This window comes from Lotus japonicus, chromosome 3, assembly GCF_012489685.1.
Source record: "Lotus japonicus ecotype B-129 chromosome 3, LjGifu_v1.2".
Taxonomy (NCBI): domain Eukaryota; kingdom Viridiplantae; phylum Streptophyta; class Magnoliopsida; order Fabales; family Fabaceae; genus Lotus; species Lotus japonicus.
In genome coordinates, this window is record NC_080043.1 from 75,460,030 (window position 1) to 75,532,118 (window position 72,089).

The 72,089-nt window shown below is 35.1% G+C and overlaps 5 protein-coding genes across 12 annotated transcripts; 3 read left to right on the top strand and 2 right to left on the bottom strand.

Moving 5' to 3' along the window:
• Positions 1-6,470: 6,470 nt before the first annotated feature.
• On the top strand, positions 6,471-11,365 carry LOC130745930 (protein MODIFIED TRANSPORT TO THE VACUOLE 1). The gene is made up of 5 exons (XM_057598367.1): positions 6,471-7,011; positions 7,565-8,317; positions 8,743-8,898; positions 9,779-10,720; positions 11,000-11,365. The coding sequence occupies exons 1-5, from the start codon at positions 6,805-6,807 to the stop codon at positions 11,039-11,041; spliced, it is 2,100 nt and encodes a 699-aa protein (XP_057454350.1). The 5' UTR covers positions 6,471-6,804; the 3' UTR covers positions 11,042-11,365.
• Positions 11,366-12,163: 798 nt separating this feature from the next.
• On the bottom strand, positions 12,164-18,076 carry LOC130745929 (uncharacterized). 2 transcript variants are annotated; one of them, XM_057598365.1, is made up of 15 exons: positions 17,966-18,073; positions 17,434-17,885; positions 16,234-16,645; positions 15,957-16,048; positions 15,552-15,710; positions 15,018-15,354; positions 14,559-14,677; positions 14,402-14,474; positions 14,087-14,307; positions 13,936-13,992; positions 13,646-13,817; positions 13,392-13,514; positions 13,134-13,304; positions 12,673-12,732; positions 12,164-12,591 (listed from the first exon to the last, which is right to left on the bottom strand). In XM_057598365.1, the coding sequence occupies exons 2-15, from the start codon at positions 17,475-17,477 to the stop codon at positions 12,475-12,477; spliced, it is 2,157 nt and encodes a 718-aa protein (XP_057454348.1). In that variant the 5' UTR covers positions 17,478-17,885; positions 17,966-18,073; the 3' UTR covers positions 12,164-12,474. The 2 variants fall into 2 exon arrangements, with proteins under 2 accessions (XP_057454348.1, XP_057454349.1); XM_057598366.1 differs by having other exon boundaries at positions 12,497-12,591; positions 12,673-12,710; positions 17,966-18,076.
• Positions 18,077-19,039: 963 nt separating this feature from the next.
• On the bottom strand, positions 19,040-23,781 carry LOC130745931 (cytochrome c oxidase assembly protein cox19, mitochondrial-like). Of its 7 annotated transcripts, XM_057598372.1 has the most exons (7): positions 22,985-23,732; positions 22,758-22,868; positions 21,594-21,664; positions 21,253-21,491; positions 21,038-21,126; positions 20,311-20,408; positions 19,040-19,417 (listed from the first exon to the last, which is right to left on the bottom strand). In XM_057598372.1, the coding sequence occupies exons 4-7, from the start codon at positions 21,260-21,262 to the stop codon at positions 19,336-19,338; spliced, it is 279 nt and encodes a 92-aa protein (XP_057454355.1). In that variant the 5' UTR covers positions 21,263-21,491; positions 21,594-21,664; positions 22,758-22,868; positions 22,985-23,732; the 3' UTR covers positions 19,040-19,335. The 7 variants fall into 7 exon arrangements, with proteins under 7 accessions (XP_057454355.1, XP_057454352.1, XP_057454356.1 ...); XM_057598369.1 differs by lacking the exons at positions 21,253-21,491; positions 21,594-21,664 and having other exon boundaries at positions 22,985-23,040; positions 23,452-23,779; XM_057598373.1 differs by lacking the exon at positions 22,985-23,732 and having other exon boundaries at positions 22,758-22,900.
• An 8,722-nt stretch (positions 23,782-32,503) lies between these two features.
• LOC130745932 (uncharacterized) lies at positions 32,504-36,490 on the top strand. The gene is made up of 9 exons (XM_057598375.1): positions 32,504-32,707; positions 33,085-33,161; positions 34,169-34,397; positions 34,502-34,656; positions 34,783-34,828; positions 34,908-34,999; positions 35,167-35,263; positions 35,621-35,677; positions 36,068-36,490. Exons 1-9 carry the CDS (start codon positions 32,576-32,578, stop codon positions 36,185-36,187), a joined length of 1,005 nt encoding a protein of 334 aa, XP_057454358.1. The 5' UTR covers positions 32,504-32,575; the 3' UTR covers positions 36,188-36,490.
• A 29,124-nt stretch (positions 36,491-65,614) lies between these two features.
• Positions 65,615-66,813, top strand: LOC130745933 (ethylene-responsive transcription factor ERF036-like). The gene has a single exon (XM_057598376.1). It carries the CDS (start codon positions 65,871-65,873, stop codon positions 66,600-66,602), a length of 732 nt encoding a protein of 243 aa, XP_057454359.1. The 5' UTR covers positions 65,615-65,870; the 3' UTR covers positions 66,603-66,813.
• The last annotated feature ends 5,276 nt before the right edge of the window (positions 66,814-72,089 follow it).

A 72,089-nucleotide genomic window follows, 5' to 3' on the forward strand; every position in this document is an offset into this window, starting at 1 on the left:
TATAGTTATTGGATAATGGTCGGCTAATTGGTGCTATATAATAAAGAAATCTTCATGGACTTTGTGCTTTTTGGCACTTCTGTTTGTTAGAAGTTTTAGAAAATAAAGGTCAGGTTAATTATGTTTGTGTCATCATTAATTTATATACACCAACAAACCCCATTATTAATTTATGTTATCTTATATTTCAAAAAAAAAATTATGTTATCTTAGAAAAAATGGTACTTTTGGATATTTAATTTAATGTTCTTCTTTTGTCCTTTGGTATTGGCCAAAAGTAAAGTGGCTAGTGAATGGTTCATGCAAATTGCCATGGTAAAACACAAATTACTGTTGCAGAATTCACTCTAATACTGAGAAACTTTCGAGAAAGTTACATTTTTTTTTGTTACATGGAGGGCTATGCCCGAAAGCTAAAAAGAACTATACTAAGATAGTGCGGGGAAAGTGATTCCCAACCGATCAAATAACAAGAGATTCAAGCAACTAGGAGGAGGGGTTTCATAGCAGTGTAACCCCAAACTGAGGGCATGAGAAGCATTTGCCAGGCAATCAGCAACTTGGTTCACCTCACGTCGGACATGAACACAAACAACATTCCAGTCCCGAGCCAGGTAGACACGGATCTGATTCACAAGGGACGCGTACGGGTGAAGGATAGCACAACCCTCATTTATCAGATTCACTGCAACTAGAGAGTCACTCTTAACCATGATCCTACGCCAACCTCTATCCCAGGCTAGAGTCACCATGGTGAAGATCGCCCAAAGCTCAGTCCAAAGGACGTTGGATGAGCCCAGGTTTAAGGCATACAAGTAACCGGCAAATAACCCATGAATGTGTGATTTAGATGGGATATACTTGACTTCTCTTAACCAATGTTTCAGGTTCGAGAGTCTTGTGAATGGAAAAAATTTCTGCTATAAGAGCTAGTTTCTTCATGATGTGAATGTTCCCAACTCAAACATAAATGTTTTTAGTGAAGAATAAAAGTAACCAGGTTATCAAAGTAATTCATTTTGTATATGTAATAAACTCTCCTAAAACCAAGAAAGGACGCACCACTAAAATGATACATACATAAGTGACCTTCATTAGGGTGTTCACTGTTCAGGATGAGGGAGGAGGAATGGAAGAGAATGTTCCATCAACAACGTAACTCTAGTCAAAACATACAAGAAAATACTGAGTGAGGCTAATCAAAGTAGTTTTTTACCTGATGCACTTTTCTGTGAATGTAATTAAGGTTTTATCATATTGCAGGAGCACATGTTTTGTCTTAATTGCAGATTATAAATTAGTTGGAATCCTTATCTGTCTACTGTTGCCAATAAAATAGAGCCATCAGATTACAGAATAAAACATGAACATATCCTGCACAAGAGGCAATAATGCTTGTTTAAGCCCCGAACATTCATATTTTTCGTGGGATAACTTTCTTAACGGAGTTTTTTTTTCTTTCCAATATACAAGACTTATATTTGAGACATTGTTTAAGGGGAATATAAATTTTTTATATAGTATAAGTTCAATATAAATAGTCGAAGCTTGCATAAAATTAAAATTGGATAGAACATTGTTTTCTTTGATGGAGAAATTTCCTGTCCTAGTTTGGATAAACTTGCTTTCAATATTTTGCCACATCTGATTCTAGAGCGACTTCAAAATCAAAATGATACAGGGATCTGGCTTTCAATTTCAGGGAGAACAAGCTGGTGTTCCTTGTTTCATAAAAGTATCACTTGCACGTTAAAGTCATGGTATTTGACAAGGAAAATACCATGATTCTTGGAATAATATAATTTCCTCTGGAATTTTTTGATAAAATATTTTTAGAATTACAGCTTGAGAAAATCCCTTTGAATGCTTTTTGGGAGTGGCATTGCCAATGCAATGATGGATCTTAGCAGGAGACATTAAAACATGGATTGAAGTGAAACAAAAAGACAGTAACGCAAAGACCCATTGTGATCAAATGTGACCGATGGCTTTCATTGTAATAGTTCAGTTCACTGCAATTTGTAGCCCAGCTTGGACCAAGTTCAATATCATAAGTTCTTATATTATCAATATCAATATATATTAGAAAAGAAGAACTTCCATAGTGACGTACCAGCACCAGATTAATTCTTAGTGACGTGTCAGCACCAGATTAATTATCATAAAAATTATTCCACGTGTCAATTTGTTAGAGGATATAACACTAAATACAATTCTTTCACCACGGTCCTTTCAAATTGGTGAAGGAGGGTATTTTGTTCTTCATCAAGACTTCATTTTGGGTTTCTGTTTCAATCTTCTTCATGAATTGATTTTGTTCTTCAACTAATTGTAAGATGTCATATGCTTCAAGGATTCCTGCTTTTCTCTTCTTAATCAAAAGCAAAAGGATTGAGGAAAAGAAAATCTTCTAGGGTACAGAATATTCACTAATTGGAAAAAAAAAACAACACGTGTCATTCTCAGATTAATTTTCATAAAAAAATAAATTTGAAAATTTTAGATTTGATTAGGATTTATGTTGTTTATTTATTGATTTTATCTTAATTTATTTTTGATTTATTTTTAGAGTAAAAAAAATACATTTTTAAATTTTAGATTTGATTAGGATTTAGGTGGTTTATTTCTTAATTTTATCTTAATTTATTTATTATTTATTTTTAGAGTATTAATTAATATATCCCAAACTTTTTTTAAAAAGAGTGAGTTTGAAAGCTATAGCTTAAATTAATTTGTTAATATATTCCCAAATAATAATAATAATAATAATAATAATAATAATAATAATAATAATGATGATGATGATAACATGTGTGTGCGGATATGGGCCGGTTGGGTACTATAGTGCCCATACCCGCACCCATACCCTCTATTTTTTGCGGGTAATTATCTATACTCAACCTCATATCCATTTAGCGGTTTTTTACCCTACCCATAGTGGGTATTTTTTGCGGGTACCCTATGATTTTGAGACCCATTGTCATCCATAGATTTAGATTTTGGCAAAGATGGATAGCTTCCTGTAATGACATTGAATTGTCTAAAGGTGGAGAGCTTCGAGTTGCTACCCACGTGAGTATGGAGACGGGTACATGTAATTTTTAAAAACGCGGGTATAGAGATGGTACTATAGTACCTACCCATTGTCATCCCTACTTAGTTGGAATAAACACATAATGTTATACTTTATGATATATCTTACACAATCCTGATTTGTGCTACTATCACATTAATTACGACAAGTACACCCAAGTTGGCTCGCGTCCGAGCGCCATTGACATAGACAAGTTGGTATAATTCCTCAAAGTCAATATCCACTTGTTCGTTTGGATGTCCAAGGACATGCTCGAAATTGATGAGAAATTTCGTTGCCACTGGTTGCCGGAGGATCTGAAGTACAAGTCGTTCGCCCATAATATGAGATAGATCACCTCCTAAAGGTTTTTGACAATTCAAGAGAATGTAAAGGAATTTCTGGATGTCAGATTTATCGTAGAAGTATGCTACACTACTTGGTTGTCCAATGCGAGCTTGGTAAATAAGTCAAATGGAAAATGGTGCATGTGCATAGGCTTCACGTTACTCAATAAGGCGTGTCCATATGACTCATTCCCCTTGTTAAATCTAGATAGCTTGGTGGATAGTTCATCGGGCTACCGCACCCTCTCGTTTATGGACACATATTCCAACTCCAACCAAATCCTCTTGTGAAAGGAAAACCAAGATAATACTATCTTCGTTACTGAAGACGACAACATCTACTGCTACAATATAATGCATTTTGGATTCAAGAACGTCGAGGCAACTTACAAGAGGATAATGACTAAAGTCTTCTAAAAGCAAATAGGCTGCAACATCAAGATGTATATGGACGATATGATCGCCAAGACATCAAACCAACAATCTAAATAGAGGGGGAGCTAGAGTGAGAATGTTTGGTTGTGGGATGAGTAGGAAAAATTTTCTAATCAACTAATTTATCTTTTTTTTTTACTATATCATTTTCTCTGTTACTCATCGATATACTTGATATATATTTTTTATTTGGCTTAATTCCATTTTGGGTCCCTGATGTTTAAGAAATGTGCGATTTGCGTCCCCCGTGTTTAAAACGTGCAGTCAAGCTCCCTAACGTTTCTAAAACGTGCGATCGAAGCCCTTCCGTCCATATCTGTTTGGTTCCGTCTGTTGACAAAACGGAGCTGCGTCCACGTGTAATAAAAAGAGCGAATTTACTCTCTGATCTTTCATCTTTGTGCAATTTGCCTCCCTAATATTTAAAACGAACGAATTTACTCCCTCATGTTTCAATAAAATTAAAAATAAAACAATTAAATTAAAAAACTAAATAATATCAGAAAATAACTAAATATAAATTATAAAAAATCCAAATCACTTCATCTTTTTCACCTGTAATCTCACTCTCTTCACCATAGCCATAACCACCAAGGTCTACCATATACAACCAACCCCAAACGACCACGTGTGTGTTTGGATTTCAGTTTGCAAAACAGAGTTTGGGTGAATGTGGGTTTGCAAAACAGAGTTTGGGTCAAAGTGAGTTGATTGTAATGTGATTTATGTTTGGATACTTTTATTCTGAAACAGAGTTTGATATCATGAATCATGTTTGGATAATATTAATGAAAAACACTTTTAAGTTGATTAATTACTAAAAAGGGTATGAGTTTTATTCTAAAACAGAGTTTCATTCATGATTTTTTAACTACATTTTATTATTTTATGCAAAAATATTTTTTAAAAGGAAATCAAAAAATGCAAATAGTTGAAATTTGTAAGGTTAACACTAATAAAAATTAAATAAGTTGTAGAATTTTTTTTTTTAGAAAAGAGAATATATTGATATAAGAGAGGTCTTGGAGACAAACCTCTTCCAAGTGAGCTAAAAGAGCAACATACAAGACAAGAAACCAAGCAGATAAATAGGTGCAAAGAAGTAGGAAAAACATAACAAACAACTGCAGGTACAGTAAAGAAAAAGGAGAAAAAACGAAACTACACTAACAGAGAAGGTTGGAATAAGGAGAAGAGAGAGGGTCAGTTATGGCACTGTGAAAGTAGTTGATTTTTTTTCAATCCAACTTTAATTAGCCCAACTGCTCAACGTGAACGTAGAAGTGATGGTTGGGTCAAGTTAGATGAAAGTGGGTTTTTGGCCAAAAGTGAGTTAGGGTGAAAGTGGGTTCAAGTTACCCAAACATAATGGCACAATGTTCAGTGCAACCCAAAAGCACATTGAGGCTCACAAACAGAAAACCAAACATAGCCCACCTCTTCCTTCTGAACTCACTATCTTATTCTTATCCTTTAGATCTGAACCTGCTATTCTCCATTACAAAACCCACATCTACAAAATCGACATCAATTTTTTCTGTTCAAATCCCTAAATTTCAACTCTCACGACTTCAGTGAGGGCATCATCCTTAAACATGTAGAACGCCACTTCCAGTATGCTCACAAGGAACGCTATCACCTCCTGCAAATCCCCTAGTTCCAGTACTCTCCTTTCTGGGTTTCATTGCTTTGATGATTTATGGGTAGTAACTGATGACTTGCTGCAGATCTGGATGTGGCTCTGAGGTTTTGCAATGGCCACGAATTTCAGCCAGAGAGGGCAACGATGATTCTGAAAGATGAATGAGTGGCTAAATCTGATGAGATGAAAATGGCTTACCCCTCTCTAAATTTTATGGGGTTTTACCTCCTCCCATCTTCCTGGATTTCTGATTTCTTACATTATTTATGTGTTTTTTGTTTGTGTTGGATATGTTTTATCGTGAAAGATGGAGATAAATGTGTGTGTTTGAAAGTGGAAGATGAACTAGGGAGAAAATTGTTATTACTATTCTTGATAAATGTGTTGTTTTGTTAATGAACATGAATTGAAGATTCAATTTTTTTTTTCTTGAATTGTTGTTGATTTGAATCTGTTTCAGGTTGTGTTACTTTGATAACGAATGATTTGTTTTCAGTCAAGATCAATGATATGTTTATTTTTCTGAAACAAATTAATAATCTTTTTTTGTTACAATCTGTTAAAGATTTATTTTTTAAAATTATGTTTTTAAACATTAGGGAGGCAAATTGCACAAAGATGAACGATCAGGGAGTAAATTCGCTCGTTTTATTACACGTGGGCGCAACTCCGTTTGGTCAACAGACGGAACCAAACGGATATGAATGGAAGGGCTTCGATCGCATGTTTTAGAAACGTCAAGGAGCTTGACCGCATGTTTTAAACACGGGAGACGCAAATCGCACATTTCTGAAACATTATGACCTAAACTGGAATTAAGCCTTTTTATTTAAATATATGTTATTCCTTTTAATGTTAAATTTTTTATGAATAATATTTATTTTTCAACTAAAAGATTTTTATAACTGTTTTTCCCCATGTAAAAAAAAAACATGTGTAAGTTTCAACTCAAATCACTGACGTGGCTCCTATTTGCTGCCACAAATCGTTCTTACACCTCATTGCTCTCTCTCTCTCTCTCTGCACGCACACACCTTCAATTCTCACCAAATCTCACAATTCCCTGTTTAGATTCCTAATCCATCACCAAATTTTGCATCTTTTTCAAATTCCCAACTCGTTTCCCCATCTGGGTATCGCAATTTCATTGCTTTTCATCACCACCCTCCACATCCCCCCAATCGATCCGCGACTTTTCTGATCGTGTTTCAATTCCCTGCTGATTCTGATAACACCATCCAAATCGATACAGCATTAATCTCAGTGGGTAGGTGTCTGCGGTGTGAATTTTGTCCGATCGATTAAAAATGGAGACGAGTCGAAGAGCGGTGGAATCGTATTGGAGGTCGCGGTTGATTGATTCAGCTACTGCGGATGAAGATAAAGTCACGCCGGTGTACAAGTTGGAAGAAATTTGTGAGCTTTTGCGCTCTTCGCATGCTAGTATTGTGAAGGAGGTGTCAGAGTTTGTCTTGAAACGTTTGGAGCATAAGAGCCCAATTGTTAAACAGAAGGTATAATTAGTGTTTGTGTGTTTGGTTCATGTTTGGTTTGTGAAATTGGATCTGGGGTGGTTCAAAGATTTGATCTTTATGTATTGGGTGTGGAGAATTATTGAAATAGCTGATAGCATAGATAGGCCATGGAAGTGGGAATCTGCTTGATCAAGAATGTGTTAGAGTTTATTGCTCATTGAGTAATGTGATTGTGAAAATGCATGATTTTGCATAGATAGGTTCATGTTTACTTTTCTTTCTTGCAATCCAAGGGTGCATAGGTTGTGTGACTAGTGAGAGTTATCCATCTCTTTTTATTTCCAACAATGGAAGGGAGTTATGCTCTAGGAACACTTCCTTCAAATTGAATTGTTGTACTTGTTCTTGAATTTGCATAATGCATTGTAGTGGTTCTAATTCTAGATAGCCCCACTTCATTTGTAATTATACGGTAGAAGTTTGGTGGTGGGGATATGAAACAAGGATCATAATGATTTTGTTGTCAGAAATTGTATTATAAATTTGTATGTCATAAGTCTAAGCTCGTTGTGCTTCGTTACTTTGTTGGCAGGCATTAAGATTGATAAAATATGTGGTTGGAAAGTCTGGTGTGGAATTCAGAAGGGAAATGCAGAGACATTCGGTGGCAGTTCGTCAATTATTTCACTACAAAGGACAATTGGATCCTTTAAAAGGGGATGCACTAAATAAGGCTGTGCGAGACACTGCTCAGGAGGCTATATCTGCCATCTTTTCAGAAGAGAATAAGGCTGTGCCAGCACCTTCTGAAGATGTAAACAGGAGGATACAAGGATTTGGCAATACAAACTATGAAATGCCATCGGAAGATAAGAAATCTTTTATCAGTGAGGTAGTTGGGATGGGAAGTGCGTCAATTAAGCAAGGACTTAGTAACTTAACTCAGGGACATTCACTAATGAAGAATGAAACTGGAAGCTACCGGAGTCCAAATCTTCAAAGGTCTTTAACAAATGAAAGAGAACATGGCGACAGATATGAACCAGTTGCATATCGTAATGAAACTCAGAGTAGTTTTGGACTTTCAAGGAATCAATCTAGTGGTCCTTGGAATCAAGATTCAAGAGTAAATAAGGTGGAAATTTCAAATGGGGAATCCAGTGCAAATCATTCAGAGAGTAAGACAAGAGAGGAAAGGTTGGTGGAGTCAATTGTAACTTCTGGAGGTGTTCGTCTACAACCCACTCGAGATGCCATTCAAGTTTTTCTAACAGAGGCTGCAAAGTTGGATGCCCTGGCTTTAAGTCATGCCCTTGAACTAAAGCTCCAATCTCCAATTTGGCAGGCATGTCTGTTATGTTATTTTTCCTACAAAGAATATAAATTCATACATGAAAGAACCATATGAACTATACAAGTGTTCGCTTGTTTATTTAAATGAGTAGGTAAACTGGCAGACAAAATTCTTTTTCAAGTATTTTGGAATCATAATATGGTGGAATTTTACATTAACTTTTTCTGGTGGAAAAAAGTTTTAATGTAAAATGGGTTTTGTATGCATTTTAGCATCTATGTTCTTTTTTCCTCGTATTATTAGACCTTGTAATCTTGCTGCATCAATGCACAGACAAGTGAAGGCCATGGGTAATGAATCGTTAGTTATAATTTTCATTAAATATTGACATTTTGCATGTACTGTATGAAACTATATAATAGCTTAAAGTTCTTTCTGCATTTCTTTTATTTTACGCTTCTTGTAAATATTTTCAGGTTCGCATGAAAGCTGTTTGTGTCCTTGAGTCCATCCTTAGAAAGAAAGATGATGATCATTTTTCACTTGTGGAATCTTACTTTACTGAAAATAAAGACGTGGTGCTGAGATGTTCTGAATCCCCCCAAGCCTCTTTGAGGGAAAAGGCTGTGAAGGTACCCTTATATAATCAACCTGGAATTAATAATTATGACATGATAATTTTACATTCTCATTCATTCATATTTTACAATTTTGTCAATTTTACCTTAGGTTTCCGTGATTAATAGACTGGTGACCTAGGAAGAGTAAATTTTGGTCATTTAGAATGGCAATATAGATCGCTAGTTTGTATTGAACTTCAGATTGTGATGAGGTTGAAAATAGTGATGGGGTCATCAATTTTGTAATATTAATATAAAATATTAGTTGTTGACAGACTATTTGCTGACCGTAAAGAAAAGGATGGGTAGTTTGGATAGCCAAAAAAAGATTTTAATTAAGTGATGATATAGATAGAAGTGTTTACATGACTTTAGTGATTATGTGGAGGGCATTAAGGTTTGAGAACTTTGGTTTATAAGGTTTAGCCCTGGAGATGGGAGAATTATGTGTTTACAGGTTATGGATGGATATGGATGGGTTTGTCAGAAACAACTTTGAGAATGGGTTGGTAGGATGCTAATTATACAAATGAAATATAAATTGCAAAACACCGTTAATATAGATGCCGCGTAATGAATTTCTTCTGCATCCCAAACCTTTGAAAGTGTGAAGTTCTTTCTTGTTCTTGATCAAGTATTCAAGAAATGAATTATCCTACTCCGGATATCTGTGTCATTTGTATATTTTTTAAGGGTTTTATATGCTTTTCATCCCCGTAAATTTGTAATGTTTGATTTTGGCCGCTATTAAAATGTGTCAATTTTATAAAGACGACAAATATATTTAGCCCATTTTAATATTTTAACGCTGCTTTGTAAAGTCCACTAATAACTATTAAGTTTGATAGCAACAATTGTCATTTAATTTAGCACTTGTCCCCTTGATGGACAGGTTCTCGGTCTTCTAGGTGGAATTCAGCCAAATAGCTTTGCTATTAATTCAGAGAAGGCTGTAAAGACAGAGAGTGCTATTGTTGCTGAGTTGCCTGACTTGATAGACACTGGCGATTCAAGTGATTATCTCCGAACTGATGACCCAACAAAGAGTACAAACAACCCAAATATAACAAATTCGACATCATCCACACCCCTAGTTGATGATTTATTTGGAGATTTTAGTGGCTCCAATGGAGCTAGTCATGAACTGAAAAATGATGATGACCCGTTTGCTGATGTATCATTTCATGCAAGTGAGAAAAAAGGACATGCAGATGATCTCTTTTCGGGGATGACAGTTGGTGGTGATAAACAGGGTGATAATGCGAATCACGTGTTGGGGAATAAAAGCGATCCTGAACTTTTTGACATTTTTGCTTCCAATTCCGAGCAAGGAAACAAAGAGTTCGTTGGAGACTTAATGGCTGGTTTGTCAATTGATGAAAATACCTCAAGTACGAAGCAGAAGGGAACATCTCCCACCTTGGAATCTGAATCTTTATTTACAGGTTTAAATAATCATATCCCTGACAATACTTCAGGTGGCATGTTGGGCTCTCAGCCACTTGGATTTAATGTAAATCCCATGTTTCCTGCCGGTAGTCTTCCTTATAATATACAACCTGGTGTTATGTTGAACCATCCGTATACCTCTCAGCCTCTTAATTATGGTGCTATGGGAACTCTCTTGGCTCAGCAACAATTCCTGGCAACAATGGCTAATTTCCAACACCTTAGTAATGTGAACATGCGAGATGATGGTGTTGCTCAAATTGCTGGACCCAATGGAAGAACACCGATACCAGACATATTTCAACCAGGTTTTTCACCTCAAACTCCCAGCTCAATGATCAACAGTTCAAAGAAAGAAGACACTAAAGCATTTGATTTTATCTCGGTAAGTATGGGTGTATATGCTTTTGTGTGTCCTTCCGTTGGTTTAATTTGTGTTGTTAATCTTCTGGTTTGAATATACAGCTTTGTGAAATACAAAATCTGTTTAGGGTTAATATTAGCAACTTGAATGAAATCAAATAATTTTGAACATGATATATCTTCAGAAACATGTCACACTTAGCTTTTGGCTTTTGGCTTGCTTCATTATATACATTACTCGGCGTAATACTTTGTCTAGCATTTGGTGGATTGACATGATCACATTGTTTCATGCTTGTAGGACCATCTTGCCTCTTCTCGTGATTCAAGGAGAGTGATTTGAAATTTCGGTTTGTGCTTTGTGGACAATATTTTCATGGTGTTGTAGTGTTTTATTGACATTATTAGATCAAATTGTAGTTTATAGTTTCCTTTCTTGTACGCTTTTCCATGTTACCAACACAATAAATGATGAACATTGCCAGTTCTCAATGTTTTGGATAGAATATAGCAAGATAGTGCTGTTTGTTTATATTTTCATGAGTATGTTGTGTACGTAGTTAATGCTTGAGATTTTGCTACTGTAATTCAAGCACTATGAAAAAATACTACTCTCTCCTCTCACATTATTTATTGATTGTGTTGAAAGAGTATGTCTTCATTCCTATTTGTATTCATTGTATGGTTTTATCGGCACACATGAAACAAAGATTTGATACCAAGATAATCACTAAAACCACAAAACAATGTGTACATGATCACTGATCAGAAGGACTGAAATCCAGTACCTGGTTTATGAGAATCAAAACCAAGAGTGGAGAGATATAGATTCATATTTGTATTTTATTTCATAATGGCATTCAAATTTCCATTTGTTTCCATATTATATTAATACTTAATATAACTTTCAATTTCATATCCATTTAGTAGAAAACAAAATGCCTTCAGTTACAAATGAGAACCTATTCATATACTTGGTGAAAAATATGAAATCGAATGGCAAGAGTTAAACTCTTCTAATATAGTTCTTGTTAGAGGTAACAGTGAGATTTTAATAAATTTATAAATGTTTTCAGAAATGCCAATGAAAGTCTTGTAGAAACATGATAGTTTCCTCTGTGGCTAGGTCAAGTATAAACCGTATGCCCTCCCCCTCCCCATCATATACTTGCTCACCAGTGCCATGGCTGCCGTGTCACTCCTCTTGCTCCTCCGCCGGCCTCATCTCTATTTATGATCATTTCGTCACCTGTTAACTTTGTTCTCCGACCAGTTACTTCCTTAGTTCATTTAAAATTTTGTTTCCACGCCTTAGCCTTCTCTCATCGCATTGGAACTTGCTTTGCAATGGATATTTCATTTTCACATCTTCATATAGAACAACATATCAAAGAGAAGCAGATAAAAGTTAAGCGGAGACGATCATATCCTAGGGAGAAGCAAGAAAAGGTTAAAATAGAGGAAATTATCAAGCATTCACGAGACGTATGCATGTTATGTTAAAATGATCATGCTGTGTCTATACACAGATGAATCATCGAAACGATGATTGGGGTTTTAGGGGCAATGAATAAAACTTCTGTGAAGTCTCAAGACCTGAGATATCTTATATCCCAATTTTTAATGAGTCCAACCATATCATTAAGTTTCTTAGTTTTAGTCCAAGGTGAATTCACATACACTACTCTGATACCAAAAAATTTCGGGTGTTGTGGAGCTTTTTCTAGCCCCACTAGGATATGAATGCTCTGGGAGCAAATTGAAACTCAATCATACTCAAGAGACGGTTCTTAATTGATCTCCGAGGTCTCCCCATGACTGATCATCCATCTCTCTTGTTAACTTTATTTGCCTTACAACATCCAAGCGCTCTGAGGAATAAGAGGAAGGGATCTACATAGAGTAGCAAGCACTATCAATAGTGTAGAAGATACATGACAAAAAACATGATGGATAAGGCAGCAAAAAAATTACCAAGAATGGCATGTACTTCTTGATAGCTGCTAGTATGGCTGCATGGACCACGGCTGTTAGCTGGTAACACAGTGAAAATCAACGTTTCATAAATACTCTTAGTTACTATATTTTGCAAATTTAGGAAATATCATGTAAGCGCTGTTTATATTTCAAATGAGGAAGGTAATTTTGTTAAGTACGTTCATTTACGAATTTGGATTTGATGCAGTTAAGTTTTCCTAAATTCACTGCATAGTCATTGTTCCATAGCCGTTTGGTTTGATATCTGATCTGACAGCTTAAATTTAAAGTGACTGATAATATATCTGAAATCTGATTTTAAGTCTGAACCGTTCGATCATACGACTATGAAGCTGTGACTGCAACTGATGAGCAAGTAGTTGATGTTACATCCACATAAAAGGAAACGGCAAGTCTAACTAGAAATCAAATAGAACTAGAAAGATAAAGGTGCTTACTGGAAGTAGCATCAAAATTGTCACTGGAATCAGCACAATTATGTCAGTCATGGTCCTTCCTAGCCTCTTTCTTTGACTCCTTGAAGCCTTGAATCCATGTGCTTGCTTCACAAGTAGCTCTACAGCAACCATGATGTCTGTGAAGAGCAACATAGTACCCATCCAGAAGTTCTAGCAACACATTGCACAGATTAAGAACCTTGAGTCAATACAGTCTGCACATTTAATAGAAACAGATAATTATAATAGAACTCTTACTGCAGTTGTGGATGCAAATTTGATGCTGTATCTCTTGATAAAATTTTCACGCGTTGGATTTGACTTATCAGTGCAGGAACCTTTCCCATGTGTTCTCTTGTTTGTAGTTGCTGATATTGGAACCTAAGATTAAAAATAAAGAGTAAGCATTGGTTACTAAAAGATGTGAGTAAGGCATCAACTTACATCCTTAGTTTAGCATGATAATGAATTTCCTAACTTCTATCGTTTAACAAATGCTTTGTGTAATATACCTTTTTTAATGTATAATTGTTTTGAGAATTACTCTTTGGACATCCCTCTACAGTTAAATCATGTGACTTCTGCTGCACTTCAAACACCAAAGGTAACTTGGGTCCATTTATACTTCCCATATATGATGTTTGGTTGTCAAATGCAGGATGATCCACAATATTTAGTGATTGACTACAAATAGAGCACAGAGAAAAAGTTCAATCATAATCATTTCCTTCTTTTTTAGAAATTGGCCTATTTGAGAGAAAATAATTAATAATGAGTAAAGAATCAACCGAAATCAGCCTACCCTGATTTTTCGTAAGCAGCCCAGTGATCTTGCAGACAAATACTTAGCAATCCCTGACTAGGAATGTTGAGAAAGGAGGAAAAATAAACAAGGTGAATAGCTACAGGCACACAATGAAACTAGTAAAACTTGTGTATAAATTAAATGTTACCAGCGAAGCAAGTATGAAAGTGAAGCTATGTCCAATGATTGTTGAGTTGAGCGATCAAAGTGCGCAAACCCAGAGAAAACATCATAGCACACAGTAAAAACTACAGAAGAAATAATCTCCTTCTCTGCGTGGCAAGCATGATATTTTGGCCCTTTCTCCTTACAGTTTATTTGAGCATATGAAGCATAAAAATCAAGCCACCCAATCTCATCAATTACTACCTGAAAGACAGTATAAATTAAAAATTAATGACATTTGATCTCAACACAAAAGGGGTATAGAAAATCACCCTAAGCAGAATTAACAGGAACTAACCTCCATGAAAAGCTGATACACTGGGATGGAGGAAAATTCTGGATAGATGAAAAGTATGCCACATTCCAAGTAACTTAAACCAAAGCATTGAATCCTCAGTATCAGTACCTTGAAATTTGAAATGGTTAAAATGTAACAAACCAGCAAAGGGATCAACCTGAGGAAGTCCTTAACCATTTCATCAAGATCCTTAATGCCCATAGCAGACAAAAAAATTCTAGTCCTTCTTCCAAGATATGCAAAGAGTCCCAATGTAGCCAAACTTTCTGAATGAATCTGCAAAGGAACACCGTAAACAAATATCTGAATGCAGAACGCTTAATAATCACTGCACCTATAAAATAACAAGAGTAACAGGATCTGGTAATTTAGCAAGGCATATAATCATGTAATGCATGGCTAGGAATATCTTCTGTCTTCTTTATGATCTCAAAAAGAAAAATACTGACAAAGTAAATTTGATCCAAAATATGTGCCTAATTGTTACTAGCATTCACTGCGAATGAGACGGCTATCTTCAGTAAATATTATATATTGAAGGTATCGACTAGTTTTATGTTATACTCAGATTAATTTCTATCAATCCATGAATTAGTGCATGAGTCTACAAGTTGACCTTGTGCAGAAAATTTTGTTTGCTTAAAGTGATGCTCTTTTTGGAGAAAGCTTTGAAAAGTTTCATATGAGCCAAACCAATCCAAAACTCTAGGTCCTCAGTTTTTTCACTGGGAAGAACCTTCCCACCAAAATGGGACAAGAAATTCAGTTCAAATCCCGCCCCAGTTGCAAGCTGGTGTAACTTGTCCAAAGTTGCAAGATTAAGTGAAAAATCCATAAGCTTGACCAAAACGTCTTCAAGAGACGATACAAGTTTGGAGCAGCAGATGCGACTCGAGCCCAATTTGACCACTGCACTACAGCACGTTATTGCTACAATAATTCCTGCAATACCGCTGAATACTTTTCTGTCAGCCTACATTCCTTCTGTGGAATATGAGGTAAATCTAACAGAATGGACATAAAATCATCAGCTTGAAGAATAACTTTGGAAGTCATCTCAATGCAAAGACATTTTTGTTGAGTTAGAAAAATGATTTTCCATACAAGATTCAAAGATGTGTTTATGAAATCAAAGTTATTTCAAGCAAACCTTCCAGCATATTCCATGGACCACTGTTTTAGAAGTGGAATAAAATATCCTGTCATTCGTGGCATTTTGGTGTCTCTAAACCACTGCACCAAATATGGATGCTTCATTTTCAGTTGACTTTCGATGCGTTCTCCCATCTGATTAATTAATGGTGTCAAACTGAAACAAGGAATTAAAAGCAACTGAGTTCTGACCAATGCTTATATTAGTTGTATTTGACAGTTTAATGTTTACTATTACTAGTACAACTTCTTTGGCAAATGTGAATAATATGAAATCATTCATGTGTCTTCACTCAACCCCGCCTAAGCTTTTAGAATAGTTGGTTCATGGCAGCAAGAAAAGCAACCTCCCGAAAACACATCATTAAAATTAAGTATGCAAGAAAAAACAGCCAAAGCTTACATATTTCTAACAGGGGAAGATTCATTCTGTCGTTCTTGTGAAAGCAATATCTCCAATTCAATTGCTGTTTTCAATAAAGCATAAACTGCAACCTGCGTAAGCATGCCATGGATTGAACTTTCTATTAGATCAAATAAATCATCCATGATGATTTCCAAGAGTAGAATATAACAAATGTACCTTTTCAATAAAATGCTATATCAGACAAATTGCTGGTAAACAATAACAAAACCATCACTATATATTTATCAGAAGAAAAACATTTTGTTGTGCATACCTGATAAGCAATACGTCTATGCCACACACGCACATCCTTCCCTATCCAAGCCATTGCAAGCCCTCGACCGCTCCTTGCTAGTCCGATTGACTCAGCTGCTTGGGAGAAACTCCTAGCAGATTCATGCAGTACCCACACAACACAATCCACCCTATTAAACTCCATTCCCTGACTACTTGATGTAACATTAGTAATCTCTTCTTCTTCATTTTGATCAGTACAGGAAAAATGAAGATTAGTTGATGCTCCCAATGATGAGCATTTCCTTAAAGATGTGTAATATCTAGACAAAGATCCAACTAACAGACGCCCAATCAAAGAGCTTCTGTTTCTTTCCTCTATTGTGTTCGAATTGGCTTGTGGAAAGGCATAGGCCTTTGTCTTTTTTCTTAGATCTAACCCCAAGGATCTGCTGTTAGAAGAAACAAGAAATGCAAATATCTTTCAGACAAAGTGGAAATGCAATGTCTTTAATGCATACAGAACAAAAGGCATCACCTACATAATGGAAAAAAGGGTACTAATTCAAACTAATGACCCAATAGTAGTAAGTCACTTTTTAATCACACATACACACACACAGACATACATTTATGCATTTTTTTTTTAAGTAATTAATGTACTGTGAATAATACAATCAATTCACATGGGTGAGCATCCATCCTTGTTCAACAAGAGGATTCAGTTTAAGAACTTTTTGATTATGTTAACTTATCCCAAGTACATCAACTACAGAAACTCGGTATCATTATTTTTCTTTCAAAATTAGTTGGTTAAAGAGCTCGTTTTGATGCAGACCAAAAAAGCACTTGTTGGAGCTTATTAGTGTTTTTCTATAGTAGATAGCTTCAATAAGTTCTCTCCAGTCCGTATTCAAACGGACTCAAATTCTGATTCAACGGAATATTTCATAACGGGGCTAAAGAGGTAGTGAAAGAATATATACAAATAATAAAAATTTAGCTATTATCTTCTGTGTAATCTACACAAATCCTTAAGTGCATATGCATGAAAACCAATTTCAGGTAGCAAAGTCTCCAAGATGGAACAAGAATTAATGTGCTCGACAATAATATGCAATAGTGTAATGTTTTTCAAAATATATTTCAAATACTACTGTTGTTTTTATAGGATATAAGGGGTCACCCTATCATTTTGAAGCATACCAACGTTAAAGTAACAGAGAGAGGGAAAGCTTACAAATTGTTGAGGAGTTGGTGTTGCAGATTCAAATGGGAAGCCATGAAAGGAGAAAATGTAACAGAAGAGGAAAGGAAAAAACACTAGCCATCTTGGAACACATAAATAATAGACTTTGAGCGGTTTCATCGAGGCATAGGCAAAGATATATACATATACTAATACTAATTAATAAATAATTCAGCTACTTAATCACAAATATAATGGTTCCTTAGGATTTAGCTCCTACTAGCCGTTTTGCTTGCTAAGCCTTTTGTAACTTTGTAATCACATAGCACATGCTCCAAACATGAGAGAGAGAGAGAGAGCTTGTATTGCATGAAGATGAATAAAATCAAAACTTGAACGCAATTTTGCTTCTTCTCACGAAGTCAACTCCAACACCAGTGGGGTTAACCACTACTCTTCATGACACTTTGAGCCTTTGCTGAGAAGTTAGATCACAGTCCTCTCTGGTCACGAAAAATCATTTTGGTTAATAGTTAGAAAATGTAATGTGCCAAAATTAGATGTGGTTATAAAATTACATTACTTGGTTATATTGAATCTGACTATCTGAGACATGTTCTGTACATAGTAGTTTTGCTTAGTGCAAGAACCCTTGGCGAATGGATTAGTCACTGCTGCTGTTGACGGTAGATACCCTGAGCTCACAAAAAAAAAAAAAGAGTTAGATTGAAGTTTTTGTCTCTATAATTTCACCATAGTTTTGGTCTTATAAATTCCCTTTATTTTTAAAATTTAAGTAATTTTGGCTGTCATCAAATTTTTCACTTAAAATTTTGAAGTTCTTCATATCAAATATTTGAGATATACAATGAGTTTGGGTCTTTGGGACATGAAAATATTTTAGAAGCTTAGAAATAAAAAATGTGATTGGATAAATCTGAGATTTTATAAGATGTGAGATTGAAGTTTGAAGAGGAAAAAAATTAAGTTTTTTAATTTCATTAAAATTTGATATTTTGATTACTAACTTGTAACGAGAAGTTTTATTTTTTCTCTGAAGAATATTTAAAATTGTTAAATCTAATTTTATTTAGGAAATTAGAAGTAGAAAAATGAGAATTTGAAAGTTTTAAATTAAAGTAAAGTACTGCATGGAGGCACTTTGTGGCTTTCACTACTTCAGCTTCATCTTTTCCTATTTGCAGGTGGTCATCGGTAGGTTGAAGATGCCAGTAAAATTTCACACAAAATCAAAGTTATCTGGAGCAAATTATTCAACCCATGATTGGAAACTCTAGGTCTTCAGATGTCATCTCTGTTTCTCTCTTCAAGAGTCAAGAGGAATTGGGTAAAGAAGCCTCGCATGGCAGAAGAGCTACTAACCCCAACTTAAAATTTCTATTTTTAAAATTTTAAAGATAGCAACAAGTACAACAGCCAATATGTCAAGTTGTAAACACGTTATATTGTTATGTCACAAATAGCTTCAAGTTAGTGACATCACCTTTTCCATCGGTAATGATGGAAAATTAACAATGAAACCTAGTATTTGAGGAAAAATTGTAGCACTAAACCCGCGGGATTAAAAATAGTGACTAACAACGCACAATTGTAATACTTGAGAAGTTAAAAGTACAATTAAGTAAAGACTATACACTTATACAAATAATGCTTAAAGATTAAATAAGTAATAACAGTTCATACATAAACCATGATTAAAATGCTTCATTGCATTAGGTATCTAGTTCCATATAATTAAAACCACAGGTATGAGGCCAACTGGCCATAACTTTTTCCCCACCTCCTAGCTATCCGAACGAAATCATTGTAAACTCAGTGTATGGTTAGATTTCTGCTTATCAAATGAACTGAATGACAAAGGAAAGAATGATATTACCAAAACTTAACCTCAATAGTAATATACATTTTTAATTGGTCTTGATTATCAATCCTCTAGGTTATTTTCCCTCCAGGAGTTTCTACATTATCTCCCTTAAAACCAAGTTCCGCCAAGTCTTGCTTTGCCATCAAGTTCCTGCAAGATGCCAATTATTTTAGTTCATCGACCACCAGTTATAACAAAACTCAAGTCAAAACAAACCTTACATACCAAAAATACTATCAACTAAAATAACATATCAATATTGTGCAAAGAAAAACAAAACTGATATCCACTTAAAAATTGCCGACTTCCCCATTTCAAATGTCATCACCAGAATATTTTGTATTACACAATGAAATTCCATCATCTGATTGCAAAATGTTGTATAAAATTAGATAAAAGAGCATTCTACCTGTTCAACTACCAAGTACCATCTGGTCAAGCTCCTATGTAAAGAGAACAACTAAAATAAATTCTTAGGGTCATAAAATCAACACCCATCCATAGAAAAACTTTGAAGACACTATATTTCTTCAAAATAACTACCCAGGGTCAATGACTAATAATGGATGCCAAAGGAACAACAGGAGCAAATTCTCCATATATATAATGACCCTATGCCATAATTGTGACTGCTGTTATCTCCTATGACTCTTTAGTAATTGCTCCAGTAATATTTCTTAGGTACAAAAGTACTTATTCTGATAATTAAGTAATAGTGCGGTTGTATGTATCTTGTGTTTATTCAGTTGCATGCTCAAAGTGAGAATTGATTTCAATGAGAAATGCTCACCCTTTGACCCACCAAAACTGCAATGCTCACTCACATAGATCATACTCAAAAGTTAAGGATGGCTAATTCAAATCCACCAAAGATATAAATTATTTTAGAAAGCTGCTTACTCATCTAGTCACACTATAATATTGGGCTCCAAAGAATAGCTTATTGAACACCAAATACTGAAACCATTATGGCAAGAGAAAAACAAGTGTGCACTAGAAACGCCTAAATAATAATGATCTATTCAACAGTGAAACTAACTCACTTTTCCATTCGACACTGCAGATATTTTTTCGATAATTCCCTGCAATTTTCAGACTTGTTTCCAGCCGTCTTTAGACAACTGAGATATTCTTTCTTCTCCTGAAATGATGCCAATTGAGGAATTAAGCTACAAGAAGATAGAAATGAAAAACTCAGGTAACAATTGAGAGTCTACTTGGATGAACTTCAAATTCACCTGTCAAGCACTAGAATCACTTTAAACTGAAGCGACAATAGATAGAGAATAAGGGATGTGATATAAGATAGACGTGATAAGAAGAGAGTGAAAGAGAGAAAAATTTGGTGTCGATTGAGTGTCTGCACTATTTGTATGTCTAATGAAGAAATTAAACAACATATTTTGTGATGTTTACTTTGGTTTCTACCTTACATTGAAACAAAAAATGTACCACTTGTTTACTTAATGACCCATTTTGGTCTATTTTTAACATGTGACAAACAGAAAAAAACTACTCATATTGAATATCATGTCTCGTTTATCAAAGGCTATTGCAGATATTCAACAAGTTGAACGGAGTCTGGAAACAACACAATTTGCAAGGTGTTTCTTTCTTTCAAGCATAAATATATATCTAATAACATATTTGAATGAACTTATTTTTCCTCAAAATCAATTCACCTCACCCAGAAGTTAGCTTATCCCCATAATTGATTTTGGTATAACAATGAATTGTAAATGGATTTCCAAACATGCCCCTTTAGCTTACCAGGTCACACAAGTGTAAGTGATCCAATGGGAATATACCCTTTTCCGGAGGCATAGGACGGAGCCCCCTATTACCACCAAACGCGCCACCTGTTCATCACACGAGGTTCAGCCAGAGGCGGAAAAATCAAGACCATAGTAGTTTTCAAATCAAGCATTCAATCTTCAAAGTGATAGTGAAAAAAATTAAAGAGGATAACAATGGCTAAACTTTACCCGCACTCATTTCTAGGTTTCGTGGTGGACTTGGAAGGGGAGAGAGAGAGAGCAGATTGAACTTCGACTAGGAACCGAATGAGATGATGCGGCGGTTCAGATTACCGGAGAAGCTTTGTCGCCGGAGAGGAGAACAATGGCGAAGTGATGGGCGAGTGTGACTGACTGGGTTACAGTGATGGCTGTTCGGAGCTTGGTGTTGCCAAGGTGTCAAGGTCTTGAATGTTTGAAGAATAAAACTATAAAATACAAATATATAAATAAAATTAAATCCTAATACTAATAAATATAAAATTAAATCTTATCTAAGAAGTGAAAGCTTAGGGATTATGAAGGTGTACGTAGCATTAACATAGGAGAGCATATGATTGATAAAGGAAGAAACTCCCAAAGACTTGATGATCCACTAGAGCTGCAAATTAAATGATTGATAAAGGTCTTGAGGTCTTGTGAAAGATGATAAGAATAAAGTAAAGTTTTTTAAATAAGTAAGAAAACGAAGCTGGGTCCAAATAAAAAATCATCATATTGGAGGGAAGTTAAAGTTAGTTGTTCTCTTTACATAGGAGCTTGACCAGATGGTACTTGGTAGTTGAACAGGTAGAATGCTCTTTTATCTAATTTTATACAACATTTTGCAATCGGATGATGGAATTTCATTGTGTAATACAAAATATTCTGGTGATGACATTTGAAATGGGGAAGTCGGCAATTTTTAAGTGGATATCAGTTTTGTTTTTCTTTGCACAATATTGATATGTTATTTTAGTTGATAGTATTTTTGGTATGTAAGGTTTGTTTTGACTTGAGTTTTGTTATAACTGGTGGTCGATGAACTAAAATAATTGGCATCTTGCAGGAACTTGATGGCAAAGCAAGACTTGGCGGAACTTGGTTTTAAGGGAGATAATGTAGAAACTCCTGGAGGGAAAATAACCTAGAGGATTGATAATCAAGACCAATTCAAGCTAGTGAGAAGACATTGCAAGATTACTAGTCTGTATAAATTTTACTAAATGAGATATTTCCTAACAGCACTATTTTACTAAGGAGTGAGGAGGATTTTCTTTTAGTTGGGTTCTCTCTTCATACATTCATTTTCTTGCAGAAAATAGAGTAGAGGCAATAAAAATTGATGTTTTACTTATTCATGGAGAGTTTATATCAGAAGTAAAAGAGATGGAAAACCAGCAGATCATTTTTAATGTTAGAATTACCTTGCTAAGGTAATTTTTCTGAATTTTCAATGCCTCAGTAAGCACTTCCTTAGAATCAATATTGAAGAATGGATGAAACCAGAAATCTTCTACCGCTTTGTAAAGTTTGTAGTTGAATATTTCAAAGGATTGTATCCCAATTTTAATATATGAAATAAGTGTAACATATATAGCTTTTCACTAATCACCACACATGAATTCGTCAAAAGCTAAACAAAGAATCATAGAACTTTTACAGAATTCAAATAAACATGCATTGCAAAAGAGAAGCCATGTGAAAGAACTCACTTTTGATCAGGTTGGAATGCGATGGAACATCTAACCAAATGCTTGCCTGAGCAGTGTTCCCTAGTAAATTACTTTTCCTCTTCATGAAGTATTATCCAAGATTCTGTTCATCTGTTCTCAAATTTTGTGTAATTTACAACTTAAAATTTGAAGTAATTTTTGGAAATGATAACAGAATAACCACAATGAATCATATTGAACAAAACAAGTATATAAGAAATAAGAACCTGAGTAAAATGGTGTATGTATTGGCCATCAGTTTCCTCCAATACAATTTTTTTGTCTAAATAATCCAAACCAGTCATGATAAGGAAGCTCAATGCTCATCATGTCATAAAATGAGAATGAGGGGAACAATGGGAAGCAAAAATGTCAAAGCAAAATCCATATAATATATAAACTGTAGAGTATTATAAAAGATTAAGCAAAATCCAATTAAGTTGCCATGAATCATGTTAACAAAAGTGTAAACTGTGTAACTTTCCAATCAAGCAGTGAGTATCAGCACCCAACACTATTTGACTCTCAGATCAAAAGCAAATTTGTGGCCAAATATACTCACGACAACAAAAGTGATAGAAATTGAGTTGATTATCAGTGACAGCAACATCTCACACGAAACTTGCATCTACTCTCGTCACAAAAAACAACAACAAAAAAGCGAAGAAGAAAAAGTTAGGGAACTCGATTTTACCTTGAGCAATTTGAGTCAATAGAGAGATCTAAAGCTCAAGCGATTGAAGAAGAGCAAGTGCGATTGAAGAGGAACTGGTGCGATTGAGACTTTCGCGGTTGAAATCAGAGGGAGATTCGCGGTTGGGAAACCCTAACGAAGCGAGTTGCGCGATTGAACAGGGAGCTTCACGATGCAGACGGAGAAGATCGCGATGCAGAGGAGAAGACCGCGGTGGAGAGGGAGAAGATCGCGTGTGAGGAGAAGAAGATCAGAATTTTCTTTTGGGTTAAATATGTTTTCCGTCCCTGGACTTTTAGCGAGTGCTGGTTTTCGTCCCTCGCCGGAGTAAAAGCTGACTTTAGCCCTTGAACATAAGGAAAATAGCTGGTTTTCGTCCCGCCGGAGTGGTGGCGCTGACCACCGCCTCCACATGTACCGGCCATCCTACGTGGCACATCCACGTCAACTAATGAGTTCTAATTGGATTTTTTTAATTCCACATTAAATTAATTAATTATTAAATTATGAAAAATATTAAATAAAAATAAAAATAACAAAATAATTAAAACATAAAACCCTTCAACATCTTAAAATAAATCTTAATTTCAACGCTTAACATCTTCCTAATCTTCATAATCACCATCAACATCTTCATCACCCATCACCATCATCATCTTCCTCACCATCAACATCTACCTCATCCAACATCATCAACATCTTCATCTTTAACAACACACCAAATCCTAACCTCAGTTTATTTTCCTTTCAGATCTGAAGGCCAACATACAAGAAGTTTGGGAGATGATGATTGTTTCTGTAAAAAGGAAGGAACTTTAGGTGGATTTGGGTTTCGAATCTGGGTAAAGGTGGCACCGATCTGATGGTATATGAGTTGCGTTTTGGGCGGTGGTGGTTGCGTTTTTGAGCGGTGGGGGCTCGGTTTCTGGTGGAGGGCGGTGGTTGTTGGTTCTGGGTGGGGGTGTTACAGCCGGGCTTATGGTTCATCTTCTTCTCCTTTTCTTCTTCTCCAATTACCCATCATCAAGATCTGATTTTTGATTTTCCATCTCTTCTTCCCCTTTTGCTGGATTCTGGGATTTTTGGGTTTCATAACTTTTGTCTGGGTTAGGGATTGGGGTTGCTATTGGGCGAGGATTGGGGTTATGGGGAATGAGGGTGGGGGTTGCAGTGCACGTTGGGGTTGGGTGGTAGTTTTTGGTTGTTCCATCATCCATGGCAGAGATAGTGTTTTCTGGGTTTTGGGGTGTTATGGGTTAAGGTTGTTTTTGGGTTTTGTGATTTTGGATTGATGGTTTTCAATTTATGGAAGGGAAAAGGATTAGGGCTGGTGACAGAGAGTGTGGGAGATGGGGGATGGTGGGAAGAAGAAGAAGAATAAAAAAGAAGAAGAAGAAGAAGAAGAAAAAAAAAAAGAAGATGATGAAGAAGATGCAGGAGGTTGAAGAGGAGATAAAAAAAATTTATGTAAAAGTTCATCATTACAAAAAACAATAAGATTAAATAATTTAAGATAAGATTAAATAATTTAAGAATTAGATTAGATAAGATTTTTTTTTTGAAACTCAGATTAGATAAGATTTAGTTATTGTTATTAAGAAAATTGAGTTCAAAAAAAAAAGAGATTAAGAAAAGAAAAAAAAAGAATAAAAAATGTGTTCATTAATTGATGTGGCAATGCCACGTAGGCTTCCCGTGACATGTGGCCACGGTGGTCAGCACCACCACTCCGGCAGGGATGAAAACCAGCTATTTTCCTTATGTTCAAGGGCTAAAGTCAGTTTTTACTCCGGCGAGGGACGAAAACCAGCACTCACTGAAAGTTCAGGGACGGAAAACATATTTAACCCTTTTGTTTTTTCGGTGAACTAGTGTTCTTTTACCCGCGCGTTGCACGGGGAATATGTCTATTGTATTTGATACGTAAGTTAATACCTTGATTATTAAAAATTAAACAATGGATGAAATAGAAGAGTCAAAAATGCTAAGCAAAGTGGACATAAAGACTTATCTTCTAAGCATGATTGAGATCAACAGTAACTCGTTTCACATTCTTCGTGAATATGAAGACAATATCACAAATCACAAATATAAGGAATTACCAACATATTAATCTTAAAAAAAATGAATGCGATAGTAGCACAAATAAGAATTGTGAAAGATAAATCATAAAGTATGACATTATTGTGTTTATTCCAAGTCATCCAAGTTTGAGTCAATAATATTGACGCTGAAAGTAATTTTCTGTCTGCATATTAGATATAATCAGTAGCTCATTTTATTCAAGCTTGATATAATCTTCTAAAATAAGCTTGATATTATCTTGACATATTATTGATTATTTTTTGAACTGGACATATTATTTATTCTCTTTATCCTTAATTGGCTAGAGAGATAATTAATGTTTTTTTCCTTAAAAAAAATAATTATTGTGTTTTTCTTTCCTATTTCATTTTTATTTTGTATATATTTCGAAATGTATATAATTTTGTGCTTTTTATATTGTTACAAAAATCATATAGAATGTTAATTTTAAGATTTTAATTTTTTTCGAATTAAAATGTGAATTACATCAAATATATACAATAAATATTTTTTTTGGGAAAATCAAAATAAAAAAATATTGATGCTGTAAATTTTTTAAAATATCAATATCTATTTGATTTAGAAAATTTAAAAAATTAAAAAAAAAACTAATAATGATGTTGTTAACTAAAAAAATCAATATTTATTTGATCATCATACACCTTTTAAAACCAATCAAATATTAAATAGATTGTAAAAAATTTATATAGTTATCTAACAAATTGACACGTAGGATTTAGGTTCCTAATTTTATGGCTGGTCTGTGTTCCGCATTTGTCAACAAAGGGTCCTTTATGAAGCTAGTTTGATACTTCTTGCGCCATATTTTTGTTCAGATTGATGCTTCGGAGTGGTAAATGTTGTTTTTCCCCTCTGCCTTTTTACAACTTTGGTGTTAACGACAGATCTGATGATTCTTCCAGCTCTGTTCGTGAGGTGTTGCAAGTGGAGTTATGGGCGAAGGCACGGTGCAACCGGTGCGGAGATGTTCTTTGCCATAGATCGTTTTGGGGCGTTATGGTTCTTGTTTTGGGCGCTATGGTTCTGGGTTGCCGGAGTGCTGCTCAAGGTCAACAGTGAAGGTGGTGAAATTTCGGGCCGGCGTGTGCTGTTTAGGGTCGTTTTCGGGTGTTGTTCCCTTTAGGTTTTTTTGCCTTTGCTTTCCGGTTGATGTCGTGTGTTGTTTCGCGTCCCCTCCAATAGCGAGCTCTGTTTTTGTTAGGTTATGTGGTTTTTTTTTTTACCACATCTAGGTCCCCGACATTTTCTCTTTCTCATTGGTCGATTAGTGCTTGATCCGGGTTTGGACCTGTTTAATGTGATTTTTAGGTGTTCTTGGGGAACATTGGAGGGGTTTATGCTCACTTTGTTGAGTTTTGTTTGTACAATCAACCATTCTATTTAATAAAACTTATGCTTTAAAATTTTTTTTGACACGTGTAATTTTTCTCCTTTGCTCATGACCTTCTCTGTTTGGTGGAAAGAATCCAACCGTACATACTCGCCACTATTGTCACATAAATCATACTCTTTAACTTTCTTGGTGCCCCCACAAGTAAAAATGCCCTCATATGGGCCAATCCCACAGCAAGCATTAATTCCTTCCTTAAAACCTTCAACGAAAATCAAAATTGAATTGGGCACATACATTGTGATTAAAATACAGTGGCAGTAGGGAAATTGAGAGTAATGATTCATGGAGATCCGCACACTAAAGACACCTAGCAGACATCCCGAGTGAAAAATGAGATTTCAGTTGAGTGTCTAAACTATTTGGTTGTCTTGGTATGGTTGGGAAATGAGTGGTTAGCAAATTGCAATACATACCATAATTTGCAGGGTTGTTTATTCTATCTTGAAGCCAATCATAGAAATTAGAATGACAGTACTTAAACCCTTTAAGTATGTGGTCAAGGCTTGTGAGAATACTGCTCAAAGCATTATTGTGTGCTAGAGCAAGTCCAGAAGCTGCTTCAAAACAACACTATTGCCAGCTTCCTGGTTCAGTGCTCTAAGAGCTGGCAAGCATCCAAAGGAGACAAACTTAGAAAACCTAAATTTCTAACCCTTTCTTATATAGAATCTGCACAAATAAAATTAACAACTTGTTACATTCTTGTATTACTAAAAAAGCTAACCTGGAATTTATTTAGTTAGTTTAATTTTGCAGGTGGTTAGACTTATTGGATTGCTTGTGTCAAGTGTCCATGTGACAGAACTTAATGGCACAACGACGACTTGAAAATACCTTGTTTATTGTTCGGTAGTGTAGATAAAGACTTTTCCTATTAGATCATTAAGTTATTATCACAATCATTCCTCAAATATTTAACAATTAATCTCGAACAATCCACCTCCTTCTCTTTTCCAAGTAAAAAACTACTTGCGTGCATCATGTAACAAAACAAAGATACATCCCAATCAAAAGAGAAATTTAAACTTAAAAGCAAATTCAAGGCAAGTTACTCCAACCCATGAATAAATTTTGTTACAATGTAGTTGCAACCAATTATCAATTATAATTGAGCATAGCCACCCTGTAGAAAAGATAAAAAATGAAAGAAACAGAATAACAAAATTAATAAGCCATAGATAAATAGGCAACGTGCTCCATCCATTCTCAAACAGCCAAGCCAAATTCTATCCCACCACTCCACCACGCACCGGCGATAAGCACGCCAATGGGTTCATCGAATCACCTCTCTTCACTTTAAGCCATGGCCAAGAGCGATATAAAAATTATTTTTTCGGGAAAATCAAAATAAAAAATATTGATGCTGTAAATTTTTTAAAAAATCAATGTCTATTTGATTTCAAAATAAAAAAAAAAATTAAAAATTAAAATAAAACTAATAATGATGTTGTTAACTAAAAAAAATCAATATTTATTTGCTCATCATACACCTTTTAAAATCAATCAAATATTAAATAGATTGTAAAAAAATTATAGAAATTGGTTACCTTTAAGATAAATCTTTTAAAATTTTAATATTTTATGAAAACGTTTCTCAGGTTTACCTTTAAAAAATCGGTTTCAAGATTTGTTATGGAAATAAATTTTAGGTAAAGAAAAAGTTTATTTTTAGAGTATTAATTTAATTTTATGTTATTTTTATTGAATTTTTGGATTTTTATTTAATTCAGAATTTTATGAGTTTTTATTGTGATTTGGTAGTTTTTATTAATAAATTTTTATTGAATTTTTAGTTTTTTATTTAATCTAGGTAAATATTAGATAATTTGGTAAAATCTTTTAAAATTTTAATATTTTATGAAAAAGTTTCTCAGATTTAAAATTACCTTTAAAAAATCGGTTTCAAGATTTGTTATGGAAATAAATTTTAGGTGAAGAAAAATTTTATTTTTAGAGTATTAATTAAATTTTATGTTATTTTTATTGAATTTTTTGATTTTTAATTAATTCAAGATTTTATGAGTTTTTATTGTGATTTAGTAGATTTTGATAGTTTTTATCTATATTTATTTAGTATATAAAATAAATCCTTACTCTAAAAATAAATAAAAAATAAATCAAGATAAAATCAAGAAATAAACAACCCAAATCCTAATCAAATCTAAAATTTGAAAATGTATTTTTTTATGAGAATTAACCTGAAAATACACGTGGAATTTAAATCACTTATCACAGATTTTATATTAAGATAAAATCATGAAATAAACAACATAAATCCTAATCAAATCTAAAATTTAAAAATGTACTAAATAAATATAGATAAAAACTATCAAAATCTAGTAAATCACAATAAAAACTCATAAAATCCGGAATTAATTAAAAATCCGAAAATTCAATAAAAATTAATTAATACTCTAAAAATAAATAATAATATAAATTAAGATAAAATCCAGAAATAAACAACATAAATCATAATCAAATCTAAAATTTAAAAAATGTACTAATTAAATATAGATAAAAACTATCAAAATCTAGCAAATCACAATAAAAACTCATAAAATCCGGAATTAATTAAAAATCCGAAAATTCAATAAAAATACCATAAAAATTAAGTAATACTCTAAAAATAAATTAAGATAAAATCAAGAAATAAAAACCTAAATCCTAATCAAATCTAAAATTTAAAAATGTATTTTTTTTATTAAGGAAAAATCAGGGCACATGTGGCAAGTGGGGCCAAGGAGAAAGAGCTTACATGTAAAATATTAGGTGAGAATTAATCTAGGAGCGACACGTCACTAACTTGGCCTGTGAGAGCGACACGTCATGCTAGAAGTTGTTCTTTTCTAATATATATTGATTGATATTGATGATATTGATATTGATATTGATATTGATTGATATTGATATTGATATTGATATTGATGAGACCGTTTGGGAATTTTTTTTATTATATAACACTTAATTAGAATTATGAATACAGTTTTTTAAGCTATTGATATTAGAAAACGGTTTTCTTTGTATAGCATAAAAATAGCGTAACAAAAACGTTCCCCTTGACTTTTGAGAACGTTTATTCGCATGTTGCAGATGGATGGTGTAATCTTTACATGACTAAACAACAGTATGAGAAAACTTTTTCTAATCTGCTCTAAGGCAACGCTTTTCCATCCGTAGCAATGACAGACGTTGCCGTAGGGCTAAAATGTTGTAGTGACTTTAACATTTCTACTCTCGTGACCATAATAATGTGCATACTTATCTTCATATTCCACTTTATTATCTTCATTAAATTTAGATTTTTAGAGTAATAAGAAATGTGATAGATGGTCACCTATGTTCTTAACATATTGGATTGAAGTAAAGGTATTTAAATTCTTTTAGCGACAGCAACTTGAAACTAAGGAGGGTGGTGTTTACTTGCATAAAATATACTTCGAGGGTGATAATACAGTGGAAATAATAACGAAATCTTCAAGCTTTTTTTTTGATTGGTTAGGATGTGGAGGAAACTAGAATCGTTAGTGAGTTTGTTCACCTAAAGTCTTGTTTCTCTTCTGATGACCATCTTCATCTACCATATCTTGCCCTGCTCGCTGCCTTCAAATTTGGTTTAACAGAAAATGAGTTTTGAAATTGAAAAAAGTCAAACTTCGATAAAATTATTTAACTATTTGTTATTCACCTAGATTTTAAAATTAAAAGAATGATGAAAACAATATAATACACACGTTATATATATCCGATTAACTTTGACAAAGTCAATACTCTGTTGCCTAAGGTTTGCAAATTAGTTGGTCAAACGCATTACCAACATCACTTATTCCTAGATTGATTTGGTGAGTTTTGTCGTTTTTATTCATAATCTAAAATAAAACGAATGACTCATTACGTGGACAGAAAATGGAACCCTTGTTTTTATATTGATTATAGTTAATTATTTTCGTGAATAATCTTAAAACAGGATTTAAAAGAATAACTAGTGTTACATGTTTATTGAACTGAAAATACCAGAGCCGCCTATGCTTTCAAGTTTAGTTTCAAGTGCTCTTCACGTCTTCGTGTCCTCTTCAACGCGTCTATCTATGACAACGACACATATTGCTAAAAAATATATATAATAGTCTTTAATTAAACTTTATGTACTTCTTCTATTTCATTTATAACAACCATTCAATTAGAATCATATCACAATAAAAGCAAGTTTATTTTTGCATAAGGATAATCTTTTAATGAGTGAACACAGCTGATGCACTTAACTCAAGCATGGCAAAAATTCGGAGTGGTTTTGATGCATGACGACTCATATAGTTACACCCACCAACTTTCTTTCCCCAAATCCTGCCCATCAACTTTGCATTTTATTTCAAGTTTTTAACACAAAAAAATAAAAATGATAAAATGAAAAATCACAATCATATCATAAGTAAGTTTAAGTTGATAATGACATATCACTTCTCATTAGAAGGGTGTGTATTTAATTTCAACTATCAGCGTGAGAGTTGTGTTAGTGGATGATACTTAAGTATCACTATTAGAGGGAAGAGTTTTAATTACTCTCTCCATTCCAGAAAGTTTGTAATTTAAGATTGTGACACAAAAAGTAAGAAATCAATTATTGATAGTATAATTTGACTAGATTGCCCTTATTTAATTTTACTAGTAATATGTGCAACTATTAAATTATACTTTGATTGAGAAGAATGTAATTAATAGAGAAGAGTTGTGGTTGGTTAATATAAAAGGTGATAGGTGAGAGAAAATGTATTAAATGAGGGTATAGGTGGAAAAAAAAAATAGGAAAAAATGCATTGACCTCCTAAAACAACAAACTATTTGGAATATTGAAATCATACCAAAAACTACAAACTTTCTAAAACGTAGGGAGCACTTGATTGTATGGGATTGCTTTGGGGTCCTGTAGGAATGTTGCATCGGACTTAAGATTAGTGAGTTGGGTGCGATTTGTCTATTAAGTTGTGGATAGTAACTTGTAATTCATTTTATTTTATTAACTTGTATTGAACTGAAGTACCTCTTTTACTTTCAATTTATTAAATTTGGCTTATAAAAAAATATATAATTCCAAAAACTGGCCCGTAACCATAATTAAAACCGAACTCACCAATCTTTTTATCTGTAGGAATAAAAAAAAAAAGTTATAATGGTTTTGCACCAAATAGTGGGGTTGGGTCAAATATTTTAACTAAAAAATCATTGAGTGGCATTCATGATGATATTGATATATAGGAGATAACCCATTTACTCATAAATCACCTTAATTCATGTTACGACTTAGGAAGCACTTATATTAAATATCATTTCCACTTATACTAACTAAATTCAAAATTTAATTATTGTATTTTTTAAGTAAGTGGCACCAGTCGCACCGGCCGCATGATTATTTACAGAAGAATCAAAATTAAACCAAAGTTTAATTAATAAATCAAATTCGACAAAAATAAATAAATGAAAACAGTTTAATTACAGTTTTGACTCATTTGAAACGCAAAGTGCCACGTTTCAGACGTGTGCAAAGCGCCAGCGTATAAAAAGGCGCACAACCCAACACAGCGACGGCAAAGAAACAGTTAAAAGCTGAAATTTGAACTCGCCGGCAGCGAAATGGTGAACTCCGGCGACGGAGTAGACGAGTCGTACCGAGCACTTCCGTCGCTCTACTTGACCTTCTTGTCGATCTGGTTCCTCTCCGCTTGCTCCTGGACCGCCTACACCTACAAAACCCGCCATTTTCAGGTTCCTTCTTAATCTTCTTCCTCACTCTCCGCTTTGTCAATCGTTGAGCGTTGTTTTCGATTTTTGGATGATAAGAAATGAACGAGTGACTTGTGTAATCGTGTTGCTGAAATGAAATGTAACTGTGTTGTTGAGAACTGTTTTTGCAAGCTTTGGACTTAACTATTTCGTTATTCGAGTTTGATTTGTTGATTTTATTCAATATGCAATAACGTGAGAAAATGAAATTTCATTGCCTTTTACATGTAATTTGCAACTGTTTCAGTAAAACTATGGAGAATTAGTTTTAGATCAAATATGTAAAGTTAATTGAAAGCTTTTTTTTGAAGTTTTTTTGTTTAATTGATTTATTTTGTGGTATTGTTTTGCTAGAGCAGTGGAATAATTTGCAGTGGGCACTTACGGTGGTTCCGTTGATTAAAGCATTGCAGCTCATGCTATCCTTCCTCTTCTGGTAGGTATTGGACTTCTTTTTTGGCTTGTTGAATGCTGTAATGGATTTCTAGAGTTGAAGGTGAAGATATGTATTTGGATTTTTATATTTATATAACTTTAAGATGGGATTATCTTTCGGTCAGTTCAACAACGAAGAGTAGGTAACTCGTGTCTCAATTCATAGTTCAGGAGACAAAATTAAGTGTATAATTGGAGGCAAAGAAGGAGATCCCAAATTAAGTACATTCCAGCCAATTGAGAATCATAGCTTTTCTTTTTTCAAACATTTTATACCTCTCAACTTAACAAAAAAAGAAAAGAGTACCCTCCACGTAGCTAAAGTCTTTCTACTTAGATGTTCATCCCTCCGTACTTTTCACTCATATCTTGGTTCTTACTTCGGATTCTTGAAAGTTGAGAAAATATACAACAGCAGTGTAATTTTCGGAATACTTGTATGGATATAAGGGCGTGGAAGTAGACAACTTTATTTGTTGAAAGCAAGACTATAGAGTAATTGTAAGTTGTAACCGATGGATGGAAGATACTGGTGGGAAAGGCCAGACAATTGTGGTAAAATTGAGATGTAATAGATGAGGGTGTGCTACCCTTCTAATTTGCAATTCTGCATTTGAACTTACAAGTTGTTCAATTTATCTGGAAAAAAAAAACGTGTGGATTCATCCATGAGGACTGTAATTGATAGGGATATGGGACATTGCTCAAATTATTAAGTTGAATTTTGAAGTTTATTTGTAGAGTTGCGGTTTGTATCAGAGAATCCATTACATTATAGTGCAGTTTATTTTTAAAGTGGTAGTATATGAGGGCTGTTGTCATGGTTGCTCTAGATGTGTAAATGTTAGTTTGCAAATGATTCCAGGTGCATGTTTAGCGTGAGATTACACAAGGCTTGGCATGCTTGAAACTTGCTTGACAACACATCCTTGCAGCGTCAACTTTGTGTAACTGTATTTGTGGTCTGCAAAATTTACTTCATTCAGTCTTGTGACACCATTCTTGTAGGTATTCTTGCTTCAACTATCAGACATGCTCTTTGTGGATGTCATTTGGGGTGTATGTAACAGGGGTGCTATTTCAGACAGCAGCTTTTGTCTCCTTTTTGCTCATTTCTCATGGTTACTGCATCATGTGTGAGCGTCTTTCTTTAAGTGAACGCCGTTCCACTGCCGCACTTGCATGTGTCTTTTACTTGACTCTAGTTGGGTACAAGGCTTCTGTGCCATACTTCACCGTAAGTTTCTTAGCTGGTCCATATAATATGCAGATTAATTGGTAATACTACAAATAAATATACATGGTTCTTTGATGCTAATTCGTAATTGACCAAATGTGCAGGTGCTTCTACTCCTAAATTATGTTATATCATTCTATATAATATTCCACCATATATCTCAAAACCTGCTAGTGTTGCGAGAACAATTGAGCATTATAGTAAATGACGATGTTCAAGCAATGCATGATGCCGTGTATAAGAAGTACATAATGTTCAAGTAAGTGCAACACATCTGGGAAGTGTATATGTGTAATTTCTTCCCCAATTTCGTAGACATGTGTTATTTCCATGTAAACAATAACTCATACTCAACCGCTAACATTCTTTGCTTTACTCTGTCCAGGAAATTTCAGGGAGCAATGCAGATGGTTGCTATGGCAGAAACTATGGTATTATATTTGAGTTTTGCTTTGTAAATTTTCATGAACAATGATATATAAATATTTGACTTTGACAAGCCCATTGTAGATATATATGAACATGGATGACTCCTCACAGAATTACTGGCTTCGCTTATTGATCAGAGAATGGGTACAATTCTGCATATTTGGGTATATTGGGTATGCATATCTGCGCTCCCCTGCCAGAACACTTGAATTCTCTAAAATTAATAGAATTCCTTGACAGAAAACCACGCAATGGAAGAAAACTATTCATGATTTTCCTCCAATTGTTTGTCCCTTTCATTTCTAACCTCAAATATTTCTTAATCTATTCCTTGCTGCAGATGGATTTTCAGATCACAAGATTTGGCACCACACTTCTCTGTTATGCCAACCACAAAGTGTAAAGGCGAGACTCTGGTGCCTCCCATCTACAGCCTTGTAAGTTATCGATCTTTATATGTTGCAGAGGTCACGATGCTAATAAAATCTTTAATTTTAGTTGTCATGAGTTGTTGGAATGTTTTCAACAATATTGAACTCTAAACATTCAGTTATACTCGAAGATATCAGCTGTACGTAGCCTCTTTTAGGTTGGAGCTTCTACTTGTTTCTCTATTATGTCACACATTTTGAAAGACGAGAGATCTCAATTTGCAACTTTTTAGCTACTCTCATATATAAGTTTAGACTATTAGGGTTCATTCCCATATTCAAGGCAGTAATTGAAGAATTACTCTAGATGTAGTTCATAGAATAATATCCTGTTTTCTGACTACACTGAGCACCTTGGTGCAGGAAATGGACGCATCAACGTTTAAAGAATTTAGCAGTCATGAATGGCACATTGGGGTGGTAAGTGTTATAAACCTGCTTCCATGTTTTTAGTTGGATAGCTTACTAACTAAATAGTGGTATCACGTTACATTCTTAAAATATCATTCCAAGCAATGAATCCTCTACTAGGTCAAGTTTGCTTTATTTGAACGCATGAGCTTTTGGTGACTTTTGTTACTTCCTGCGAGTTTAATAACCATAAGATAGTGAGATATGATTAGATGTATTTTACTGTCAGTGTATACTAACTAAATTCATTCACTATTTATTATTTTGTACTGATACAATACAATCATTATGCAGTAATTCAAACAATTTTAAATCAAATTTTTATTTATTTGTACTTATACACTCATTATGAAGTTCAAATAATTCAAGTTATCTGATCTCATTTTTCTGTCTGTGTAGCCAACTTGTACTTTTCATGATGAAAGTTCCAAAAAAGATGTTCTTGTTATCATTCAGCATCCTCGAGCACAAAGGCTAAGAAAGCTCGATGCCTTCTCTCAAAGCGCTAACTGTTTGTAGTGTCAGATCTCAATACACATTCATCTTCATGCCAAATGTAACAAAGTCAGCTAAATGATCCAAGATACAAGCATTACTTGCTTATGCCTTTCTCTTGCAGCTAGCATGGGCATGATAGTTTTATTTGTCTTTAATTATTAATTATTAATTACAGCAATTTTCTCAGTTTAGGAATCACGATGTAAGGGTAAAGCAGTGGGTTTTAGCTCATTAACCACAGTTTAGAGGTTAGAGGCAGCTGCAAATATGTATCAGTACATCATTAAAGTAGTATCAAATGTGTATATATTCTTTTTGATTCCAGTGTTGGTTGCACTTAACGTTTTCAAGAAAATTCGTGTCAATGGGGTTTCAATTTCATTTGATACTAGTGTCTATGACACCATAACATGGAAAGTTGTAAATTTGTCTACATGGCCCAAGTTGGGGCCGGTCTATGTAGGACTTGTTTGTTTTTCAATGTGGGAGCCTCAAAGTTTCCATGAGAGAAACTATAAAATCTTAGTTTCACAAAAAAAGGTGCACCTTAATATGTATTACACTTTAGCTTATAAATTTATTAGAGATGTTTGGTATATATATCTCTTTTAACTTATGGCTTATAACTTAAACTAATTGTATTTGGATGTCTTATCTAGCACTCTCTTTAGCCAAAAAATCAGCCACCACATTCCCCTATCACAGGGTGTGATGTAAAACCATAGACTTCGTCTTCTTAAGAAGACTAAGCAAAGGGATGGTGATGGAAGCATATTGACAAAACTTTGGGTAGGTGTTGGGGTTTTGGGCCCCCTTCCTATGTGAAGAAAGGCCCAAATATATAATTGTAAGCCCACTTTGTCTCACTTAAACAAGTGGAGAGGGGTCAGCTAGGGTTGAGAGAGAGGTCAAATTTGGCAAGAGAAGCAAAGAGAAAAGTGAGAGAGAAGAGAAGAAAAAGGATTTTCGCACAAAGTCTGAGCAGCGTTTTTAGATCTGCCGCCATGCCTTCGTTCACCGTCCGATCGGGCTGAAATTTGGACAGCAGGTTCGTGACTCGTGGTTCTTCAATCTGAACGGTGTGATCGGCAAGATGATTCCTGTGTTGGGAGAAAACTGCGTCGGACAGTAGCTGCAAAATCTGGTTTTTCTGGTTTTCTTGGTTCTCTATTTCATACTTGTTGCTTAGTTGCTTGGCCATTGTTGTGCACGAATTGTGCTATGTATTAAGACTCTCTTGTAACCTGATTTGATTATAGTGGAGCTCTATTACTGGCTTGGTCCCGTGGATGTTTTCCTTCTCACATTGAGAAGGTTTTTACCACGTTAAAAATCTTGGTGTCTCTTTGTTGTGATTTTTAGTTGCTGCATTATTTGTTGTTGCTCCTCACAGATTCAGCAAGTTGGGGAAATTATTATCCGCTGTGCATTGCTTTGTTAGAGTTGTTATTGTTATTTGTGTTGAATTTCCCATTAGTAGGTCCTTTGGAGGAGATGAAGCGCCAAAGTTGAATTCGTATGTACCATCACATGACAATCTCATGGTAACAGTATGTCATTTTCAAATTATGACATGCATTTATAATTTTCATACCAAATTAAATTAAATTTTAATTTATCTTAAATTTTAATTTTACTTTTCTCAATATCTTCACTCAATACTTTTTTGTCAATTAACTATTAAATTTTTTCAATATCCATATTTTATATGTAAATAATTTGTATTAAAATTGAAGTAACACTATCAATCAAATTATTTTATTTTGTTTTAAATTATTTTCTACCTCCCTTTTTTCTTACAGTTCTTCATATTTTGATCGGTAAAAAATGTAAAAAGTGTAATACATTTTTTGTTTTATTTTCAACCTCCCTGTTGTGTTTTCATTTTTTTTTTTCCAAGTGTAACAAATAAAATTTCTTGTCTAAACCAGTACATACAATACATCAGAGTCCAGTTTGCGAACAAGACTGCTAAGAACGTGACATAAGTTGGGCTGAATGATGCAAGAATTAAGAAATCTTTGAGTCCACAGTCCAATTTGATTTTTGGTCGACCAAACAATCCATTGACAAATTGGTTTAAAAAGTACAGCCCAAAATATCAACAACGGGCCCTTGAAACACCCTGTATTTTTTTAGTCTGGCCTCAGATGAGGCATCCATACTTAATGTAAGACTCCAAACTAATCTTTAACTCACAAACTCACTACAGGATATTGTGATTTGGAAACTCCTAATTTTTAAAATCAAGTTCTTCCAGACATATTTTTAAAGAAATTATTTTATATAAAATTGAAATTTACAGTAAAATGTATTTTTTTCTCTGTTTAGTAGAGTATCTGATAACTGATAGTCATAAAACTAATCCACAATCAACACTATGTGATTAATTCTCTTGAGACTCGAAAATCACATTAAGTGAGTAAGCATCTCCCGACGCATCCTTCTCCATACTAATGCCCTAGAAATTGAATCTTAGACTAGATGTTTTTGAAACATATTTCTTACAATGTTTTGAAATTATATTCACAGTAATCCATAATACAAGGAATCGGTAAACAGGTAGGGCCCAAGTTACAACAATCGCTAGATTTATTAATATTTAAGCATTTGATGAGAAATTGACCAAAAAAAAAAAAAGCATTTGATGAGATTAAACAAGGCAACTGTCTAGAACAATCAAAAGTAATGTATGTTTGCTTTAACATTTAACTACATTCAACTCCAGCCTTTTAGATTTATTGCTTTCACATTTTGTTGCTATCAAAGTGACATCTCTCTTTTCAAAGCAAAATGAATATGCTTTCAATCTTAAGCAATCATGCTCTAAAAGTTAATTATAATGTGTCTCTTTGATTTTTTATTCCTTCCTCACATTTCCCCCTTCTCGTGGGTAAAACATTTGAGTGACAAAAAGAAAGAGATCTAGATCGAGGGGGTCTAGGTCATCATGAATCGGTGGTTTGACAGTAGGGTGATGCTCAGAGAGACAAGATCGTGATGGTGAATGGGTTTCGACGAGGGCGTACACAATCTAACCTTTTGCTATAAGGTTTGTTTGGGTGTTTGGTTGGAGGTTACATAGGAGTGTGTTACACTACATGATTTGGGGTTATATCTAACCCAACGAGAGTTGTACATGACTGGCAATCTTCATACGACCACATTATCATGCTCCCCCTTAGCAAATACTACTCGTGGTCGCACCATCGACTATTATACAACTGCTATGTTGCACGGGTACGTCAAAATTGGCAGAGTACCCGTACCCGGTACGGGTACGCAGTGGGTACGCCGTGGGTACGTACTCAAAAGTATTGCCAAACAAAAAAAAATTGGGTACGCTGTGGGTACGTTTTGGGTACTCTGTTAGTATACGTTTTTGGTACATCGACGGTACGCCGCATAAGTTTTTTTTTTTTAAATGAAAAATGTTCAAAAGTATGTCGTTTTGTAGTTTTCTATGTAATTTTAAAAATTAAAAAATGTATTCTCAATTTATTCAAAAGACCAAAACCTAATTTACCTTTCACTCTTTCTAACATACGACTGCTATGAAGAATGAAGATAGAGAGTCGCTCACGTTCTTCTTCCTCTCATCATGCCACCATTGAATCCACCGTTCTGTGATGACTTTCATGTTGGTCTTTGATATGAGTATTAGCCAAGAAATACGAGTATTGTACATTAGGAGATTTGATATTTTTAATCAATAATATTGTGGTAGAAAACATTTTATTTCAATATATATATATATATATATATATATATATATATATTTATTTAAATAAATATATATATAACCGGCATACCCGTACCTGTTTTTTCAAAAAATGTCGTACCATGTACCCGTACCGGTACCGGTACCGGTACCTGTATCCGTGCAACATAGTACAACTGTTATTTTAGGTGTTTGAGTAAGAATTTTTTTTCCCAATAATTCTTTTAGGTTATAATTAGAATTTTTTTATACATCGGAAAGTTAAATTGCACCCGCTGGACCTTCCCCTCTCCAACTCATATGTCATTCAACTCTTACCATTTGAGCTATCATTTGAGGACAATTAGAAGCTATGTTGAATAATTTTTATAATAAAATTTATCAGCATTATCCATAATTCCATATATCTCCTTTTCTGCTGTAATTTTTTAAAATAATTTATATAGTAGAAGAGAGATCATATATTATTTTTTTTAACAGCAAAATAGAATAGATATATATAAATGAAGTACTTGGCGAGCCAAGCACAGAGGAGTACAATAGATAATATATTATATATCCAAATAAAAATGATTTTTTATAACTGCAATTCACAAAGTAAATGTAAAAAAATTCACGAAGTAATTAAAAAATCATTTTTGTTTAAGTTTAAACTTGCCTTTATTAGTTAGAAAAAGGAAACATTTTTATGAATTAAGAAAAGGTAGATATTCAGATGGAAATGGGGAAAAGCGCATTTGCATGTTGTTTGTGTGACAATTGGTGCTTGGTTTTTTTTTTCTGTTTCTTTTTTCTTTTGTTTTTTTCTCTTGTTGCTTTGGGTTGAAGTACCATTTGTACTTTTTTTTATCAATATTAATGGCTTATCTAAAAAAACACAGAAATTAAATTATTCCATTATACTTTTATTAATAATTGTTTATCCGGAAAATTGAATTAAAATATATGGTGGGTTGGTGTAAAAGCTATAGCTACGTGCAGCCTAAAATTGAAGAATGAATCGAATTTGTGTGATGTGATTAAATGGTCAAAGGGCATCCATTGCCGGCCAGTTTAAGAACATACATGCATGTACCTTAAGAATAAATTAAAAACATATTGAGATTAGAAATTATTAAATTAACGTGAAAAACATGATGAAATAAAAGAGGAGATATACAGTACAATATCTTATTTTTGAGATCTCCAAATCTTATGGGTGCAATGAGCTAGGTTGTCTAGATGACTCATGTGGTATTTAACCTACAATTCAATGGATTAATGAGATTTTTATAAATAAATTAATAAATAAAATATAAAAAATTTAATCCTCTTATCTTTAATGTGATTGGAGGATAAATTATTTAACTCAAACTTTCTCATGAGTCGTTTAGATAACCCGCAAGTAATATGACTTCGCAAGTAATATGACTTGAGATTTATGAAAAGTTTATGAAAAGTCGTAGGTGTGATGTTACCGAGCCTAACTACATTAATGAATTAAAGGAAAAAAACAACAAAAAAAATAAATAAAAGACACATGTATGGCAGATCTAATTAATTTACAAATATATAAGACTAATGCTTTTCATTAGAAAAAAAATAAGACGAATGATTTAAGCTATTTAGAAACTAGTCATTTTCACTCGTGCGTTGGATGGCGATTAAGTTTATTGTGTAGATATATATGTAGAATATCAAATAACAGAGAATATATTCAAACATGTATGTGAATAGACCAACTTTAAAATGTTAAATAAAATTCATTGTATGGCCTACCGATGTCAACACATGAACAATATTATAAATTCAAGTCTTTACGGAATGCGTTGCAAAAACAAACAAATTAAAAAATCACAAAAATGTCAACAACATGATCGCTTAATAGAACTTGTTGTCCATGTTCAGTGATAATGACTTCAGACTTGAAGTTGAATTTTGCTACCAATTCAATATCTGAGCAACATAACCTACAATGGAAAAAGTAGATATCAGAGTAATAATTAGTAAGCAATACAAAGATGAACTTGATATATCATTTGAAATTTAAAAACAAACTTTATAGCAACGGAATTATCCTTCAAGTTAGATGACAAATAAGTTGCTTGACATTTATTTATACTGTCAACAATTAAAACAAAGACATATCAGATTTGGTATTTAAAAAAATATAAACCCAACAAAATTGTACTAAAAAACAGCACTTACATATCAAATATTTCAAAGATTTCTTGATAGACAATGTTGCTGGTAGTGTTAGAAACTACTCCTTGGTCACTAGGATTAGTATCTTCAAACATTTTCTAGATTTAACTCTTAATAGTGCAACATATAATTGCCCATGAGCAAAGACATGTCTTGGCAAATACAGTCCAACATGAGTTGCAGATTGTCCCTGACTTTTTTATTTATAGTCATTGCAAAACATAAAGTAACAGGGAATTGTCTGCGCTGGAATTTGAATGGAATGTCAGCATTAGATGGAGTTAAGCTCATCCTTGGAATAAAGGTTGTTTCTCCCATCGTGTTTCCGTTTAGAACTGTAGCAACAATTATATATTTAGTCAAAGCGTTGACTATAATTCGAGTGCCATTACACAACCCTGCAACTTGGTCAATGTTTCAAATGAGCATGATAAGAACACCGACTTTTAGTTTAATTTAATGGTTTGGAATTCCTGAGCATTTGTAATCATTTAAGAATTCAGATGTAAATCATTCCGCATTGATGATAAAGGTTTTTTCCTCATTTTTTTGTACTGCTTTTGGCTAAACCTTTATGATTCAATCATAGCAAAGCAGATACGGGTTTATCGTCCTCAGGGATTGTGTGAACATCAGTTCCACCAGTTAAACATTGATTTGAGCGGATAAAAAGATGTTTGATAAATTGTTTTTGTGATTTTCAATATAAGGAAAGCGGTAAAAGAAAGTTTACAGAGATAACAAAGAAGAACACGTATTCAGAAATGCATTCACATAATCCTTTGATTGCTTTGAACACAAAGACTTATGTAAAGGTTCGTTTCACTTACGATGTCGAGAGCTATCCACCTAACTATCCCTAGCCTAGGTGAATCTATCAGTTGGAATTCCTAGACGTAATCCCTTACCATCTAGAAAACCAAAAGGAACATTAAAACTCAAATTCTCTCTCAAAGACATTCACAATAACAAATTTATCCTAAGACAAGGTACCCTAGGCTTGCAAATCTCCGTTGTCACCCCGGAAACTCCTGTTAGAACTCAAAACCCCACCTGTCACGTGGAAGCCCACTATTGTTCCTACCTAAGATAATCTCACCATAAGACAACTAGTTCATTGAGTGGTTTCTCTCTTGAACCGGACCCGCAATTATCTCCCAATCTCATGCTAGTCCATAAAAATCTAACACAAATCAATGATACTTGAAGTGTAGAAAGCAAAACTTTAACACACGGCGTGACCTAAGACATAGGCATTCTACTTTCATTGATCTAAGCATACACCAACTCATATCAACCTCTCGATCTATTTATAAATTAGTGAAGCTCTTTTGATTATCAATTGATTGGTTAGAAGCATGAAGTACAAAGAGAAACACCATACATGAAAGATTTCCATTTACATCAATAATTGAATTTACAACAACCAAAGAACTAAGCTATAACATTCTAGATACAAAAATAGAAAAGAACATATACAAGAGATAAGAAAGGAAGAGATGAAACCCGAAGAACGGAGACGAATCCACGGCGATGGAAACTTTCTCAAGCTTTCCATAGCCACCAAGAGGTTGTCACCATGCTCCAAAGCACCACTCCATCAATTCCTAGCCCAGGGACCCTTCCTCCATGAAGCCCAGCCTCCTCTGAATGTTTTAGGGAGGAAAAATGGTGAAGAATGGAAGAGATCTCGTGAAAAATCGTGTTCTGGCCTTTTATAAGGGTCCAAGGCGGTTTGGCTCGCTTAAGCGAGCTTGAGATTCGCTTAAGCGAGAGCCTTTTCTTAACACTGAAGTACTCTGCTCGCTTAAGCGAGCATAAGTCTCGCTTAAGCGAGGGTTCACTTTCCTTCTATGCCACTGAATGGCTCGCTTAAGCGAGAAAGAATTCGGCTTAAGCGAGATTGTCTTCCAGAATTGATACCCTCTGCCATATAATTTCGCTTAAGCGAGTAAACATTTGGCTTAAGCGAAATTCTTCATTTCTTGGCCTTTTGACATCTTGTGGCACAGATCTTCATAGTTTTTCTCCTATCATTGAAAACAAAAGATTAAATGTGAAAAATATAATAATTACTATATTTCTATACTAAAATTAAGTATTTACTAAATCAACTACTTATGGGGATAAAATAATCAACAATGCAAGCATATAGGTCAAATAAGTGCTTAAAATGATATTTAAAAACACGTAAAATTGGCACTTATCAACTTCCCCCAACTTAACACTTTGTTTGTCCTCAAACAAAAGGTAATGACTTTCATTCAAGCAGACATGGTATCTGAATCAATAAAGCTCAAACTGCATGATTTCTCTATTTTTCAAATAAGTGATCCAAGTCAGAGATGTAATGCCCACAAAAGAAAACATAACAGTGATACAAATGCACATCCACTCTGAAAATCAATAGGCATACAATCCATTCCTTTCCAACCAGGGATACTCATTCACTCAGCATTTCGTTATGTTCAAAGTAAGGCGAGTGTTTCACTCATTTCACTAACTGAATCACATAAATGAATTTTGTTACCCGTCTCCGCAGTTATCAAGGTTGCATGTTCAATCAAGGATCTCTAAGGTCTTTGAGGGTTGTAATGTGGTTAGGCTTCAAAGAAATTTGGTTTTTCTGGATATGCAAGATACTCAACAAGCTAAGAGAGCAATCACAGTTCAAACCATTCACAAATAATAAATCACTCTCATGCTCTTACCAACTCTCTCATTCACCTTTTTCAATTATGCTCACCCTTTCTTTTCTTTCTTTGTCAATCTCTCTTATTTTCTTTTCTTTTTTTTTTCTTTCTCTTTTTTTTCTTTGCTTCTTTTTCATCTTTTTTTTCTTTTCACTTTCAAGTATGTACAAATAGATTGATACACAAACCACACAAAAATAGCACTATTATCCTTCTCCCCCCAACTTGAATACAACCATATCATGAACAAATGCTCTCTTAACCTATTCAGCTTAGGTGGGATCATTGTCTTTCTTTTTAAGCTCAAGGTTATAAACAAGAAGAAATCACATTTTTAGGCTCAAAGGGGTAACAATGGAATTTAAATGAAAAATGTAGGCTATTTGGCTAAGTAGATATATATATGCAGAACAAAAAAAATGCCTTGATCATTTCCAAGAAATTCCATACAACAATGATAATTTGGAGACTCAAACAAAACCAATCATGTAACACAGTGAGGATTCTCTCAGCTCACAAGTGTATAGGCTTCACTCCCTCACATGGCTTAGGTTCAAAGCAATCCCTGATTTTCAAAAATTTCATGTTATGCCTATGAATTACATGTGAATTATACAATCATATCAAATTATGCTATCTTTGAGTGAAAACATCTGATAAACCCTGGAATCAACAGTTCAAATCGCATTTTAACACATTCATGCAATTCAATTGATTTTTCATCAACCATGCCATATGAAATCAGTCAGATATCAATGAAATCTATCACAAAGTGTTAATTATTCACATACTAATGTACTAAAAAGAAATTAAAAACAAATGAAAGAAGGACAAAAAGTACTCCCTCGTGATACTTTGCTTTCAGTTCAGGATTGTTCATCAAACTTCTCACACCCTCCAAGAAAATTGGACTGTCCTCAGGTCAAACAATACCAGCAACAAAAGATTCCTGCTAACAGTCACTTAAAATCAAATTAGTCACAAAGAGGTGAAAAAATTTCTGGGGTAGTTCTCGCTTAAGCCATGGTCATTTTTGCTTAAGCCAAAATCTTCACAGAGCCAAACATAGTCAATTTCGCTTAAGCCAACAGAATCTCGCTTAAGCGAAATTCTTTGACAGAATCACTGATCTTTCTTACACAGGTCTCGCTTAAGCCAGATAAGTCTTCGCTTAAGCGAGACTCACTAAACTTCTGCATAATTTTGACAGTTCATAACAGGGGAAATTGCCATCTTTTTACAACCTCATCCCCCAATTTCCATTTCCATCATAATTCAACCTTCAAATTCATTCAATTGCATGTGAAACATCAATCTAAACTTGAGAGAAGCTTCAAATTAAACATGCTGTCATTAAGAACATAAGATTCAATTCAAGTTAATTTGCATGCAATTTTCACAAGTGCCATACCCAAATTTTAATCCTTTCACTTTCTAGGCCTTATAGGTGAGCAAACCTTCTATATACATCAAGGGAAACATGTGGAGAACTTAAAATCACAAATTCAAGCGCTCAATCTACAATATCAAAATATCACTTCCTAAGTACTAAAACTTTAATGACATGAACTTGAAACACAACAAACCTAAACACTAGCATACCAAACTACACATACATAATTCAAAGACACAATTACATCAAACCAACACTTATATTAAATAAACATGTTAAAATTCAAGAGTTATGGGAAGCAACCTGCATAATTATGCAGAAGTTTACAAAAGGGACTTACTTCTTCACAAAATTCATCCAACCTCATACCTCAAAATGAGCTAAACTTAGCATCCATTCTTTTCATCATTCCATATGCATGAAAAACACTCTTTTGGACCTGTCTCAAGTCTCAATTACAAATTGTTAGCATCAAAAGCACATAATCCAATTCACATTCCATTCTACATGCAAATTCAACAAGTCACACCCCCAAATTTTGATTTTATCATATTTCTTTCTTCCAAACTCATTGAACAATCTCAATATGCTAAATAACACTTGTGAAGCTCATAAAAACTAAACTTTTGGCACAACTTCACTAAATCACATATACTACATAATTTAAAAAGAGAAAACAAGCACACCAAAACACATGGTTTCCAAAACTCTTGGTTCTATCTTGATTCAAATAACTCAAAAGAGGATTTTAAACATGAAAGCATACAAAGATCATTCAAGAACCCAAATTGAGGAATCCTTAGGAAATTAAAAAAAAAAAAAGAGAACAAGAGAAAGAAAACACAAACAACTATGCACAAGACAACACCTATATACATTATCCTATTCATCAATTCATGACTAATGAACCTAAATTACATTAAATTCACTAGCTGATTCATTCCAAGACAGGTTCACAGAATTCCAAACCACAAATCATGTTATAGTTGATCAGGCTACAACAAGCATTAAGAACAAGAATAAACCAGAGATATTGATACACAAGAACAGTTATGTACACTATTTACAACTCAAATCAACATTCCACTAGTTTCACCAACATTCCCAAACACAATCCCCGGCAACGGCGCCAAATTTGATAAAGGTTTTTTCCTCATTTTTTTGTACTGCTTTTGGCTAAACCTTTATGATTCAATCATAGCAAAGCAGATACGGGTTTATCGTCCTCAGGGATTGTGTGAACATCAGTTCCACCAGTTAAACATTGACCTGAGCGGATAAAAAGATGTTTGATAAATTGTTTTTGTGATTTTCAATATAAGGAAAGCGGTAAAAGAAGGTTTACAGAGATAACAAAGAAGAAAACGTATTTAGAATGCATTCCCCTAATCCCCTAATTGCTTTCAACTCAAACACTTTTGCAATGGTTCATTTCATTTACGATGCCGAGAGTTATCCACCTAACTATCCCTAGCCTAGGTGAATCTATCAATTGGAATTCCTAGACGTAATCCCTTACCATCTAGAAAACCCAAAAGGAATAATATAGCTCAAGTTCTCTCTCAAAGACATTCTCAATGACCAATACATCCTGAGACAAGGTACCATAGGCTTGCAAGTCTCCGTTGTCACTCCGGAAACTCCTGTTAGAACTCAGAACTCCACCTGTCACATGGAAATCCACTATTGCTCCTACCCAAGATATTCTTATTCTAGGACAACTAGTTCACTGAGTGGTTTCTCTCTTGAACCGGACCCGCAATTATCTCCCAATCTCATGCTAGTTCATAAAAATCTAACACAAATCAATGATACTTGAAGTGTAGAAAGCAAAACTTTAACACACGGCGTGACCTAAGACATAGGCATTCTACTTTCATTGATCTAAGCATACACCAACTCATATCAACCTCTCGATCTATTTATAAATTAGTGAAGCTCTTTTGATTATCAATTGATTGGTTAGAAGCATGAAGTACAAAGAGAAACACCATACATGAAAGATTTCCATTTACATCAATAATTGAATTTACAACAACCAAAGAACTAAGCTATAACATTCTAGATACAAAAATAGAAAAGAATATATACAAGAGATAAGAAAGGAAGAGATGAAACCCGAAGAACGGAGACGAATCCACGGCGATGGAAACTTTCTCAAGCTTTCCATAGCCACCAAGAGGTTGTCACCATGCTCCAAAGCACCACTCCATCAATTCCTAGCCCAGGGACCCTTCCTCCATGAAGCCCAGCCTCCTCTGAATGTTTTAGGGAGGAAAAATGGTGAAGAATGGAAGAGATCTCGTGAAAAATCGTGTTCTGGCCTTTTATAAGGGTCCAAGGCGGTTTGGCTCGCTTAAGCGAGCTTGAGATTCGCTTAAGCGAGAGCCTTTTCTTAACACTGAAGTACTCTGCTCGCTTAAGCGAGCATAAGTCTCGCTTAAGCGAGGGTTCACTTTCCTTCTATGCCACTGAATGGCTCGCTTAAGCGAGAAAGAATTCGGCTTAAGCGAGATTGTCTTCCAGAATTGATACCCTCTGCCATATGATTTCGCTTAAGCGAGTAAACATTTGGCTTAAGCGAAATTCTTCATTTCTTGGCCTTTTGACATCTTGTGGCACAGATCTTCATAGTTTTTCTCCTATCATTGAAAACAAAAGATTAAATGTGAAAAATATAATAATTACTATATTTCTATACTAAAATTAAGTATTTACTAAATCAACTACTTATGGGGATAAAATAATCAACAATGCAAGCATATAGGTCAAATAAGTGCTTAAAATGATATTTAAAAACACGTAAAATTGGCACTTATCAATTGACACCCGAATCTTCATCGGACTTGCATGGAGTATCACAACTCAAATACTCTGTTTCCTCACCAAGATTCATAGCTAACATAAAGTTGTTGATTTCCTCTACACTTTCAAGTGTTGGTGCAAGGATTGCTCTTTCTTGGAAGAATGAATTTTTTTCCAAATTAAACAAAAGTTTCGGATATGAAAAATTTACTATTTCAAGTAAGGGATCCTTACACGGTTCAATAAGAAGATATGGAGGAATCTCAATGAGTGAGTCGGCTTCATCAATGGTTGTAATTGTTCCGTCTCCCACTTGAAGCAACCAATTAGCAAACTCTTTTATTTATGCTGATGAAGAAGATGAGTTAGCATTTTGCAATCTCATATTAACAGTCAATTTCATTACCTTGCAATGCTTCCATAGATATGAAGAATTGATAGGAGAACCCACAATCTCCGAACGGCTTCCTTTGGAAATAACTGGGAGTATTTGTCTAAAGTCGCCTCCTAGTACCACAACTTTCCCTCCGAATGAAATGTCATAACCATAAGTAGATCTAGTCTTCATAATGTTATTTAGAGATCTGTCCAAAGCTTCAAAGCAATGTTTGTTCAACATAGGTGCCTCAAAGAAACAGTGTGTCTTTTATAAGTACCCATATTCCTGAATAGTTCACTAATAGGAATGTCCTCACGAAATCCATCTTCTCCATAAGGAAAAAGTAAAGGGTACTGCAGTGGGATGAATGCAGTATGCGTCTCGTGGATTTTTGTCAAGAAACCATATCTCAATTTAACAACAACATCCCTACCAAATTGCATATCATCAAAGTCACCAACGATTAAAGCTACAACCCCATCAGCCGTAGGCATATTAATTATAGGTTCTGGGATCCTTTCCCCTTGCTCGAAAAAGACGCACAAAGAGTTGAGAAGTATCATCAGAAGATAGATGATCAAGAACCTGCCGAAAAACTCTAGCAAACACATTGGTCTGGTCAATCAAGTTTTTTAAATCCTCAACAAATGAATTATCAAGCCCTTTTCCAGCACCGTTAGAGCTGCACAATGTTCAAAAAAAAAATTAAATAATTATAAATAAAGATATACATGGCATAATATCCAATGACAATACGTATAATATTAAACTTTTGTGTTGCCTAAGAATTTTCATCCGATTTTTTGTTTCGTTTTGTGTATCGTATATATACAATTGAGCAAATTTTGGGGGTTGACCTACTTGCGGAATTAAGCTTCCTATTCGATGATAGTTTTGACCGCATTGGACAAATTGTGGAGGCCTGCCTCCGTCATTAATAGAAGTTTGAACCTTAACACCCATAGAGGTAAATGTGAACATGCTGTTATATGCTCTGATATTTTCCTTAAAATTCTTAGCTCTAGGATCTTTGTGTGTCCATAAATCCAGTAATAAAGATGGCGGGTTGCGTAGATAAGGAAGGGTAACTTTTCCTTTTAAACAACACAATGAAAATGCAGCTTGTCCGGAGGATTTTATTTTCCCAGTTTTCTCATCATGCAACATTAGAGCATTACAATAGAAACAAATAGACGTAGGATCACCCAAGTCAAGTATTTCTGCAAATTGTTTAAAATGTGTTTTTAATAAATTATAAATACAATTATATATTAAAACCTTTTTCAAATAAATAAATTAAAATAAATGAAATAGTGAACCTGTATCTTCAGCCTTTTTAAGCAAAACAATAATGTTTGGAGGGATCTCTGGGATGGGCTCTTCTATTGGGTCATTGTCTTCAGATTCAATGTTTTCTGCATCTGCATTTTATGTCATGCAACCAAAGGTTAAATATAAGAGTTATAATGGTATATAAACCAAAATAATAACCATGGTAGATATTGGGAAAAATATGGAATGGTAAAGGAAAAGATATTTAAAATAACCTGACATATCATCATCGTTGCTTAGTGTTTCGTCACCAGTTATTGAATTTACGGGGACGACATTATTGCTCATTTCAGTTACTTGACTTGTTACAATCACTTGACTCAAATACTCAAACCTTCATGATTAGACAGATCCTCATTAATATTGCCCTCGGTCTGAATCGGCCTTGCAAATTTATTACCCCCTTTATGCTGTGAGAGAACATATTTTCTCTTTGCTCAGGCTTCTTTTGAAGTAAATGAGGTACTGTAGTTGGAATTTTCCACTGATAGGGGGGCATTGCTATAGATGAATACCCTAATGGAGTTTTGTCAATAATGCTGGATCCTACAACAAAAAATTATAAAATTAAATGATTCACACTGGAATGTATACCAAAGATAGCGATTATAACCACTCTAAAAAACAAAACAAAAAATCATATACATTACCAATGATTGGAGAATTTTCATCGTTTGAAAGGGGCTGACGTGCTTAGCCATGAGTTTTTTTGCACTACTATTAATAACTTGTTGGGACTGATTTTTCGAAGAGCTCTTTGCAGGAGTTGAGAATGATTTTCTTGAAATTGTAGCAGGTGTGTGTAGAGCTTGAGTATTGATATCTAAGGTAGAACAATTGGGGTTGGATGAACTTGATGAGATACCACAATTTCTTCTATTTGATAATATTGCCTTTCTCTTTGCCCTGACTTCACCAGAACCTCCCTTCTTGCTTGGTTCCATGAAGTAGGTGAATGCAGACTGATGCTTACCACTGTGCATTATATATATTTTTTGGGATGAAATTTCTAGGTCCTTACGTAATTGATTCCAAACGTATTAGCTTTTATTTGTTTCCAAAAAAAAAACTAATAAAACGTTAATTATGGAGTAAATTATGTCACACTAATTGCGGCTGTAACTTTTAAGGGTTTAAAATCTGAACTTATTGACCTTTAAAATTGTTTCCAAATTAAAATTATTAATGAAATATTTGAAACAACAATATTATTTCCTATAGGTATTAATTTTTCCTTAAATATGGACCTTTATTATTTCATTTTTAGTTTTTATTAAAATATATAATTAAGAGCATTTATAATTTCCTGAGAAAATATCTATTTTTAAAACACCCTTCCGGTTTTTTTTTTTTTAATTTGAAACAAATCAAGCAGAGATCAGATTTTGACAAAAAAAAAGCTTTAATTCAATTTTTATAATAGATATTAAAAAAATGAAAATTTATGCAAAATCAATTTATTAAAACATAGAAATAAACACTAAATGTGTTTAACGTGACATTTTGTACCAATTTATTTTTTTCAACTTTAACACATTGATTTTCCTGATTGAAGCTATATTTTTAAGAATTTTTTCGTTTTTTTTTAATTTGAAACAAATAAAGCAAGGATCAAATTTTGAAAAAAAATGCTTTAATTCAAGTTTTTTATAAAATATTAAAAAAATGAAAATTTAGGCCCACTGAATTTATTAAAACATAGAACTAAACACTCCATACAAATATCATTTACTCTAATTTCCTTAATTAATTCATTTTGTCGTGCATTTATTTGTTTCCATAAAAAAAACTAATAAAATGTTAATTATGGAATAAATTTTGTTTCACTAATGGTGGCTATAACTTGTAATGGTTTAAAATCTGAACTTTATGACTTTTAAAATTGTTTCCAAATTATTATTATTAATGAAAGATTTGAAACAACAATATTATTTCCTGGTCGTATTAATTTTTCCTTAAATATTGACCTTGATTATTTCATTTTTAGTTTTTATTAAAATATACAATTAAGATCATTTATAATTTCCTGAGTGAATATCTATTTTTATAACACCCTCTCAGTTTTTATTTTTAAATTTGAAACAAATCAAGCAGAGATCAGATTTTGACAAAAAAAATGCTTTAATTCAATTTTTATATTAAATATTAAAAAAACGAAAATCTATGTCAAATCAATTTATTAAAACATAGAAATAAACACTAAATGTGTTTAACGTGATATTTTGTACCAATTTATTTTTTTTAACTTTAACACATTGATTTTCCTGATTGAAGCTATTTTTTTAAGAATTTTTCCGTTTTTTTTTAATTTGAAAGAAATCAAGCAAGGATCATATTTTGGAAAAAAAATGCTTTAATTCAATTTTTTATAAAATAATAAAAAAAAACGAAAAATTATGCCAACTGAATTTATTAAAACATAGAAATAAACACTCCAAAATAAGTCTATGTATTTAATTACTTATCTTCCAATACTTTTCAGAAAAATGTGATTAGTTTTCCTAATATGCCCGTTTGCGAAATTGAAGGCATACGTTGTAAATGCATTGACCAACTCCCACTCAGCCACAATTTTTCATTTTATTTTCCAATTATGAGTCTTTTTAATTGTTTCATCGTTGTGAGCTTTTGGTTGGTTCGACAGCTCCTTTATAAATGGGTTGTGCATGAATTCTATTTTGGAGAGGCTCATGACTCTTTTATAATTTTTGCATTTAATAGGGGACAAAGAATCAAAATTATAGGGAAATCAGTTTGTATAATTAATTTGTGAAAGTCTCTCTGGTTGTGACACTTGTCAGCCAGAGAGAGGGGTGGGAGGAAACTCAATCTTGGAATGTCATGTGTTAATTTCTTGTGGATAATGATTTTCTTTTTTTATAAGTATATAGATTTTAGAAATGAGGAGGATTCCACTCATTCCAAGAGCAACTTTAAAGAGTTACTCCTCATTCTCTGATTTTTTTTCTGAATAATGTTTTAAAAAAGAATTAATTAGTGAAAAGGGGTGGATAAAACTTTAATTAGCAAACTGGGGTAATTCTTGACACATAGGATCTGATGTGTATGGGGTCATTTGAATTCGCAAGTTTTTTTGCGAATTATGGAGAATCTTGCATGTTCCCGAGGCTTCTTTAATGCTGGACACACCTTGAATTCACAATAATTTTTGCGAATTGAAAAATGTTATATATTTTATTCTCCAGAAGATGTTACGAAATGGATGGTGGTCCATTGGTTCTGACGAATTCAAATGACTTAGAATTCAAATAAGCCACCCCTCGTTTTATCGTAAATTGCGGAGAAATAAATATATAACGTACTCCAATTCGCGGAAATTATTTCGAATCCCCCGACCGTCACTACACCTCTGACCAGCAACCTGTCACATTCGTGCACGTAGCAATTCGCAAGAAATATTGAGAATTCAAGTATTTATCAACCTTAAAATAATCCTCGAAAACACGCAAGATTCTCTACAATTCGCAAAAAACTTGCGAATTCAAGAAACCCCCCACACGTCAGATCCTACGTGTCAAGAACTACCTCAGTTTGCTAAATAAATTTTTTTCCACCCATTTTTGCTAATTATTTTTTTTAAACAATATTTATAAAAAAAATCTCACCCCCCCCCCCCAATCTCACCGTTTATTTCTGTATAATCTATCACGATTGTGCGATTTTGGTCCCATTATTTTTAAATGAGCAATTTTCATCCTTCTTGTTTATGGCGTTAACAGTTTTGATCCTTTCGTTAAATTTCCGTTCAAATTGGGTGATGTGGACCTCATTAAATGAGTTGGCACCCAAAAAAATTCATATATGATATTATTTAACACATAAATTCTATTTTACAAATAATACATTATTAATGCCCCAAATCCCTAAATCAAAATACCTCAACCCTAATACGTATGATCTTCAACCTCCCGCCTTCACCACCATCTTCACATCAAAGTACCATCTTCAATCTCCAATCCCCCACTCCCATGCCACCACCATCTTCAACCCACATCACCACCACCACCACTCCGTCACTACCAATCTCTTCTCTTCAGATTCAACCGCACCACCACCAAAATACCCATCCCAAAGCCCCTTCCCTACAAAACTCGAGCAGAGGGAGTCATATAGGAGTTTGATAATGAGAAAGAGATGTGGGCAAGCATCTGTGTGGTTAGGGGCCTTTTGATAAGCCAAAAACCCCTTGAAATCCTTGAAGTAAATCTGGATCTCTAGAGTGTATGTCTTGATATATAAGCGAAGAGTCATCGAACTTGGAGAGGAGAGAAGACGACGGTGGAAGACGTCGACGCAAATATCGCTCTGATGTGCGGTGGGAGAAGACGACAGTGAACGAAGGTTTGTGCGATAGGGGTAGTTGCAGTAGAGGAAGAAACATAAGGGATTTTGGGACGATTAGATTCTTTTGCGACCATAGATTGGACAGTGGTGTTGGTTGTTGATCTTCTGTTCACTACTGCGAATGTTTTGGGATTAAATTCTGCCCTTTTATGTTAATCTTTGTCATTTTCTTGTTCATTAGGTTTTGTCCCTTTTATGTTCTAGAGATTGCTTTGTCTCCGAAGATGTTCTGGTGGTGACAAAAATGGTGGGCGAGAGTCGGAGAGATGTGAGATGACGGTTGAAGAAGTTGACCGATGCTTACGGTGGTTGTGGGATGTCATGGAGGTTGAGGTTGGTGGAAAATGATGGAGGGGGGAGATGAGTGATGAAGGTTGAAGAAGTCCCTTATGGAGTTTTTTTTTGGTTATCTGTAAAAAATAATAATAATTTTCTTTTAATTATATTTACTATCGTGGAATCTATGTGGACATTGTGTTGGAGTGCCAACTCATTTAATGAGGTCCACATCATCCAATTTGGACGGAAATTTAACGGAAGGACCAAAACTGTTGACGACATAAACAAAAGGGATGTAAATTGCTCGTTTTAAAATAATGAGACAAATATCGCACAATCGTGATAGATTAGGGACAGAAAGTGGAATTAAACCTAATTTTAAAATAATTTCACTTGACCTCGTTTTTATCTATGCCTAATTCACTAACTGACTGCATCAAATGGATGGCTCGTGATTTCCGCCTCTGTTGCTAACCTATAAACATTTTGACTATTTACATATGGGTATTTGAAATAGGCCTCTCGACCACTTCGATGAAAATGTAACATTGCAGCCACTGCAAAAATTCGCTAGTCTAGCGTCGGTCGATTTCCTCGTTTAGCGTCGGTTACAACCGCCGCTAAATGGACTAGCGATGGTTCCCCAACTAACACTAAATTTGGCGCCACTAAGCATACTAGCGGCGGTAAAAGGGAACCGCCGGCACAACCACCGCTAGTTTTTTTAAAGGACTGGCGTCGGTTCGAACCGACGCGAAACCTATTTTTTGAAAGGGCCCTCTGATCATTGATTAGCGGCGGTTGCAGCCGACACTAGTTTTTTTTTTTTTTGTGGCCTTTCTATGTATTTGGCCCACAAATTCTCACTGAAACTAATTTTTGGTCGAAAGTTCTAACACAAGTTTTATATATTATATTTTATTGAAATCTAGTGCTTTTAAATTATGTACTTATGTGCCCCTCAAAAAAAATTTATGTACTTATGTCATAAGTAGTATTTATATGACCAACATCTATTGATCTAAAGTCTAACACACCTTTTGAATAGTTTGCTTATACACAACAAGGAAATTATCACATCATAAGTAATATTTTGTTGACATACATTGGTTAAGTCGTTATTGGCCTTGCTTGATTGCATATTTTTCCAAAACTACCAACATTTCTTTAATCATTGTGATTGAGAAAATGTCATGTTAAAATCTTGATATTTCTCAAAAGAGTTTAAGAGGCTATATAGATGTTATCACGTGTCCTCCTTATAAGCACACCTTTAGTCATTAAAATAAAAACAGACTATGGTATGGTATTAGTAATTGGATTCAGCTAAATGGATGTAACTATATACATATATTGCTAGAGACCATAACTACTGAGATAGAGATTGAGAGAAAGATTTTTATCATACAAAAACAATCATGTTGATTATGGAAAGCAATTGTTTAAGAATATTATAGCATTCTCCTTGCCATATGTTATTATTTTAAAAGCAAAAATCAGAATAAAGTTGGTGATCACCTTGGTCATGGTCACAACTTCAACTTCCAAAGCAAGAGCTAGTTAAAAGCCTGCTGATATCTGTTATAAGATATTAATCAGTACGTGTGGAATGGCATGTGATGAGCACATCAATATATTTCTTGTAAGATTGGATACTCTCACCACAAATTGTGTGTGAGGTAGACAATATTATTTATAATAGAAAATTACAGAATATGCTAAGGAATATTCTGAGGCATATTACAAAATAGAACAAATAATAACAGAGGAATATCCTGTAGGATATTATGGCTATGTATCTCTAACACCCCCCTTCAAGCTTAGCGTTGGATTGAGACCAACTCGAAGCTTGGATCGAAAAAACTCAAACAACGGACGAGGCAATGCCTTAGTGAAAATATCAGCAAGCTGGAGAGAAGTAGACACATGACGAACAGCTAAACGGCCAGAAGCAACCAGCTCACGAACGAAGTGACAATCCAAGTCAATGTGTTTGGCATGCTTATGAGCAACAGGATTCTGAGCCATAAACAAGGCGCTTTGGTTGTCACTGAGTAGAAGAGGAGTTGCAGATAACCGAACACGAAGCTCATGGAGAAGATTAAGCAACCAAACGAGCTCGGAAGCAGTATTAGCCATGGCTCGGTACTCAGATTCACAACTAGAGCGAGCAACAGTGGGTTGTTTCTTGGCACTCCAAGACAATAGATTATCACCAAGAAAAATAGCGTAGCCATAAGTAGAGCGGCGAGTGTCCGTGCAGCGAGCCCAATCAGCATCACTATAACCAAGAACAGCGGGGGATGAGGTACGACGAAATGTAAGACCAAAATGTTGCGTGCCACAGACATAACGCAGAATGCGTTTGACAGCCTGAAAATGTTCCACATTCGGAGCCTGAAGGAACTGACTAACCGTGTTAACAGCATATGACAAGTCAGGACGAGTAATAGTCAAGTACTGCAAGGCCCCAACCAAAGAGCGATAATGCGTAGGATCTGAGTAAGCCTCACCAGAACTGACAAGATGGGAACCAGCAGCCAAGGGCGTCGAAACAGGACTGGCTTCAAGCATCATAGCACGAGAAAGCAAATCATTTGCATATTTGGCTTGTCCCAAGAACAAACCATCAGGAGTATAAGTGATCTCAAGACCAAGGAAGTAGCCAAGCTTACCCAGATATTTAATGGCGAACTCAGCATGAAGGCGAGCAATAAACTGAGTCAGAAGAGAGGGATCACTACCAGTAAGAATGATGTCATCCACATACACAAGAAGATAAAGCGTAGTATGGCCTTTGTAGAAAAAGAACAAGGATGGATCAGCCCGACTACACGAAAAACCATTACGCAGCAGAAAAGAGCTTAAGCGCTGAAACCAAGCACGAGGCGCCTGTTTGAGGCCGTAGAGAGCCTTGTTCAACCGACACACATGAGTCGGGAAACGAGGATCAACAAAGCCAGGAGGCTGTTCCATATAAACAGTTTCAGTAAGATGACCATGAAGGAAAGCATTTTTGACATCCAACTGATGAAGTTGCCAATCATTAAGCACGGCAAGAGATAAAATAAGGCGTACAGTAGTAGCTTTGACAACAGGACTGAAAGTAAGAGAGTAATCGAACCCTGGAATCTGCGTGAAACCCTGAGCCACCAAACGCGCTTTTAAGCGCTCAACAGTGCCGTCACTGTGGAATTTAGTGCGAAAGACCCATTTACTTCCAACAACATTTGTAGTGGAAGGGCGAGGAACCAAAGTCCAAGTACAATTGTTATGAAGGGCAGAAAGTTCATCCTCCATGGCTGCCAACCACTGAGGATGCTTCATAGCTGATTTGAATCCCTTAGGCTCAGTAATAGTATGCAAAGCAGTGAGAAGACCAGTAGGCTGAGCATGAACCAAGGCATATCGCGGATTCGGCTTAAAAATACCGTTCTGAGAACGAGTCCGCGGACGAGCAGCAAGAGGAGCAAGGGGAACCGGAGCCACAACAGGGGAAGTAGCCGGCGGTGAAGCAGGCGAAGCCGGAGGCCCAACAGGAGGGGTGTTCGGCTGTACTGGGGAAGTAGGAGCCGGCGAAGGTGGTTCATCACCAAGAGGAACCGGCAGAGCAGGTAGGGCATCTGAGTCATCACAAGATGGACAAGACAGAGAACCAGCAGGCGGTGAACTCTCCGAAACAACAGGAGGAACAGGTGGTGGAGATGGAGGAGAACCTGCAGTCGGTTCATAAAACGTAGAGACCACCAAATCATGAGGTGAAGAGTGAGAACCTGCAAAAGGGAAGCAAAATTCATCAAATTGAGCATGACGAGACACATAAGTCCGAGAAATGGCCGGATCGAAGCATTTAAATCCCTTGTGGTGACTGCTATATCCCAAAAATATGCAAGGAGTACTCCGAGGGCTAAATTTATTTTTCATGTATGGACGCAAGCACGGGAACACCCGACATCCAAAAGGATGAAAATTAGCATACGTAGGCGCAACATGAAATAGAAGCTGAAATGGAATCTGATTAGCGAGCACCTTAGAAGGGACACGGTTAATAATATATACCGCAGTACTGAAAGCAGCAACCCAATAGATAGTAGGGACATGAGAGTGATACAACATAGCAAGACCAAGCTCAAGAACATGTCTGTGTTTACGTTCGACCCGCCCATTCTGTGCCTGAGTATGAGGACAGGAAAAACGATGAAGCACACCTGAGGCAGCAAATAAAGTCTGAACTTTGTGATTAGTGAACTCAGTGCCATTATCACTTTGAAAAACTTTGATCAACCGGGAGAATTGATTTTCCACAAACGCTTTGAAGCGAACAAGAACGTCATAAAAATCAGATTTGCGCTTCAATGGATAAAACCAAGTAAACCGGGAAAAATCATCCACAAAAATAACAAAGTACGAAAAATCATCAGCAGAAGCAACAGGAGATGGTCCCCACAAATCACAATGGATAAGGTCTAAAACTGCAGAAGCTCTTTTATTATTATCATAAAAGACTAGACGTTTACTTTTAGCCATCTGACAAGAAGTACAACAGATAGGCTTAGGCAAAATGGAGGAAACATTGAAACAACAAAGTTTATGCAATTGTTGAATAATATCAAAATTAACATGTCCTAATCGGGAGTGCCACAATTCAAAAGAGGCACGAGGTAATGGAGAACTGGTAGTAAGCAGCGCCTGTGATCCTTGGTCAAGCACATAAAGTCCTTTATCACATCGGCCCTTTCCCAGAACGGCGCCTGTCTGTCGGTTCTGAATAACAAAAGAATCATCCAGAAAAATAGCTTTAGCATTATGGTGACGAGTCAATTTGCTAACAGAGACAAGATTTTTAGTTAACTGGGGCACAACCAAAACATTAGATAAAGGAACAGAGTGTGAAACAGAACGAGAACCAATATGAGTAATATGTAAACCAGCACCATTACCAACAAGAACACGATCATTACCAGAGTAGTCCTGAGAGTCCGTCAGCTGAGATAGAGAAGGAGTCATATGAGAAGTGGCACCTGTATCCATGTACCAGTCGGAACGGTTTGAGTTGTCCAATGAACAACCCGCAGCAAAGGATTGTGCCAAATTTGCAGACTCTGCAGAACGATCCCAGCGAACCGGACACTTATCAGCATAGTGACCCTGCTCACGACAAATTTGACAGCGGGGAGTGTAGGAGCCACGGCGACCAGAGCCGCCATTGTTGCGACGCTGGCGAGGCCCACCATTAGAGTTTCCACGATTTCCACCACGAGAACTGCCACCGGAATTTCCACGGTTGCCACTAGTGGAAGACTGAGTACCAGAAGGGCGAGGCTGATTGCTCGCATGGAAGGCAGCAGGCGGAGCAGTCACTGATTCCTCAAGAGAAGCCTGAAAAATAGCATGGCTCTCGACCTTACAAAGAATGTCAGTAAAAAGAGGTAGGGGTACCTGATCAAGCTGACCCGTGGAAAAATTTGCATATGACGGGCCAAGACCACGAAGGAACCAGTGAACTTTATCATCATTAGGAACAGGTGCGCCAATAGCAGCCAGCTGATCACAGATAGTGCGAAATTTCCGCCCGTACTCAGAAACGGATAGAGAACCACGACGCATGAGTTGAAGTTCATCACGGAGACGTAGTTCACGTGCCTTGCTGCGTGAGGCATAAGCAGAGTGTAAAGCAACCCAAACATCACGAGCAGTGGTTGCGCTTAGGGTCTCAGAGAGGGCCTCCTCAGTCAGGGAGGAAAGAAGCAGACTGTTGACATTACGATCTCGAGCCTGCCACTGAGCATAAACAGGATTTGGAGAAAGATCACCATTACGTAATGGGTGAGTAACAGTTTGTGCATAAGTTTGTTGAATAAATTCTGGGGGAGGGTCAACTGTAGGATCAACAATGTCATACAAGTTCTGATTCTGAAGAAGAGCAGTAACCTGTTTACGCCAGAGAAGAAAATTATCCGGCTTAAGTTTCACGGTAAGCATATGCACCAAAGTGTTGAAGGAAAAAGTCGGAGGTGTAGCATCGGAAGCCATGTGAAAACAACAGTCCCAAAAGATAGAAATAAACTTCCAGCCAAAAAATCAACTCTAGTCAAGAAAAAAAAATCAACCTGGACAAACGGGAAAGCTGAAGAGAAAATTAATTTAAAAGAAAAACCAGCGTGGATCCCGAGAACTGACGGCTGGCGGTTGATGTTGGAAAAAGAAACCGCACAAAACACGAGGCCGAGCCACGTGCAGGAGGGACAGAAGGGCGGTCTGGCGGCGCTACAAAAACAGACGCTGACAGCGGGCTGTCTGGCGGCTCAGCAGGAGACAGAGGCGCTGAAAAAGGTGCTGACGTCTCTGTCGGCGCGGAAAAAGATGGCTGGAGGCGCGGAACACGAAGCAGGACACGCAGTTGATGTTGACTGCACAAGGACAGAAATGACGTCAGCAGCGCAGAGTTCAGGACGGAAAAAGCTGCAGGACGGGTGGCGGCTGGCACGGAAAGGAAAGCACTTGCACGGAAAGCAAGGCTACAGCTACAGCTTGAGAAAAAAGAGAGAAAATGACGGCAGGTTTGGGGGATAGGGTTAGAACCGAAAACTTGATACCATGTAAGATTGGATACTCTCACCACAAATTGTGTGTGAGGTAGACAATATTATTTATAATAGAAAATTACAGAATATGCTAAGGAATATTCTGAGGCATATTACAAAATAGAACAAATAATAACAGAGGAATATCCTGTAGGATATTATGGCTATGTATCTCTAACATTTCTCTTTTCTATTCTTCATATAGGATACGAAATGGCATGTGCTTCTTTTTAAATTTATGCTTCGCCTAGAAAAAAAAAAAGAAATAGGAAAAATCGCCATAATCAACGGTTAAAGATTGTGAGTAACAACTAAATATTGCTGGTACATAATAACTTTCTAACGGACAATTATAGCATTCTCCTTGCCATATGTTATTATGACTGTGAGTAATCGCCTATATCTGTAATTATTATTGACAAAGTCCTCGATACATTACTGGTGGCGTATAGTAGGTTGTCCACACTTTAGAGACGGTCTTGATTGTCAGTAATTTATTGATGACTCTCGAGCTAATATTTTGATCCATCCCAAAGTTCATACCAACATGACATGAGTCTATGAGAGGCGGTATGCCATCAAGATGCTCTAACTCAAAACCACAAACAAACAAGCAATTAAGAATCTTAGTTGATACAAATGTCAATTTTATAGGCCATTGGTAAATATCCGTTGGTGGTAGCACGTTTTCTTCAATTCACAAGGTAGTGTATGAGGTCCATTGTCTTTGATCCTAGAGTGCGAGAATGAAAGCAGAAGGCTAGGGGGGCTGGAGCACAGGGAAGCATCGATTGTTTGTGAACTAATTTAAGAAGGTGGAATTGCCTTATGGGCTAGTGAGGTATAAGCGACACCGAGGAGTGGAGTCACGAGACCGAGTGTTTGACGTCGTTATGTTTGCTAGGGTTTTCTTTGCCTTGAGGAACGAACTAATGAGTATGTGATGAAGTGATTATGTGTCTATGTGAGTAATAGGGGCTAGTTGATCAGTGAATGGTGGGTTAACCGAAGTGTGTTTTACATATGCACGCATCGATCAGGTTGTTCATCGGCCCATTGGTAAAATTAATGACAACTCGCACCGATTGCTTCAAGCCAATCTTCACCAATCTTTTTACCGTTCGAACAAGTGACTTGACCTGAGTGTACCTCCTAAAATAAATCTTAGTTTGCTAGGGTTCGGGCATTGTAGTGGGTTTTTGGAGAACCTTAGCGGGAATGGTCGCATTCACAATTATTTTTCTTTAATTCTATTTTCTTTCTATTTTTTCTTTATTTTTCCTCTTTGCTATCCCATCACTTATATATCTCATTTCTTTTTCTTCAATTTTTATCTCTATCTTAATGTGGATGGATTTAGAGTGCTAATGAAGTTTTCCGCATGTGTCATCGTAGGATAATTCAAGTGATAGGAGCTAGGGATATATGGGTTGGGCAGAGAGAAGTTTAGGAATCGATTCCTGGTGGATGCAATTTATCTTTCCGATGTAAAAAAAAGAAGTTTTTGCATGTATGTGAGTTAAATACGAATCATAATGGAACCAAGCTGCTCTATTATTTCATATATACCCGAGACCATTACAAGATTTATGGTTGCCATTGACTACAAATTAAATAAGACTTGCATTCCACGATCCCGATTAGAAATCGAGAAAATGAACCTGACTTTATAATTTGATTAATTACTAGTGTTTGGTGTAGTATTACCCTCATACTAATTTACTAAAAGTGGAAAGCTGACTTTAATTTGATTATGATTAATTACTAGTGTTTGGTGTAGTATTACCCTCATACTAATTTACTAAAAGTGGAAAGCTGACTTTAATTTGATTAATTATTAGTGTTTGTTGTAGTAGTACCTCATACAGTTTATTAAAAGTGGAAACAGCACGTTCTACTATTTATTTTATTTTATATACAGTACTAAAAAAAACCAATTGGTTCTGATCAGGAAATGAAAAATATATATTTTTCAACCTCCACGGTAAGAATCTCCAAATTATTATCCATTTTTAAGTGTCACATCTAATAATTAAATCTATAAGCTCCCAAATCTCTCTAGAGCATTGCAAATCGTAAAGGAATGCTTTTGAGTTGGTATAGTGCGCAACTCTACAAGCCAAACAGGCATATGCTAGACATGTTTTTTTCTCTCTTAATAGAAAGGATGGTTAATCATGACACTGTTAGTGTGGCTGAGGGTAATTCCTTTCTCCTCACGATAGGATGGTTATGGTTTCTTTTAGGTAATTTCCTTCCTTTTTCATCCAAAGTCATTGTCCATAATTTAATGCAAATAAAAATGAAACCTAGGAGGGGTAAGGTAAGGGAATGAAAACTAAAAGGGTAATGGTGCATTAGGTTTTGTACATGGGTCATACCCTATATGAGGTGGAAGGTAGAAAACAAAATACCAATTGGATATGAATTTATCATTTGATGAGTGAGAAGTTGAGGTTTGGAGTTTGGACAAAACAACTGACAAATTAATCACAACGGCAACGGGCACAAGTAAGACAAGATGTGGACTTGTGAGGCTTAGCCAGAAATATTATACTGAACGTTGCGAGTTGCTACTACAATATATTTCTGTGGGGCCTTGTGTGCCAGTAGTGACTCATTATTCATTCCTCTATTATTCATTATTCATCTTGCCCATATGTGTGAAATATACTAGTCAAAAGTAATATTTTACTATCCAACATGTTAATTTTAATATATACGTGAAAAATATGCTAGAAGATAAAGGAAAAGAGACATGGTGTGAGTCTGTGAGATATGATATTCGTTCTCTACTCTATATAGCATGTTTAAAACTCATTAACATTTTCATTGAAGTTAAAAAAAAACATTTTCATTGAAAAACTTGAAAGGGGGTAAAATATACTCCAATAAAAAAATAAAAACTGAAAGCAGGATCCAAACTTTCGCCGTGTTTGGTTTAGTGGAAAAGGAATGGAAAGATTGGTGATGGAAGGAAAACTGCCCCAAAACTTTTCTTTCCATTGTTCGGTTGCACTGCTATAGGGAAAGGAAAGAAGAATTTTTGTGGGCCCTGCCTGAAAAAACTTTCCGCTCTATACTCGACGGAAAACAACAAAGGCTTGTGCGTTTAAGTGAGAAAGACTAATATACCCTGCTTAAAAAAATTCACTACCTCTCCCCACATGTGCTATTTTATCTCCCTGTTAAAATTAAATAAGATGTGTACCAAAACAATTTACCAAGGTTGCATATTATATTAAAGTAATTTGTTGACCTGCTACAAATATTAAAATTAACTTAGCTTTTAATACATTGAGTGCATTTTCTTCATTATCATGTGTGAGAATTGATATTGACTATCCAATTTATCATCTTTTATATTTCACTAAATCTTTCAAAAAAAAAAATATCAATGACTTTAAGTATTTTTAATAGATTTTTTTCGCAAACAACTCTCAAATCTGCGCATAGTTTGAATTTTCATAAAATAATAAGGACTATTAGTTTGACAAGTTTATTTGTGGATAATTATGTCATTTCACAAATATGACTTTTCTTTCCTCTCACCTTTTCTCTCAAACCAAACAACCTAAAAAGTCATCTCACTTTCCTTTCCTTTATCTTTCTTTCCTCTCCCTTTCTCTTCCAACCAAACATACCCTTTATATAGAGCTCATATGAATATAAATAGATCAATTCGAGATAGATATTGAAGAAAAAACACAAAAAGTTGCTACTATTTTGCTATTTTTTTATATACATTATTGGTAGGTCAAGTGTCGTTATATGAATGAGCGTTTCCTTCACTACAAAAGGACTTAGGCATAGAGTGTGCTACTGTGCTTGCCCCAATCATCCCCTAGCTATCTCTCTACTCTACTTACTGTGTTCTGATTCCTCTATATTTGCTCTCTGCTCCCTACATTCTTCTCCACTCCACAACACAACACATTCCAACAACTACAATTTTTTACTAATTTCCCAATGACACTAACAAACCCTTCTGAAACATCCACCACCGCCACAACCACCACCACTACCACCACCTCCTCCTCCACATCTTCCCCACAATCACCCTCACATTCCCTCCACAAAACAGAGACCCCTCAAAAACAGAGCACCACCCAAAAACAGAGCACCCGCAAGAGACCCAGAGACTGCAGCGAGCACCGTGTCTATCACGGCGTCAGAAAGCGCAACTGGGGCAAATGGGTATCGGAAATCCGTGAGCCACGGAAGAAATCACGCATCTGGCTCGGCTCCTTCGACACCCCTGAAAAGGCCGCTAGAGCCCACGACGTCGCGGCTCTCACCATCAAGGGCCCCTCCGCCATCCTCAACTTCCCCCACATCGCCGACATGCTCCCCAAACCCGCCACGTCATCCCCGCACGACATCCAAGTCGCAGCTTCAGCTGCAGCCGCCATGGTTGACTTCGACACTACGACTTCTCCTCCATCGTCTCTGTCTTCTTCAGAGTCCTCAGAGGAGCTGAGTGAGATTGTTGAGCTTCCGAAGATTGAAGACTGGGTGGATAATTCCAGAGATGAGTTCATTTTGGTTGATTTGGTAGAAAGTTGGGTGTATCCTCCATCAATGGGGTTAGAGGGAATCGAGTTCTGCGCTGCTTTTTCTGAGGAATATTTTGCAGAACAGAGTTTTATTGGAGGAGTAGATTACTCTGAGTCTGAGATTGAGATACCCATTTGGGATTGATTCCAATTTGACTTTTGGCACTTACATTACAAACACATCCTCTTCAATTCCCAATATGAGAGGTTAATTAACATTAGCATAGTGGTATCATCAATGGTGTTTGGCTATTTTTGCTGTCACTGGTCCTGGGGTCAGATCCTTGGGCATTTAGTGTAATATATATTGTATACTATATTGTATTCTATATATACATTCCTAACTACTTTGGCAACTCCAATTAAAACCAGGTCACTTCTCTCTCTATGCATTGTTTTCTTTTGTTTCTGTTTGTTTATGAAGGTATTCATATAGGAAGCAATAGTCATCAAACTAATTTTTCCGAGGATTTTACATTAAATTTATATGTATTTTGTAATTAATATTTTTCCATATAGACTCACGTAGATCAAATTTTTGACTAAATGTTTAAAGAATTTAGATATCTACTGTATTGTTTTGCATAGTTTTTATTATCTTTCTCTCTCATCGCTAGAAATGAAAAATGTGAAATGTCACATTAGTAAGTTTCTACCACATTGCATTAGTGTAACTTTTACTTTGTGGTTGATATACTTCATAAAAATGACTTCATTATCAGTAAAATCCCTTATAATGTAGCTTTTAATTAAGTTTAATGACGTTGTGACATATGGAATAAGACTTTTGTTATTGTTTTTTTTTTTTTGAACAGACTTTTGTTATTGTTATTAGTTGATATTTCTTGTAAGATCATTTGAGAATATTCTAAAAGATCCTGCAAGGGCTTGATTTGGGGTGTATTCACTTTAGATAAGAAGAGAGAACAACAAAATTAAATATACATGGTTGAAGAAGGCTGATGATATCATAAGGAAAAAAAATGTGGTGTTAGTATAATAAGAATATTGTTTTCAAAACATAAAAATAAATGTTTTGAAGTGGGATGACAATGAGGGATTAAAAGTTGGGTAATTTTGTGAAAAACTAATTTACTAATATTACTGACAACTAGCATTTTTTTATAAAAAAAATTTGATATCATCCTTTTATATTTTTATGCCTACCAAAATTGACACATTTATGTTTGTGGGATAAATTACTGACCACATTTAAGATTGTGACATACAATAATACCTTTCGTATTCACGGAAAAATATCAAATGATATGGTATAAGAAAAAAAAATGCAAACAGGTTGCAAAATTAATTCCCTTAAAAGTTTGATGATTGTGAAAGTGATGTTCAGTGACATCATTAGCTCACACATAAATACCTTGCATACGCAATAATTTAAGCTGATTTGTGTGCTAGTGATATTGATAGTATATTGGTATGTACTCTCACTCCTCTATTCTTATAGTAATTGTCACTATTTTAAATTTTTTGTTTTTATTTTTTGGGTTTTCTAAATAATTCATGATAAAGTTTGGGTTAAATAACTCATCACTGATCACCCAATCACATTAAAGATAAGTGAGTTGAAATTTCTATATTTTATTTATTAATTTATTTCCAACTCATTTATCTCCAATGTGATTGGATGATGAGTTATTTAACCCAAACTTTATCATGGTTCATTTAAACAACCTTATTTTCTTGTCACTTTTAATGGTGGTAGGAGAAACAAATGTCACCGCAAAGCATTCATTTGCACCGCCATATTTTTAGTTTTTTTTTTTAATATGAGGACAAAAAAGAAGATATAATATTAGCATGACAGGAAGATAAAATAGATATACAAAAGTGAAAATACAATTAAAGAGAACGCGAGTGCGAATATATTAAATTTGATGAAAAAACAGTTTTATGATTTATGCTATGCCTGATTTGATGAAAATAGGAAGAAAAAAGGAAAATTATGGAAACAAAACACAAAAATCAGTAAGGTTTCACTATTTGTTTACCTATTAAAATAAAAAGAAAAAGAAAAGTCATGCATGAGCTACACACAAGGTCTTTCCTAAAAAATAAGAGAAAGGGGAGGAAAGCTTTCTTTTCAAGCAAATTTCTTGTTATAGTCTTCATGACATATCTTATAGAGGTAGAGCGGTTAAAACGGGCCAATTCGATCAGCTTAATGGGCTTGTTCGCCACTGGTTATTATGAAAGTGGGTTGAGTTAACGAGAATCATTAATTGCTATACGAGTCACAGAAAAATTAATCTTGCTCGATACATCAGATTGGCTTGAGGGTTTCTACGGAAAAAAACATAACCAAATCTAAAACATGGGGGAAAATGAAAAAAAAATTAGAAACAAATTACTAAAAGGTTATATAATAAACTACTTATATTACATTTAAATAGGGTATCCAACGAATTCAAATCTCCAAAATTATCATAACATTTCATAAGTAAATAAATAAAAAATAAAAATTGTTTGGCTTGCGGGCCAACAAAACTAAACCTGATACAAACCCGTTTGATCTACGGGTTAGATGAGTCGGATTGGTCTAACCTGAGATATACACAACTATATTTTGACCAATTCAACCCCTTAACGAGTCAGTTTATTAACCGATCTAAATAGAGGGTAGCCATGGGCAGTGGCGGATCTAGGACCCGGGGTCAGGGGGTTCAAATTTTTTAAATGAACACATCGGTAAAAATATAATTAAAAAAACTTTAACATGTTTTATACATCAGAAATTATACAAGTCATAGTTGTGCAAATAGGTGAATTTTTTATGCAAATAGGTGCAAAACTTGGTTTACTAGTATAATTTAAAATTTTCAGGGGGTTCAAAAAAATATTATATAGGGTAAATAATTATTATAGCTAGGGGGGTTATGTGCAATTTTTTTTTTCCAGGGGGTTCAATTGAACCCCTCACTCTAAGCTACATCCGCCACTGGCCATGGGCCCAAATTTTTCTTCGAAAAAGAAAAATATACAAATACGAGTATTTGTATAGTTATTGAAAAAATGTATATATATATATATAGTCAAAATATTGATGAAACATTACCACGTACATAGTCATATACTTTGATGTTCATATATTTACTAAAGTTAAACCTTTGCTTAGTGGTAATATTTTCCTTTTGCAACATCTTTTCCACATTAGTTTTTGACGGAATTGACGAAATGACTATAAATGAAATGTTAAACAAATGTCATGACCTAAATTACTTGTTTTAAAATACAAAGACGTATTTAGGAAGCCAAGGGACCATGTTTCGGTGTTTAATTCGGGAAGTCAGGGGACATGAGTGGCAGTGTGGAGGCCGTCGGAGGAGAGATGGTTGAAGTTCAATGTCGGCGACTCTCTCTCCGGGTCCCTTCAAGCCAACTGCGGTGGGGTCCTTCGAGGTCCTTTTGGCCAGTGGGTGTCTGGGTTCTGTAGGAATATGGACTCATTCACTTCAGAGAACATTTTTCGGTAGAGTTGCATGTGATTCTTAATGTTGTGGAGGTGGTCATGAGCCTGGAGATAACTAGACTAGTTATTGAGAGTGGCTCCTTGTCGGTTTATTTCCTCAATTCCCCTCTTGATACTCTCATTAGTTCGCGAATTTAGCGCAATATATATATCTAACAGTTGCAAGAGGTACGTGGGTCGAAGCGTTTTCAGCATGTGCGTCATGAGGCTAATTCTATTGCCGATTATTTAGCATGTGTCGGCTACTCGTTTTCCCTTTGGTGTACATTCTTTTTTATCTCCATTTGGGAATTGTTATAAGATGATTGCTCAGGACAACTTAGGTCTTGCACATTCTAATCCTTTGCCCGCTCTTGACTAGCGTTTCTCTTTTTGCTGGGGCTGAACCCTTCTCTTGTAACTAAAAAAATACAAAAACGTATTTCACACTATCATGATACTAAGGGCCAAAAATTCGATTAACCTGTTTTTCTATATTTTTATTTGTGTTGTTGCTTTACTTTTTTTTTTGGTTCAAAGGAGGGATTAAACCCAAGAAACAGAACTATACACGAGTAGAGCGTGGGAAGGTAACTCCCGAGACATCATACAAAAGTAAATGTGAAACCCTCGGAGGTGGGCTCTCCAACAAATGGTTACCCAGCTCCAAATCATGAGCCATGTTGGCCAACTCATCCGCAACCTGGTTGGCTTCTCGCCGATCATGCACACACCGGAGCTCCCAATCGCGGCCCATCCAAGCACGAATTTGGCTCACCAAGCCACCATACGGATGAAGAGCATTGCAGCCATCATTAACGAGCTGAACTGCCACGCTAGAGTCGCTATCCACCAGGATTTTAGGCACTCCCCGCTCCCAAGCAATGTGAAGGATTGTGAAAATCCTCCAAAGCTCAGCCCAAAGCACATTAGAGGTGCCTAAGTTTCTGCCAAACCCAAACAACCACCTCCCATGCTCATCGCGACAAATACCCCCACAAGCTGCAAGATTGGAAGGACACCTAACTGAACCATTTGTGTTACACTTCACCCAAGTATGAGGAGGGGTATACCACCCCCACATGATCAACCCAGTAGCGAGTACGACTAGGGGGCGACAAGTCTGAAGCGTTGCTCAACAATGTACTTTTTTAGTTATTAGAGTTTAGGTACTTACTGCTGGTTTAGCTATCCAGATTTTTATATTTTTTTATTTGTGGTGTTGCTTTACCAACAATGCATAACACAACGGGTAAATAATTAAGTTATTAAGCTTCTAGTTCATCTTTTCATCTCTAGGTGCGTATATGAAGAAAGATTTGTTAGGAGAAATATACACACTTAAGATAATCTCAAAGTTTTGAATGATTAGTTTTATAACTGTCGGTTGTAGGATTGTTTAGCTATTGTTTAGCTTTATATGAAATTTTAATCCAATAAGAAATTTCAATATAAAAAGTACGTAATTTTTTTAGTGCGACCTCGTTTTTTTAATCTAAACACGTATTTTTTAATGTGGGTGAATTCCATTTACATTCACCAAATTGTCTTATTTTATTGTAACTGTCTTTTTCGTTAAAAGTTGATTAAGTCTCGACAAGATCAAAACACACATTTATCTTTGTCAAATTAGTTGTTGGGACCCTTTTATGTTAAGTTTTTTTTTTATAGGCAATATAAAATATATTGAATGGAAGTACAAGGGGTACTTCAACCCAATACAAAAGAAGAGAGTAGATAAAATTACAAGATAAAAACAGCAAAAGAAACCCACCCCCAACCCCTCCAAGGAAGAGAGACCTTAGAAAGAGGCCTCATTAAAACCTTACTAGGAAAAACCCCCTTGGGAAAACCTAGTGAAGGAAAAAGAGTACCTCTTACTAAGATCAAAACGACACTTCCAAGGAGTAAATACCAACATAAATGAGTATATCATTAACACACCAGCTGCTCCTAATTCTTTCCAACACTGCTATATGTGTCATCTCCACATTCCCTTAATTATGCAGCCCCACTTTCTCTCCCTTCTAATTTTTTTTAATCAACGTATCACTAAAACGATAGTTATAAGATTAATCTCACACCCAATTGTTAATGCATTAAACGGTAGGAGAGACTGATTAATAAGTTTTTCCATTCACAAGAATTGAAAATCGATGTTCTAATCAC

Bases quoted from the DNA above. Each gene is read 5' to 3' on its own strand.
- LOC130745930 (XM_057598367.1), top strand. From the start codon at position 6,805: ATGGAGACGAGTCGAAGAGCGGTGGAATCGTATTGGAGGTCGCGGTTG. The intron at 8,899-9,778 runs GTACCCTTATAT...CTTGATGGACAG, and splicing joins TGAGGGAAAAGGCTGTGAAG to GTTCTCGGTCTTCTAGGTGG. The intron at 10,721-10,999 runs GTAAGTATGGGT...TCATGCTTGTAG, and splicing joins AAGCATTTGATTTTATCTCG to GACCATCTTGCCTCTTCTCG.
- LOC130745929 (XM_057598365.1), bottom strand. From the start codon at position 17,477: ATGGCTTCCCATTTGAATCTGCAACACCAACTCCTCAACAATTT. The intron at 15,355-15,551 runs GTTTGCTTGAAA...AAAAGTATTCAG, and splicing joins TCCATGGAATATGCTGGAAG to CGGTATTGCAGGAATTATTG. The intron at 14,678-15,017 runs GTCAACTTGTAG...GTTCCTTTGCAG, and splicing joins AACAAAATTTTCTGCACAAG to ATTCATTCAGAAAGTTTGGC.
- LOC130745931 (XM_057598370.1), bottom strand. From the start codon at position 22,842: ATGAAGAGGAAAAGTAATTTACTAGGGAACACTGCTCAGGCAAGCATT. The intron at 20,409-21,037 runs GTAAGCTAAAGG...GCATCATTTCAG, and splicing joins ACTTACACTTGTGTGACCTG to GAGAAGAAAGAATATCTCAG. The intron at 19,418-20,310 runs GTGAGTTAGTTT...GGCATCTTGCAG, and splicing joins CTGCAGTGTCGAATGGAAAA to GAACTTGATGGCAAAGCAAG.
- LOC130745932 (XM_057598375.1), top strand. From the start codon at position 32,576: ATGGTGAACTCCGGCGACGGAGTAGACGAGTCGTACCGAGCACTTCCG. The intron at 33,162-34,168 runs GTAGGTATTGGA...CCATTCTTGTAG, and splicing joins ATGCTATCCTTCCTCTTCTG to GTATTCTTGCTTCAACTATC. The intron at 34,657-34,782 runs GTAAGTGCAACA...TACTCTGTCCAG, and splicing joins AAGAAGTACATAATGTTCAA to GAAATTTCAGGGAGCAATGC.
- LOC130745933 (XM_057598376.1), top strand. From the start codon at position 65,871: ATGACACTAACAAACCCTTCTGAAACATCCACCACCGCCACAACCACC.